Genomic DNA, 56,005 nt, shown 5'->3' on the forward strand with positions numbered 1-56,005 from the left:
TACAGTTTTGAGGTTCTTGTATCATACTTGAGTATTTTCTTTTTATGGTACTTTTTACTTCTTCACTATGTTTAGCTTTAATTATTTTAAATTAGGTTTTACATTAAAAACAAGTTTATAAAATTTTATATATATATATATATATATATATATTCTTCCTAGTGGACATAAAATAGTTCATTTTAACGTATCAGTGATAATATTCCAATAATACTGTTTATAAATTACTTATACATACAAGTACATTATTATCCAAGAGTATATTTACTGTGTGGTATTAGTACTTTTACTGAAACACTTAAATGTACATTATTGTTGAAACAATGAATCAAGTTGTCAATAAACTGTTCAATCATTAAACTGAGACTCTGTTTTCTGTCTCTGAACCGAATCTCTGTTGATTATTTAACATTTTTCAGATGATGAACCAACCAAAAGGTGAAGACAATAAAAACTCAGGAGACACTTTTTTATATTTAGAAAATAATTTAATAACATTTAAATCCAACATATAAAACACAACAGTGGATGACTTCTTCTCCTCTGCTGGCTAATAATACTCTTTAATCATTATATGGCAGAATTGTGACAAAAAGAAAAACGAGACAAATTGCACATGAGAGCTTGTTAGCGAGGTCCTGACTGTCTCTAACAGCGCTGCTGGTCTGGAGGCGGGTCAGTCTCTGTGGCAGTCCCTCTCTCACACTCAGACCGGGCGAAGCCAAATAGAAATGAGCTCCACGCCGAGCTCGTGACAGTTTGTCTGCGTTTGTTTTGGTTTGATCACTTTAACAAAATAAAAGTCTTGTTTTTCCTCAGGAGACAAAAAGACAACGTGCAGATGCTGCATCATCACTACAGGAGGGGGGAGGGGGGGGGACACACCCTTTAAAGCACACACGGGGGTCAAACACCACAGTGAGATGTCACGGTCCGTCCCAGCCCCCAGCCCCCCACCCCCACCTCCCTCCCCCCACTAAATCCAAAATAAAAAGGGATCAAATGAATCCAAATGAAAAGTGACAGAAACCAAAGACATGAAGTAAAAACAGCATGAACACTGTGTCACTCAGCAGGTCGATACTTACGTACATGATGGGATTTAAGCAGCTCCAGACACCTTTGGACACTCGAGGGAGTGTCCTGGAGGATGTGGGGGGGAGGGGGGCGTCTGGCTTACCTCGTCTCATCTGTCACTCAACCACCTACAGCTGATTGATTTTACTGATCTGAAATAATCTGAGTTTATTGTTGCAGCTGAACGACGGCGCCGCCAATCTTCTCTCTGACCTCAGGGCGCTAAACTGAGCCGCTCACCGACACGCCCACCTGCTGACACTTGTCCAGCAGCCGCCGCAGTCTGTCCGCCTGACCGCCTTCAGCCGCTTCAAACTGCAGCCGCTGTGGGGGGGACAGGAGGGGGGACATGAAGAGAGAGGGGAGAGGGGGAACACAGAAGAAAGGGAGAGGGAGGGAGGGGGTAGGGGAGAGGGAGGGAGGGGAGGGGGGACACAGAGAAAGAGGACATGAAGAGAGGGAGGGAGGGACAGAGAGAGGGGGGGGAGAAGGAGAGGGGGAGAGAGAGAGGTAGGACACAGAGAGAGAGGATGTGGGGAGAGGGGGGAGAGGGGGAGAGAGAGAGAGGGGGGGAGAGAGAGAGGGAGAGAAAGAGAGAGGGAGAGAAAGAGAGAGGGAGGACACAGAAGAAAGGGAGAGGGAGGGAGGGGAGGGGGGACACAGAGAAAGAGGACATGAAGAGAGGGAGGGAGGAACAGAGGGGGGGGCATTAAGGGAGGGGGGGAGAAAGAGAGGGGGAGAGAGAGGTAGGACACAGAGAGAGAGGATGTGGGGAGAGGGGGGAGAGGGGGAGAGAGAGAGGGAGAGAAAGAGAGAGGGAGGACACAGAAGAAAGGGAGAGGGAGGGAGGGGAGGGGGGACACAGAGAAAGAGGACATGAAGAGAGGGAGGGAGGAACAGAGGGGGGGGCATTAAGGGAGGGGGGGAGAAAGAGAGGGGGAGAGAGAGAGGGGGAGAGAGAGAGAGAGGGGGAGGGAGGGAGGACACAGAGAGAGGATGTGAGGAGAGAGGGGGAGAGGACATTAAGAGAGGAGGGGGAGAGAGGGGGGGGACACAGAGAAAGAGGACATGAAGAGAGGGAGGGAGGGACAGAGAGGGGGGGGCATTAAGGGGGGGGGCAGGTAAAGATAGAAGGGGAGGAGGGGACAAAGAGAGAGAGGAGATGTAAGGATGGGGGAGGGGCAGCAGGTGAACATGCGTGTATATTTACAGGTATCATACAGGTGTGAAGTAAACAACAGGAAGACCTCAGGTCACTTCAGGTGTCTCAGGTGTCACTCAGACCGTGGCGCCATTAAACAGGAAGTGCATTAAACAGGAAGTGTTAGCACATCCTTTAAGCTGCAGCCCCTGAGTCTCTAACTGCAGCTCGCTCCACCAACTAGACTCCCCCTGTAATAATGACACCTGGCGCTCGGCCGGGCCTGAGACACGTGAAGCGGCGCCGGACTGTGTTCTGTGTTTGCATGTGATGAGTGCTGAGAGAGAGTGAAGGGGTGAATTACATCTTTCCACAGGGCAGCACACAGGGGGAGGCTCTGCAGAGCCTGCTGATAGAGAAGTCGCACCTACAAAAGAAACGACATACAATAAAAGAGGGAGGGGGAGAACGGGACACCAGACGCCGGAGCATCGTGTCACTTCAGCCAAGACAGAAAAACAAAGCCAGGGGTTTAGTCGTGTTGTAACCGTGCCAACACACCAACAAGCAAGAAGCTAAAGTGCCACTTTACACATTACTGCTGATATAAAACCTGCAGAGGAAGAAATCAGAAAATCAGAGCAGACTTCCTGCCAGACTTCATACAGTTTTACATCGTTTTTACTGCTGCTGCGTTTGATTTACCGTCACCAACTCACCATCACTAACTCACCTCAGATCGCTCCTTCAGCTCTCTCTCCACAGCTATCGCTCTGCAGGGAAACACCACAAACAGCCAGTCAACACATTTCACCCTGCTTTCACAGGAAAACATGTTTCTACTTTTGTCTGATCATCAACAAATCCCATGTTTGGACCGAGCACGAACCTCCGGCTCTGAAGAGCCTCAAACCTGCGTTCTCACTAGCAGCCAGCAGGGGGCGAAAGAAGTGTGATTGTATAGAAGTCTGTGAGAAAATGTTTCTACTTGTCAGCTGATTTATTCCCTCAGTAAACACTTTCCTGATGAGTTTCTGGTCTCAGTCTCTAGTTTCAAGTCTTCTTCAACACAGCATGATGTTCATTTAGTAAATTACGGTCCCATTTAGAGGAACAGAGACCAGGAAGCAGGGGAGGCTTTAGGGCGGGGCTACAAGCCGATTGACAAATCTCTACCATGGCGACCTGTCAATCAGGATGGAGGCGACTCGTATCCGCTGCTCTGTGAACATTTAACCATCGCAGCCATCAGGAGTCGGAGGAAGAGGAGTCATGTGGTCTGTCCATGGGATTTGTTGACAACAGAAGCGGCAGGCTTCTTGCCGACGGGGCCTGCTGGGTCCAGGAAAGGCTCCACTTACATTTTCCAGTTGGCCAAACACTTAGGAGAGTTACTGCTCAGCATGCGGGCCTGGAACTTCAGATGTTCAATGTTTCCGTCCTGCCACTCCTGATGCAGCAACCTGCGCAGCAACACATCGACTCTGACTGTGCATTCAGACCAGACGCCATTATATTCAAAGTCAATGCAAAGACGCGGTGAGACGCGAATCCCCGTTGGGCGGCGAGCTTTTTATTAATTTAACTTTTTACTTAAAACGTAGATTTATCTTCACTTGAGCTTCTCAGCAGCGTTGCTGACGTGTTTCCGACTTGCACTTAAACGTGTGTTTGGTCTGAACGCACAGTAGCACCAGCACAGCCGGGGTCACCTGTCAGGAACACATTGACCTGAACTGAGACGACAACATGACAGCTGGATTCACCCTGATGTGGGGGTGGGGGCTGTACCTCAGGCCCAGCTCTGTGTTGTTGGGCATGGCGTATCTCAGTCTCTCCAGGACCAGTGCATGCTGGGACTGCGGCAGGCAGCTCAGGTACAGCGTCACCACCTGAGGAACCAACAAACACAAAGCCTGATTTCCAGCAGCTGAATTCTGATCTGAGATCTGCGGCGGCTCCGACACACAGCGGGGCCCGTCCTTGCCTTGTTGTGGAAGCTGTAGCAGCTCCAGAACTCCGACGGGTTGAAGGGAACCTCCAGGCGAGACGGTACGGTGCTCAGACAGCGCAGGACCAGATCTGAGAACTGTTTGGAGTGGCTGCTGGCCGGACCGCGGGCCTGCTGACTGCTGCTGAACGCCAGGTAACTGTGGAGCGAGGAACAGAGTCTCAGTATTTGGATCAAGTAAAACATTTTTAATCATCACTACGTCTGTTTAAAGTCCCGTTAAAACTCCTGCAGGAGCTTTGATGGGACTCACACCCCCAGTAAAAAGTACTTGACAAACGCTGAACACGAAGACACTCACTCCATCCAGAGCTTGTGAAGCTCCTGCCGCGGCATGGCTGATCCCAGCGCTCTCTCGAAGGCGTCCACCGTGTCCTCCACAGAGCCGTGCAGCCACTGCCAGCGACTGCAACGAGCAGCGACAACACACACTCACTGAGACATTCTCACAATCCAGAACAACACGAGTGTCCGTGCTTCAGGAGTAGAAGCAACACGCTGAGACACTCTGAGCCTCAGTAAAGACAGTAGGGCTGCAGCTAACGGTTGTTTTCATTATTGATTAATCTGTCGATCATTTTCTCCATTAATCGTTTGGTCTATAAAAAGCGTCTCCTGCATCAAACCCCCCCCAGACGTCACTGGTGTTTCTGAGCTGCCAGAATAAAAATAATTTTACTTCCTTGTGTTCCTCTGTTCGTTGAGTCGACACTCTCAGTCGCACCACAGAGTTTCCACAGTATTTCCCACACATAGGCTTTACTTGGGCGGGCCGCCCAGGTAGATTAACAGCCGCCCAAGTAAATGTGGCGACCCATTTTAAAATTGTTTTTGATTGCAGCGCTGCGCATATTCGCTCCCCTCAACCGGACGCTCTCTCTCGTGCGTGCAAATGTGAATTGTGAATTGAATGGTTGGTATCATAAACACAGCTGCACAAATCTGTCCAACACAACGCCGTCAGTGTTTGAGACCCACCTTCAAAAAAAGTTATTAGCAAGACCGTAAGGAGCCTCGCCACCTTCTTTTAAATTTAGAATAGGCCTACAGCTGTCAACGTTAGCACGCTGTACATAACTGGTAGACAGTGGGTGCACTCGAGATGACGGCGGCTGACTTTCGCCGACTTGATAGTCTAACGTGAGCTGCAGGCGACTGCAGGGGCGGGAAAAAAAACAACGGCGTCAGACACAATCTACCTCAGGTAGACTGCATGAGCTTACTGTGAGCTTAGAACGACGATCAGGCAAAAAGGTGGTTGCAACTTTGTGCAGCCAGAGAAAAACAACCGCTTGCGCCAGACTCGGCGCCTGCCGCCGCCTCCTTGCTCCCGCGAGGTGATGTCATGTCATGGTGACGTTTTGCAGCGCTGTTGTGACGAATTCTGCATGCCTGCCGAGAATTGCATGCACTTCGAGTGTGGTAACTCTCTTTTATGCTGAGAAAAGAGGTGATACAAATCTCGGCAGGAAGCCTGCAACATATTATGGATCCACCTTTTCAGGCCCTCTGCTGTGAGCACTGATCAAATGCGGTTATCACCACATATTTTTTGCTAAATCTCAAGGAATGCTGCTTCTACTAACTGTAATAAAATATCAACAGCTCTAAACTACTCTAAACGTCCATGAAATATATATATATTGAATCATTTACCCCACAAAGTCTATTATAGCGTTTAAAAACAGTATTTGGAAGTTCTTGCAATTCTTGGCAGGTCAGCAAAATTCAGAATTTCACCTGTTGAAGTAACCCCCCCCCCTCCCTCCAAACGCTCCCCCGCCACAGTTACGCTGTCATTCTGTGTAAATAAACTACACACCAGTGGATGAGATGGAGGTAGGGCATCTGCTGAGTCAGCTGCTCCTGAAGCTCCTTGATGATCGGACCTCTCAGGATCTCCTCGGTGGGGAAACCAAGGATGTGTCTGAGGAGAGGAAACAAGAAGCTTTAACTGATCCTCAGCGTTTCCACTTTCACACCACTGTGTTTCACCTGAAGTTTAAGCCAACGTACCGCAGCACGTCCACAGGGGTCTTCTGACTCTGTTTGGTCCTCGCAGTGAGACAGGATGAAGCCTCTGAATAGAGGAGCGATGGCACTCGACTTCTCCTGTCAGACATTACCACGGGAAACAAAGCAGCATTTAAACACTGGAGTTTTACAGAGTTTTACAGAGTTTTAGACTTCTTGGGCCCAGTTAGATTCAGTCAGACTCTGAAACTATTTTAAATCTCAGGACAAACTCCTGCGTCCCATCATCCAGCCGCTCCTGCTGAGAGTCGACCCTCTAAAATCCGAGCGGGAAACGAGGCTCCTCTTTCATTGTAAAACACACAAAGCGGGCAGTTACTGAACACCCGAGCTCACCTGAGCCATGAGGAACTTGCAGGAGTGGTAGAAGACCTCGGCGTTGTTGGGACACTCTGCCAGAGCGTGAAGCCACATGCTGACCGCCTGATCGCTGTTTCCTTTCCTGATGTGGAGGTCGGCCAGGGCGTCTCGCAGAGCGCAGGACTCGGGACAAGACTCCAGCAGAGACTCGCACAGAGCGACACCCTCGTCCAGCCTGCGGGGACACATGTCCATCTTTAACCTCTTAACATTCCAGCGGCCCCGCCCGCATGCTGTCAGGTGCTATGTTAACTTCATACTCATATGATCCATCGTTTGAAAGCTAAAATCCTCGTGATTCGACCAATGCAAACCATTTAATTTAGAGGCTGAACTCTGACCTTTCGACTGAAAGCTGATCCGACCCAACAGGAGCTCACATGTCCCTTTAACAGCCTACAGTAGCCAATGAGAGCCCGCGCTGTAAAGAAGGGCCGGCCCCTGTTACTTCGTGGGCAGGCTGAGCCAGTTGTAACCAGCTGTGCCGATGACTGGCACTTCGATATCCAGCTTTAACCAGGAAGTTCATGATCTACCAGCTAAAAAACAAGTCTGCGTCGAGCTACCGGCTGATACAGAGCGATGCAGCAGCAGCAGCCGCCTGCCGCCAAAGGGGCAGGGCTGTTTTAGAAAAAATACGCTGAGACATGCACTTAGAAAAACCTGTGTAAAATAGAAATTTTTCATGGTATTGGTATGAAATTTAAACTTGGACTAGGTAAGGCTTTATGCTTTGGTCCTACAGTGTTTTACAGCTAATAATAATAAGTCCCAGCTGGAGTTATCTGCATGCATTTGTTAGTAAACGTTTTCAAGCGGAAACAAAAAATATATTAGTTTTAGAGTTTTTAAACTTATATGAATCAATTCCTGTAGCACTTACAACCATTCTGACTTCTGGGTTAGACACTCCAGAGCGTTATCTTTCAGAGAAGCCCAAAACCATGCATATACTCCAAATGGTTCAAGAACTACATTCAACTTACTTTGGATATGCCTTGAAGAGGCGTTTTGCATGAATTTGACAGGAATGTTAGGAGCAGGTGAACAGTTAGAAAGACAGAGCGGTGCAGGTCAACAGGTCTAAAGCACCAGCGTCTCCTCTACTGATCCAAGAGGCTGCACGTTCTGTGAAACAGCTGTGACCTTCAGCTCACCTGCCCAGCAGCTTGTTGAGGAAGATGAGGTTGGTGTGAAGAGGCAGACAGGCCAGCGTCCGCTCGCTCTGAGACAGAGACTCGTCGCTGCACTGATGGATGGCATCTTAGGAGGGAAACAACAGCAGCATCAAACTGAGACCTGAGTCCTCTAAAAGACACTAGGTGTGAGTGCTGGTGTCCTCTGGTGTCTCTGTACCTTGGAAGAGAGCGATGAGGATGTCGAGCGGCGTGCTGACGTCCTGCGGCGTCCTCCAGGGCAGCAGGAAGGACTCTCTGCTGACCAGCCTGGACGGGCCGGACTCAGCCGGGTCGTACAGGCCGGACGGCAGCCGGTCAAACTCCGTCAGGTGGATGTAAGAGAGCCAGAGCAGCGCTCGGTCGCTGGCCGTCAGGTGCTCGGCTGTGCTCCTGTCGTGGGCCGACTTCAAGGCGTTCTGCGCAAAAAACAACAAACATGTGATCTCAGAGGGGACCAGACCGGTGTCCCGTAATGTCACAGAGTGAAGCTCTGAGCGACGCCACCAACCTCGGAACACCTGTAGTCACGACCTCACGCAGACCTCATTTCTTTACATTGTTTACTCATTTTTGTTCTGTAAATATTTTTAACCAGACGTTTTATTTTATTTTAACAATGATTGAGTGATGCCGTCCAGGTCCACGACATGGATTCATGTCACAGGCGCTATAAATATGGGGTCTGAGAGTGGAGATATAAACAGCTGATTCACGCCGTTTCTGTCCGACTGTGTGGTGAAAAGAGGCGGAGCTAGCTGGCTAACTATTCCTGACAGCCCCCCGAAGCATATTCCTTTTACCCTAACCACCACAGGGTGTGAGCCTAAAGTTACTGATTGTATGCATGTCGACCGGTTAACCCCAAAGCGGCTAGCAGACAGGGTTAACCTCCATAGTGTAGCTGTGCAGCCTGACACCCGTCTGCACTTGCGGAGCTTCTCAACTCCAAAAACGTTTGAACACATTTTCGATTTAAGTCAATTTTTGTGAAACTGCCGATGTTTGAAATATACACAGTTGATTTCTCGCCTAAAAACTTCTCAGAAGTGGATTTAAAGTTCTGTTGTTGGCCTCTAAATAGGGCTGGGCAATAAAACAATAATGATAAATATCGCAGTATAATTTTCCTCAATATCAGCATAATAAATGTTCAATATATCGTCAATGAATAATTGCTTTAATTCATTTGAATCACGGACAAATTAGCACTTAATTATTTTATTAAAATATTTATTTTGTTGAAAAACAAGAGGCCTGAAAAAAAATTAACTTATCATATTTGTTGTAAAAAAAATTGGTTTTGAATGTTCCACCTCAGATTTGTGAAGTGATCCACTGTTTGGCATCAAGTGTTTGTCCCGTTCTGAACATAAAGAAAAGTTTAACCACATAATTAACCATCTGGTTTCTTCAATTTTCACTCAGGAGCAAAAAATTGCCTTTAAATTTGAAAGAAATAATGATTTGACGTATATCGTGCTAAGTATCGATCTCAAACGATACGAAATGTTTTTATCGTGTCGCCCAGCCCTACCTCTAAAGAATAAAACGGTTTGCATTAGGATCTATACTGTACGTGAGCCGAGATGAACGGCTGACAAACCATATTTGGAAGTTCAACTTCCAGTCAGGTCTGCGGGCTGCAGCTGGACCCTTCTCGTCAAGTTCACTCCTGAATGACTTTATGTTGTTCTGTAACTATGTGTAAAGCGTCATTGGGTCCCGTGAAAGGAGCTAAAATATTTATTTATTTATGTAACGTTAATTAATATTACTACGTTACTAATTTAGCTATAAGCTGTATGTCATTACTAACTAACCTACTAGAAAACATCAGGCACAAGCTGAGACTAAACTGGTGTCCTGCTCTGTCCTCTACACAGACTGTAGGCTATATCCTGATAATTAATTTTATGTTTCCATTTCAGAGGAGGAGGATGTTAAAGAAATGAGGGCCCATGGAGCTGAGGTTAATAAAGTAAAGTAGGGATGCAAACTAGTCCTTTTAAGCTAATTAGGAGATGTTTCTTTTGGATTTTAATGTGCAAATTAGATGCTTAGTAATTATCCAGGGGTCCTGTATAGAAAAAAAATGATGCATCGATAATTGTTTTATAATCGAATCCCAGCCCTCTGAATCCTAATCTCATCGTGAGGGGCCCAGAGATTCCCACCCCTAATAAACGGCTAATTGACAAAATCCTGGCACTACCACCTGACTTTAAAAAAAAAAAACTTATTAAGACTTATTAGTCATACACATACAGTGTTCAGTCAAATGTGTTTAACTCTACACACTCGTCTGACGCAGACAGCTGCAGTGTCCGTCTCACCTGTAAAATGGCCAGAGCGCTCTCCATCCTGCCTGTGAACAGGTTGAGGTCGACTCTATAGAGCAGAGCCTCCATCAGCTGGAAGGACAGTTGGTCTGAGACACCAGGAGACGCTCCAGCGAGGAGAAACTGCAGCAGGCGGTCGCACACGTAGTCCTTCCCCTCGAACGAGCTCTCCAACTGCAGATACTGCCCAGAGGAAACCATCCACACACAAAGACACTTCTTAGTGTGTTTTAATGTCACACAGATTCTACATGTCACAAAATCAAACAGTCATTTCATTTTCAGGCCTGAAACAGGTGACATGCTGAATCCTGGCGGTGGTGAAACTGAATTTTCAAAACGCTGTTTTCATGTAAAATAACTCGCGTCCACGCCGACAGAGTCTCCAGGTGTTTCAGTCGAGAAACAACATGAACACACACTCACTCTCTCTTCTTCGTCTCTTTTCAGTTCAACTAAACTGCATCGCAGCTAATTTGACATCAGGCCAGGGGACGACAGTTAGCCACCACCGGCACATTTACAGTGATGCCGACCAACGTGCATTATAAATTTGGGGAGGAGAGAGACGCAGAGGTGAGCCGCTCCATCGCCACTTCGTTTAGAGGTGAGAGAAGCTCCAGCCTGGCGTGGAGAAGATGGGTTTTTAAGTCCCCAGATCTCGAAAAGGTTCCTTCAGCCCTCTGTTGTGTGAGTTTCCACCGCGGTCTAAAGACCTGCGAAGATCAGGCAGGTTAACCAGCTGACGTAGGCTGCAGACCTGCACACAGCGACGCACAGGCATCATTATTTGGAACCACTATGAGCAACATTTATAAATGAGCATCAGATTTGATGTAATATAAAGAAAAACTACATGTTTGACCATTAAAGCAGCTTTCTGTGTGGGAGTATAATGAAGAGACACGCGATAAAGTTCGTAACACATTTAATAACAAACTGGATAAAACCATCAAGGTCTTAAAAGAACTCCAGCTCAGAGAAAGAGACACCAAAATAAAGTGGCGACAGTTTGGAAGGTTATTAAAACATTTCCAGCAACAAGAGCTGCAGATCAGCTGCAGCATCACGTCTGTGTCGCCTGAGCGTCGGAGGAACGGGATGTTTAACGAGCTTTATTACCTGCTGTAATCAGGAGAGGAGGAGACCGACTTCAGCTCTGTGGAAAAACTTCATACAACAACTCAGGACGCAGTATTTAGCTCAACTCCAGCAGCTGTTCGCTGTAAACACACCGCCGCACGCCGGCTGCTGTTTCCCAGCAACACATTTAATGCCGACGTACGATCTCAGGCGACGACGGCGAGACTCGTGCAGCTCTCTGACGGTTGGCTGTGATTTATTGGTTTGCAAACAATGATGGAAAAGAGCCGACATTCTCCAGTTAAAGCCTCAACCCGCCCATTCAGAAATTCACTGCAAGGCAAGCCCCGCCCCCAAAATTACCAGTACTTTTGGAAAGTACTGCCCACCGATCAGGGACTTTTGGGGGGTAAAATAAACTAGAACTACATTTAGACCCTCCAAAAAGGTTCCTAGTTCCTGTGGTGGAAACGCGGCTTACGTTAACTTTACCTGTTTAAACAATATTTAGGACATTCAGATCAAAGACAGCACAGGGGTCAAACTGAGGGCTGGTGTCATGTCGAGGAGCTGCTGATCAGTTAGTGGACTGTCAGAGGGGCCCTGGTTCTTCAACTGTAAAATAAATCAGAAACGTGACGAACAGACTCTTGATAGATGAGGACTTACGCTCCACCACACTTTGTAGTCGGGCGCGTGCTCCACAGCCATCTCACACATCTCCTGCACCTCCTCCCTGCTGCCTCGTCTGGAGAACAGGGACAGGTAGTGGCTCCACACCTCCGGGTTATCGCAGTTACTTTCCAGAGCGCGGGACAACGTGTTCAAGGCGGCTTCCAAACACTCTGCTGCGGACCTGCGGACCAACACACACCGTCAGGTCCTCACCTCCAAAAAGAGAAATCCGGAAACGAGAACAGAAAATGAACTGGAACTCAGGATGTTTGCTGCGGCTTACGTCTCGTTCTGGTTGAGGTACTTGAAGGCTAACTTGATCCACAGCTGAGTGTCTCGGGGGCTCTCCAGGACGCTGGTCTCCAGGTTTGATATGTCGTCTGTCTCGCTGACGAAGTAGCGCTTGTCCTCCGATGTGACGCAGACGTCCAGCGCAGACAGGCTGGTCCTGGAGCAGTCGTCTGCACAGGGACAAACGGGCAGCAGCTGATTATCTCCGGCTGATCATAAACACAACCTCATCCCTCACGTACTGCTCTGTAATACCACCAACCGTCAACACGACTTACAGACACGGCATGCATATACAAAACAAGAAATGGCTTCTTTTTCCGTTTTTATAAAAGTAAAATCATTTTAAAATATGTTTTCAGTAAAATTTGGTTTGTTTTAGCAGATTTAGCAGATGTTGAGTTTGAGTTCTTGTCACATTTTAGTTCAGTCAAGAGAAATCAGAAGAGTTTAAAGAGATTTTATCAGCTGAGTGAAGTAAATATCTTCTTTGGTAGATTTAAAGGGAGCCCTGATCAATCATCACAGAGTTATTAAGCAGCAGCAGATCATTTAAACAGCTGCCTGTGGAGACAAAACATTCATACATCCATCATCGGTCCCTCCAGGATCTCAAGATCGCAACTATTAAAACAAAGACTTGCAATTTGACCAATCACCGCAACTGTTCCGCAGAACGTGCAGTATTGTGGTCGAACGTAAGGGAAATCGTTTACTGACAAACACACAAACACACAAACACACGGAGAGAACGTCAGAAACTCGTGGAGAACGTCAGAGAGACACTGAGACCCAGGCCGCTGCAGCTGGTTTAAATGTGCAGGGTCAGGGTCAGGGTCAGGGCCGCCAAGTCCTGGAGGGGCTGTTTAATTATTCAGCTACAATTCTAAAAAGGTAAAAACATCTACCTCTGTAGTTCAGTGCATTTCTTTAGAAAACCTGCTGCAAAATCACAAAACAGGCAGCGAGGTCCTGGAGGGACGTCACTTTCTGTGTGTAGATCAGATTTAATCTGGATAACCGGCTGAAAGGACTCATTTGAGGACGCCATCGTGGACTTTCTACAGCTGGCTTCACTTTAAGTTAGTGTTGTAGTCAAGACCACCCAAACCAAGACCAGAGTTTATCGAGACCGACTTTTAGGGGCTGAGACCAAGACCAGTTCCCCTCATTGCGTGACACACAATAAGATGTGCAACGAGATCACAGGTCCTTCTCAAATTGATCTGAAAGATCCCATTAAAACACCCACATACACTAACAGCTGACACACTTAGGCTGCGTTCAGACTGCACGCCTTAACGCTCAATTCCGAATTATTTCCCCAGATCTGATTTTTCTGTTTGACAGTTCAGATTGTTGTTTAAATGTGGTCCATATCAGACTCCAGTGTGAACTGTCCGCGGCCTGAAAGTGACGCGCATGCAACACACGCTGTCGTACAGAAGTAAACAAGGAGCAGCAGAGGTTAGCTCCGTTTTTTCAATGTCCTCTCACTGGTGCTGGACAACTTAACTGCCCCACAACTCACTCTCTCCGCACTGTGTCCGCTCAGACAAGTAGCATGCAGATAACTCAGAAGAGAGCTTGTGGTCCGGTGGATTTCAGGAGTAAGAAAGGGAATTTATGAGCAGATGATAGCGAGGTAGAGGAGGAGGAGAGCCACATGTTTAATACTTGACAGAAAAAAGATCAGATCTGAAAAATCCTCGATTTTCGACACCATCAAAAAGTGGTCTTAAGACCGGTCTTGAGTACTAACACACTACTTTCAGTATCACCTTAACTCTTGTTAGCTGTTTTGCACTCTGGACTCATTAAACACAGGTGCTTCTGTCTCTCACTTACTCACCGTGTCTCCCAGCCGCCAGGTTTCCCGCCGCCGTCTCGTCCTCGCTGTCGTCCTCTGGGCTGCAGCTGCTCTGTGCCGACGGCTTCGGCCTCCACCTTCTGGTGTCTTTGCAGGTGGTGAAGGGAGGGACTGCAGGAGGACGGAGAGTTCACAGGTCTGGAAACTTGTTTCTCTGATGATGAAGACGAGAGTCAAAAGAAAAGTTCACTCACCGTGTCGTTTGCTCTCGTTCACTTTGCTGACGAGCAGGACGGCCTTCTGGTCGACTCCCATCCGGTCTTTGTTTGTGCCGAACAGCTTCTTCATGTACTTTTCTGAGGAACAGAAACATGAGCTGTGGTTTACCTCCAATGTCCACAGCTGGTTTAGGAAACACTGAAGAACATTATTGACAGAAATTTATTTATTTTCCACCTGTAGCAGCGCTGATGTCCTCGTCCGAGCTGCTCTCAGAACAGCCGATCAGGGGCAGGTTGTACGACAGGATGTCCTGGAAAAGCTGGTTTCCGGTCAGAGTGCAGTTCCTCATGTGCTGCCTGCAGTGCAGAGAGAGCCGACATTTAAAACCAGACAGGTGGCGTACAGCAGGCGCAGCAGAGAGCTAACGGACGCCTTCTCACCATCTGCAGTCGTCGTCGTTGCAGGTTCCTGTGAGGTCGAACCGACAGAAACACTTTCTGGGCTCGATGGTGTTGCTGTACGTCACAGAGCTCAGGGATAACTTCTCCTTGGTCCTGTAGTACGGACTGAACCTAAGAGGGAGAATGCAAGGAGTCTGAAATATGCTCTTCAGCGTCTGTCTGACATGAAGCAGCTAGTTAGACCAGCTCTCTATACTGTGGTACAGAGGTCTGCTGTAAGGCGCCCTCGAGGCTCTGGAACAACCTGCCCGAAGAAATCAGGTCGGCTGAGTCGGTGAACTCTTCCTTTTAAAGGAGAGCCTTTCCTGATTTTGTAACAGGGTTCTTTAAAAGCGCTCTACAAATAAAGATTATTATTATTAAATTACTGCCGAGGCTGATTGAGAGAGACCACAGCTGTGAACAGGAGCACTGCAGCTACTGCAGCCCTCTGCACAGCTCAGGCTGAGCACGTCTCCCGTTGTTCTACAGTTTATATCTGTACCATTCTTACCTCGGCAGCCAGCTGCGAAGCACACACACCCGTATGAGATAAATGAATCCAAAATGAACTGAACAGCGTGTTGAGTCTACCTGTATGACCTGAAGACCAGCAGAGGGCTGTGATATGATCCAAATGGAACCGGCTTCAGCTCTGCGCTCCCTGATTGGCTCGTGGCTGCGTCCACCTCCACTGAGACCACCTGCACAGTGACAGAAAACATATCGACCATGAATACAAAAGGTCAGGATGTGAAAAAAAACCAACAAGAATTTAAACATACATAAGAAATCCTGCATGATCAAGTGAACGCATTGCAGTTTGAACCTAAAAATATTTTAAAGTTCTGCAGATCACCTTTGCAGCGGGGGAGTTGTCGATATGTTCTCCCACCGTGTGCAGCTCCCTCTGCAGCAGCTCCCCCAGCCGGGCCTGCTGCTGGTACCTCAGCTTCAGAGCGTCCACGTCCAGCCCTGCAAACATCTCTGCCGGCAGCTTGGAGCCGGGCGCAGTCTTGGCAGGTTTGGCGGCGCTGCTGTCTTTAGCCGGAGTGGAGCTCAGCTGCTCCAGGTTGGGTTTGGTGAAGGAGCTGCTGGACTGACGGAGGGAGTGTCGGCGGGGTCCTTTAGCAGCAGCAGCAGCAGCAGCAGGTGTAGGCGCAGATGGAGGTGTGGATTCTGATTCGCGCTCGTCGGCCTCGGGGACGTCTTCACTGTCCAGGGTGAGTTTGTCCTGGGTGAGGTCATGCAGGGAGGGCTGGGGCAGGGGGAAGGGGGAGGAGGGAGGCGGGAGCTGGGGCAGAGGGTCAGGAGGGGTGGAGGCTCGTAATGGAGGCTCTGTGGGCAGGTCTGACGGGACTGCTTTGTTGTGCAGGGCCTGGGCTTCTTTCAGCTTCTGGATCTTGAGGGCGTACTCCGACTCCAGCTGCTGCAGCCGCTGCTTCTGAGCGATCAGCTCCGCAAAGTGGCGCTCTGATCCGCGGGGAACTCCGTCCACACGCTGCAGCTTACTGGGCTGAGAGGGGGAAAGGAAATGAGCGCACACTGTTACACTTCTTTCCTGCAAATATTCTGTCTGTCGCCTCGTTGACTTCAACTGAACAAGCCTGAATCACCGGACAAGTTCTGTTTGAGAAGATTCACAGATTACTCTGAGGGCTCAGAGTTCACTTGGTGTAACAACAAACTGCCGTCTGCAGCTTCACTCTCATGCACTGTTTTCAGTTTCTAATAGTTAGATAAGTACCTATGGCAGGCCGTTTAACATTTATTCCTTAAAACTAAATTCTCTATTAAATACTAGTACTTATTAGTTACTAATAACTATTTCATTAGTCAACAGTAACATTTTTGCCATTTAAATGTAAGGGACTCTGCAGTTCAGCTTTCACCTATTTATTAGTCACTAGTAACTAAGGAATAACCACTCCTATCTAAACAACAGTGACGTGAAGTAAAACAGAAATGTTAGTAGTCACTATTTCTTAGTTACTAATAAAAAGGTGAAATCTGAACGGCAGAGTACTTAAATTTAAATAAACACTAATTGCACATTTGTGCCATATAAGTCTATGAAGCTCTGCAGTTCAGATATCTTTTGGAATCGTTATTAGTGACTAAAAATTAAGTACTAGTAGCTTTTGATTAAAGACTAATACCTTTTAAAGGAATAGGGCTTTTTGCCACAGGTAGCAGCAGTTCACATAAAAATAATAAATAATATAATTAGTTACAAGAGCAAACAAAAACATGCACGAGGTAAGTTCATAAAGAAATACTATTTACACACATTTACTAATATTTAAAGTCAGACTACCATGTTTGTAATGTGCTCACACCTGAACAGGTGCAGCTAACACATTTACCGGAGATTCTTTTTTTACTGGTCAAGGAAAGAACAAAGTACTTTACTGCTTAATTAGCTGCTCAATATGGAAATAATGCGCGTTTAAATTAACACCACAACTATGTGAAGGAGTCTAGTCTCACCTTGAAACACCCGGACAGGTAACAAGAGCTCAGCACCAGGTGCTCCTGTTAGCTCAGAGCTAGCGCGTGCTAACCAATAAAAAGCGCTGCTTCGTGCGGTGGAGAGCTCAGATATAAATCAATCTAACATTTACTTATTATCACCTTTTAAAAGCGTTTAACGTGTCGCGAATAATGTTATTATTTTTCATGAACGACGGTGGAACAACGGGGACTTCCGGTAGCTTTCTGCTAACCTCATGCTAATTTTATGTTCGGGATCAAAAAGGAGCATTTCACAAAAATACGTTTCACATTCAGTGAGTTATTCAGTTTCCTGGACCGCTTCGTTATCAATCAAACATTTATCCCCATTTTCTGACTAAACGGTTAATAAATTAGTCAGGAAAATTACATAAATACAACGCTGAAGTTCAGAGGAAACCCAGGTCCACATCAAAAACCACTATGCAGAGCTGTCAAACCTGGACTCCATAGTCCCAGAGAGGCTCTTTAAAACACAGTTTCAAATTTATGAAACTTGCGTTTATAATTCTGTTTGTGAAGATGTAAAACTTTTACAATTTAAATGGTATTTTTGCATGTAGACCACATTAGACCAGGTCCAGATCAAAACCACTATGCAGAGAGCTGTCAAATCTGGACTAGATTGTCCCAGAGAGGCGTAAGTTTCTTTTAAACAGAGTTTTAGATTTGTGAAACTTTTATTTTATTTGTGCAAACGCAAAAAAGAGCGATTAATATATTGATTCATTTGCACAAATGGAATAAAAATTTCAGAAATCTGAAATTAAACTTTAGCCTCTCAGGGACAATCTAGTCCAGATTTAACAGCTCTCTGCTTTATAGGAAACAAAAATAGAAATAAAGCAACAACAAAGTCTATAGAAAATAAAACGCTGGAGCCAAAGTGTGTCTCAGGTGTTGATTGATTCCTCTCCGGTACAGGAAGCTCATGACTTCATCTCCTCCTGATGGCAGCTCACATTCACTCAGACTGAAAACTGTCGAGTCTCCTGATGCGTTTCTTGAAAATATAAAACTATGTATATACAATATTTCTATACGTCAGTGTTTTAAAATAAGCTGAAGATCTAACTGTACTTCCACAGCCGTTCACCTTCGTCACACAGACAGCTGCAGAGGAACAATGTGAAATAAAGAACCTGCAGCGCCGTGGGTCTCACCAGCGTCTGGTTGGAGTCTGCTCGCCGTTTTGACCCTCTGCCGACCGTCAGCTGAGCCTGAGTGAGCTCCTGCTCCAACCTGACAGCCATACTCTTCTTTATGGACACCCGGTGTTCAACACGATGCACCTGCACAGAGGAGGACCACAGGTGAGCGTACACCTGCAAGACTCGCCCAGGAACAGGCGCACAAAGGCTTCAGTGTCTACTCAGAGGTGCAGAGATGAAGAAGGGTTCTCCTTGACTTTTAGAGCAGAACGTAGTTTTGCGTCTTGTTTCTGTTAATATATGAAAAGTTTGTATCTGAATTTTCCTATTTAGATTTATTGTTTTGTAGATGTATTTGGTGAATAAAGGGGAAGGACTGTACGAGTTTTACTGCACATTTTAAGCCTCTACTTGAGTGAAACACGTTGCTCTTGTCTGGGTGGATTAGAGATGTTTGGTGTTGTGGCTCTGAGCAGCGAACGAGCCGCTCCCTCTGACACCCAGCTTATTAAATGCAGCTGTCAGCGTCTGAAAGGCAGCAGGTGAGCTGGTGTTATAGGAACAAGTCAGGCTGCACTAAACCTTTGTTCACCGTCCAAAGTAAGTTCTATTTCTGTACCAGAAGATTCCCCAGACATTAAGACCCTAACCGGGTCTCTGTCTTTGTGGTTTGTGTGGACGCGCCCACCTGTTCCTGCAGCTTCTTGAGGAGCGTCTTGTTAGCGCTGACGATCTTCTCTGAAGCCTGCAGCTGCTCTCTCAGTTTGGCCACCTTCCCCTCAGCGGCCTTCAGAGACTCTCTCTTCTTCAGCTCCTGTTGGAGCAGATGTCTCAGGACGGCCTCGTCTCTCTGCAGCAGCTCTCTGTGGGACACACGGAGACACACTCACTGCTCTGTACCGTCTATTAGTTCACATTTAGTCAAACTGTCTCCGTTAACCAGCATTAGCATGGATGTACAGCCGTCTCCGGATCACTGTGATACCGAAGGAAACATAAAAACATGAGGAGTCTCGCTCTGAAGCTGATTTCTGGATGTTTGTTCTGGACGGATAACAGATTACGATATTTTCAGGAAGAGGACGTCACTATCACTTTGTGTTTCTTGTCCCGGAGGGGAGGGGGGGAATCATATTCAATTACCATAAAACTTATAATAATCCCTTCAATCACCCTGCCTATAATTGGGAGGGGTCTTGCACAAAACTGAAATAATAATTTCAAAAAGTCCGAATATCACTTGTATCAAATTATTATATCGACTAATATCAAATATTCATTTGATCCAGCTCCAACAGACTGCTTTTATTCTGTAGGCAGCAAGGTAACAAAAACAAACATAATTTGAATGTGTCCTAAACTGTTTGCTGGTATGTCTCACCTGTGTTTGCTGAGTCTGGACTCTGCTTCTGACAGTTTCAGCTCTGCAGCTGATTGTACGGATGAATCCACCACAGGGTCGGAGGCAGCAGCTGAGGCGAGGCTCAGAGGACTCAAGCAGAGATCCTTCAACTTCTTCTGCTTCTCCCTGCTGCCAGAAGACACAGAGGTTTGTACATCTCACTCGTTTAAACATCAGAAATATTCACAGCGTGTGTTCTGAACATTGTGTTTCTGGTTGTCGTCCCGCAGCGCGTCTGCAGCTGGTCTTTACCTGGCGATTTCCTCTTTGAGGAGACGGTACTCGGCTCTCTTGGCTTCAGGTAAAGCCTCTGGAGTTCTGACGGGGTTGTTCTCCTTCTCAGATCCTGACGCTGCTTTAGGCTTCGCCGCCTGGAAAAAAGAGATTTCAGCTGAAACCATGTTCCACATGCAACTGAAGTCACCGACCTCCCCCAGACAGCAGGTCCGGGGGGGGGGGGGTTTGCACACCGCGGTCTTGTTTGTTAGAGGATTATATTTGAGTCTAACTTGAATGAACAGTTTTCAGCAGAGGAAGTAAAGGCTGGACCCACCTCGACGGTCCTTCGGGCCTCTTTGATCATGAACTCCAGGCCTCCGAACGCCGCCTGTGTGGAGCTGCAGGCGTCCACGTCAGAGTCGCTGTCGTCTGAGTCATTGAGAGAAACCACCACCGACTTGTGTCTGGGCAGCTGGAGGGAAACACAACAACGCACACAGGTGAGACGGGAGGGAACCCACCGGCCCCGGAGCAGCTGCTCCTCCTGTGAGGAGGCGTGGCCCTGCAGATAAAGTGTGACTCACCACCAGCGGAGCTCTGGGAGCAAGGTGGCCTCTGCTGAACTTGTTGCTCCGGGACTGAGTCACTGTGTTCAGGCTGACGGTGCTCAGGTTCCCTCTGGTCGGCTGCTGGACTCCTGACGGAGGCTGACTGCTGGGAGACGGAGGACCGCTGGAGCTCTTCTCCTACAGATGGGGAACAACCAACAGCCAATCAGAGGCATGTTATAATCATCATGTGACCAACTGTGTGAAGCAGAGACACAAACCTCGGGCGCCGTCACCCTCTTGTTGGCCATAGACATAAGACAGGTCTCCCTGAGCAGCATCTCCTCCTCCTCTTCCTCATCAGCGAAGGGCGGTTTGGGAGGAGGCTCCAGCTCGTCTGGAGGAGGGGGGAGAGGCGGAGGCGGGGGAGGAGCGCCGGACAGCATGGGGGAGAGGAACGGCTGAGAGAAGTCCTGAGAGATAGAAACAGACGTGTTCAAACACGAGGAGAAAAGTCCAGAGCCAAAACTCTTCCTCCTGACAAACCGCATCAGCGGCCGTCATAACACGACGTCCAATCAGAGCAGAGACAAACAGCGTCAGCTGATATGGAAGTCTGACATCTGCATGCTGCTGCCGTCCAAACAGGCGCCTCCAAATCAGCTGATTTTGAATTTTCAGCGAGTTTAACAGAGTGAGACGGGGGGGCGTACCATTCCAAACTGGTGAGAGTCGGTCATGTAGAGGGACACCTGAGGGAAACAGCCGGGATGGTCTGCAGGCAGCTGCTCGTGAGTCGGAGACGGCACTGAAACACAAACGCAGAAAGAGTCAGCGAGGAGGCGAACGTGGACGAGCATGTGTGGAGATGAAGACGATGAAGATGAGGTTTTGTTGGACCTCCCCGCACAGTGAAATGAACGGATTATGTTCTCTTAGAGCTGTGTTTGTAGACGGCGAGGCCCCCCTGCTCACCTGGTGAACCGGTCTCGCTGTCCGTGTCCATCGCCACCTCGTCGTAGTTGTCATACTGGTAGAGGTTCCCCGAGGCGTCCAGGCCCTGTTTACCGGCAGACTTCCTGTGGTCCTGATCCCTGGACTGAAGAACACAAACACCTTCAGCGACAACACAACACACCCGTCACTCTTCTTCTTCTGTGGCGAGTCTGCACCAGCGCAGGACTCACTTCACCTCTCGGGGCAGAAGGAACATTTTCAACATTAACAGTATTAGAAATGATAAACCAGGGTCAAATTCCCACCAGATAGTCTCACCGTACACGTTTTAACTATCATGGTAACTGTTCGAGTACCGCGCTTTGTCTTCTGAAGACTCCTCTGTGCACGAGGTCGCCGCATTTACTGATATGACTAATATAAAATCTGTAATGTTTATGCACACCTGATGTGGTTTCCGTTCTGTTTCCATCAGGTATTGGCTGTTATTATTTTATTGTCTATGCAAACAAAGGACAGATATTTACTGCAGGGAGTGAAAAGGCAATAAACAGGAAGTGGCTGAATAAGAATCGACAGAAATATGTCAGGAAATCTACGTCCTGGTAATATGTGTAGTTTGGTTCCCGTTGGGAAGTCGAACCTGACGGACACACTGACATGAGACGGCGGCGGCGGCCTCTTACTTTGCCGCGCGTCCTGGTCTTCCCTCCCACAAGCTTCATGAAGCGGTTGTACTGCTCGTCCTGGTTGGACAGGTCGCGGATTCTGCGGATTTCTTCCTCTCGTTTGCGTCGGTCTTCCTCTTCCTGTCGGCGTTTCTCCTCCTGCTCCCTCTGCTGCTGCAGCTTCCACGTCCTCAGCTGCTGCTTCCTGAACGCCTGCTTAGCTGCTGAGCCTGCGAGGAAGAAGAGTGAGATCAGTCCGACTCAGAGACAAACCCATGAGGAGCTGATGTCTGTTTTCATTCAATCAATTGCAGCCCTGTCATTGGCCCGTCACCCAGCTCTAGCAGCCGCTGTGATCACATGACTCCAGGTACTGACCCTTCTCACCTGGACTGATCATCTTCTTGCCCACGTGAGGTTTTCCCGGAGTTCTGCCTCGCTCCAGCGGAGGTTTGGGACCAGGTTTAGGACTCGGTTTGGGCCTCTCTCTGTCTGGAGGTCTGGGCCCGGTCTTGGTTCGGTCTCGGTCCCTCTCCAGAGGTTTGGACCTGGTTCTGCTCCTGTCTGCAGCAGCGGCAGCAGCGGTGGCGGCGGCTGCGGCGGAGGCAGACCTGGTGGTGACTCTTTGCCTGCTGGGGGGAGCGGCCCCGGAGCTGGAGCTCTTCTCCTGGACCGCTTTAGTGATCCGGTCTTTGCTCTTCTTCATCACCTGCTGCTCCTTCTGCTGCCACTTCTTACTGGCCGACTGCAGCGCGAGAAGGCGCAGCTGCAGCTCCGACAGCTCCTCCTCCTCCACCTTCACCACTGGCTGTTTGAAAACATACAGCCAGTTTATGGACAACAAATAATAACGTTTATAATCTCAGCTGACCGTCAGTCTTCGGCGCACCAGGTGATGACCCACCTTGTCCACGGAGACGACAGAGTCCTCGCTGGAGGTCGATGATTCCCTCCGACACGAACACGCCTGGGTAGTTTTCTCTTCTTTGTCCGTTTCCTCGCAGCAGCTCGGACACGTCGTCTTCTTCGTCTCCTCCGACTCCTCGTCAGCCTTTTCTCCTGTTTCCGCTCCTTCTTCTTCTTCTGTTGCTGCTGCTGCTTCACCTGGCGACATACAAAGGAAGTAAAACCATATTTATTGATGATTTATTTCCTATATTTACGATCACTTGATCGTTCTTTACATCAAAGCAGATTCCCTGTTTCTGGAAGCAGCTCAGCTCGACTGTGACAAACTGATTTATCGATAATCAGAACTGGATTTTATGCCGATTTCTCACTTCTGCTCTAAAACAAACATTCAGTCTGTAAACTAACAGTTATTTTCACTCTTGATGATTTTTAAGATGAAAGTCTAAAACGTCTTCTGTTTAAAGACCTGAATCCGTTTAAAATCTGGTTCAGCTTCTGGGACTTGAGAAGCGACCGGGCTCACCCTGTGGTTCAGCACCTCCTGCCTTCTCCTGCTCCGCCTTTTTCCTCTTCAGCTCATCCAGACTGGCGGGGAGGGGGAGCTTCTGACGGAGGGGTTTGATGTTGAACGCCTGGAACACTTTCTTCTCCGCCGCCTCCAGCTCGGATGTCTCCTCTGCTGCCGCCGCCGGAGCTGGTTCGGGTACTGGTTTGGTCTCTGTAACACTGGCGGCGTTGTTTGGCGTCTGGTCTCCGGCGGGGAACTCTTCGGGCTCCAGGGCCATCGTCTCCTCTTTCCGGATGCATTCCAGCTCCAGCTGAATCTGCTTATACTTGGACAGTAAATCCTCAAAGGACTCGTCAACACTGTTCTCTGGTTTGGAAACGCCGTGAGCCGCCTTCCTCGCCTGGTTCCTGCCCAGCGGCTTCTCTGAGGTCACATGTTAGGGAACGTAGGAGGACATACCGTGCCATACATTATAAACAAACACTTCAAACACAGGAGGACTTCAGGGTGAGACTCATCCCCCAGAATGCACCACAGGAAGTCAATCCTGTCAGTGACTCAGACTCTTTAACTTCTCAGAAAGAGTCAGACGCTCCGACTCTGAGTCAGTAACGGATGTTGTAGTACTCTCTGCTCTCGGTCCAGTACTGCAGTTTTTAACACGTTCTACCTCAACACTATATGTACTCATTATTACTATTTATTTATTTATTTATTTATAACAGATCAAATACTGTACAATACTGCACATTTTCCACACTCTTACTTCTATTTTTAGATTGTAAACGTCTTTATATTCTACTTACCAAGGGCGTCACTCTGTGTGGAAAACAGGTGGGGACCTATCAGGGGTGTGAAGAGAGACTTAGCTCGCGAGGCATCAGGTTCACGAGAACGAGACAAAAAGATCCTCAGTGCTGAGAGATGTAAGCTGGAGATATGAAACACTTCCTTTCCTGCATTCTGGTGAAAGTTTCTGCACCAATTTATGGTGGAAGTGTTTTTTTTTTTTACGTAAAAGGAAACACAGAATTCAGGTGACATTTCAAAATATATAAATCTAACAGAATGTAACAGAGCAGCTCTCAGATCTGTTTCTCCTGCAGATCAACTTCTCTCCTGTAACATCGTCCCTGCTGAGGCCTGGTTTAGTCTTCACTCCTCTTTGTTCAGGTTCACAGGTTCACGAGAAACTCGGCCAAAACAAACTGTGTCAGGAAGTTGTTAAAGTTACTGACTGGTGCTGCACGTGTTTGGGTCAAGCTACTTTTTTTGGATGATGCCCATTTGTTTCTTCTATATTTTAATTGCATGTTTTCTTAATGTGCAAATTAACCTTTCTAAAGGCTTTTTCACTAGTTTTTCTTTTTTTTAACTGCAGCTGTGTTTCGGAACGTTTAACAAATGACGCTTTAAGAAAGTGGTGGGGACGTGTCCCCAGGGCCCCCAGAGTAAATCACACCTCTGCTACTTACCAACCTTCTATTCTTATTTCTATTCCTTTCTATCTGGATGTGCAATATGGACAGCTCTGATGGTGGTGGTGATGGAGCAGTGGATAAGACACATACCTTTGATGTGACCCGGGTTCAAATCCACTGTGAGACACCAATGTGTCCCTGAGCAAGACACTTAACCGCTCGTTGCTCCAGAGGCGTGCGACCTCTGACATATAAAGCAGTTGTAAGCGTCAGCTAAATGAGTAAATGTTCTGCAATTTCCTCTCAGACATAAATAAAGTATGTCTGGTTCTGGTTCTGAACTAATTCATGGTGTGTTTATCAGAAGGTTCAGTTTACTCAGATTCACCACCTGCACTTTGTGGTTCACACTGAGAAAACGAGACAGGAAGTCAGCTTCTGAATGTTGTGCAGGTTTCGTTTCCAGTTAAACACCGGCTGTAAAGGAGATCTGCACTCAAACAGGAACCTCTGATGTCAGATGGACCTAGATTCGGACTCATGACAGCAGGTCTGACCTACAAGCTGTTAAATTAATAAAAAAAAGACAACAGAGACCAGCTGGAAAGTGTGAATCAGACTGCACTGGTTCAGCTCAAATCCATATTAAACTCATTATTAATCCTGCAGTAGAACAGCTCAGGGTCTGATCACATCAGGATCTGGGGTTCTCAGGTATTCACGGGCCCCTGAGCTGTAATGAAATCAGGGGCCCCTGCTGAATAACAATTAAATAAGCAGCAAAGGATACGTTTTCTCGAGGGGGAGTCCTTCTTGCAGCCGTGACTCTCCCCGGGGCCGTAACGACCGAAGGGACCTCTGGTGTTTCCACCACCCCGGCCGCCTCGCCCCCAGCTCCCCCGTCCGCCGTTCGGCATGGCCCGGTGCCTGAACCGGCCCAGGGCGCCGTGGCTCCGCTCCCAGAAGCTGGTCCGCGGGCTCGCCTCGCCGTGAGGACCGAGACCCGGGGGCGGCGGCAGCAGCAGCGGCGGCTGCGGGGAGGGAGCGGGAGGCCGGTCGGGCCCGCTCGGCCCGCACTGCTGCCGGTGACTCGGGGGGAACGGGCCGTGAGGTCCGCGGTTGTACGGCATCAGGCGGCGGAAGTCCGGCGGCGGGTGGCCCATCGGCGGCAGCACGTTGTGCGGACGCTGGTGGGGTTTCCGAGCCCGCGGAGGGGCGCCGCGGCCCGGCCTGTTCCCATCCCCCCCCCGCCGGAGCGGCGCACTCTCCTCGGTTTCATCATCGCAGATCTCTCCGTCCTCCAGCTCGCCCTCCTCTCTGGGGGAACCGCTGGCCGTGTTCGGGTCCATTCTGTAGGGAAGTCCAAACGGGTCGTCGCCAGCTAGCTGCGGGTTTTAAACTCATCGGACCGCAGATCTCTGATCCACGTTCAGGTCTCACCGATCAGGATCCGGTCCGCCCGCTCTGACGGTTAGCTCCGTTAGCTCCACGGCTAACTGCTGCTCTGCTGCTCTCGCCCAACTCTCGCGACACAACGAGACCGGAAGCAAAGCTTTATTAGTAGATCAGAAATGACAAGGCAACAAGAGTCTTAGCAAAGGGTAAATCCAACACACAAAGGATCCTGCAGAAAAAGAAAAATAAGACCTTCAAGCCAGAACAAGTGTGAAGCTTCTTCAGAGCCTTTTTGTTGGAGGAGAAACGGATTCTTCTAAAATAAAGTTCAATTTCTTTTCCTATTCAAAGAGGAACAACAGAACTCCTCCTTCTTTACCCCATGATGTGGAACTGCAGATTCATTATCTTCAGAAAATCCTTGGAAAACAACATTTCAGAGACAGATAACTCTATTTTCTGTCCTAAAGCAGTAACAGAAATTCTCCTTCGACGAGGGGCTAATTTTAAAACACACATTTAAAGCCTACACAAAAACAGTCTGTTTTTTGTTGTTCAGAGTGGTAATTTAGGACGGTATGAAAGATTTCTTCTGCCTGATGGCAGGAAAGAGTGGTGGAGGGGTCGTCTGCGATCAGGGGGGCTTTCCTGATCACGGAGCGGCTGTACAGTTCAGATTGTGATGAGACGATTATTTTACTGCAGTGGTTTATTATGTGGTTTATGTGTTTAGGGTATCATCGGGTAAGACAACCCCCCCTGTAACTGTGACATTTTGGGTTTTTTGTTGGAATTACCGTGTGTGTGTGGGGGGGGGTCTTCGTTCCCCGTGTTTCCCTGTAATAGTTGGTCTGTCAAACATTTACAACCATTGGAAGTTTCATATTTTGAAGACTTTGGTACAAAATGTAATTCTCAGTGCATCCGTCGACACAATGTCCAAATTAGCCAAATATTGTTGTGCAATTTTCAATAAATGTAAATACATTTAAAAAAAAAACTTCCTCCTTCTTCTTCTTTGTTGTTTAATGGCGGTTGGCATCAACAGAAATCCAAGTCACTTACATTGCAATTTATTAATTTATTCTGGTGTTGTTTGCTGCTTAGATTTTCAGCTGACCTTCCAGCTCTGGTTCTGGTGTAACTGTCCTCGTTAGACTGATCAGGTAGAGACATCAGCTCTGGCGTCAGTTTTCTGGGAATATTACAAGGTCGAGTCTCACAAGACTGTTTACAGAACTCATAGATAGTGATGGATTTAAATATGTTGTAGCACTGGAGTCTAAACGTCAGATTTGTTGTTCTAAGGCCAGTTAAAGATGAGCTGAGAGGGAAACATACTGGATCTAGGAGGAAGACAGAATCATAAAAGATCTCATAACTTCTGTTAATACTTTAAATATCCACATGTATTTTCATTCGTTATATTTGTAGATATGTTAGACTTTATTATATTCTCTGCTTACCAACTTTTACTATTATTTCTATTCTTTATGCTTTGCGAGTATCTATTTTACCCTCGGGATCAATAAAGTATTCTGATTCTGAAATTGGTCTTCCTCATACCTTGGTAAATGATATAATCAGAGACGTGCATATCAATTGAAAAATTTGTGCAATAAAGAATGTGGTGAAGGAGGCGTGTGGTTGTTTTTCTAGCTGTACTTTTTGTTTTATTGTGAATTTTGTCATGTTATAAGTTGTATATGTCGCATTTTAATATGTTGTGTTTATGGCTGCTACCTTGGCTGCTCTGTCTGTTTTAAAATAACAATTTTTAAATAAAAAATGTTCTAACCTGTCCTCGTATTTTCTGCTATTGCCTTGTATAACGTTGTCTTGTGTTGTGATTTAATCACTGTAAATTGTTGCCCTGTTCACCTGAACGTGTTCAATAAAGGCACTTAAAAAAAAAACTAAAAACATAAATAAGCACCTTGTTTGCTGTTTTTCTTTTTGGTTTAAAAACGTGACTTTCCAAAATAAAACCGAAATGCGCCGACTACAGATTAAGCAACGCATTACGGCTATCGGCATGTTTATATTTTATTTTTAAAAAAGCGAAACAAACAAAGAAAAACAAAACAACAACAAAGGTGACCCGCATTGCGCGTGCGCACCAAAGCTTTGCATCGGAAGCTGACTTGTCAGTTTTGTTTTGGAAGTTGAGAGGCACGTGAGGTGCTGACGTCATCGGCAGGGAGCGAGCGAGAGAGAGGAGGCAACATGGCGGCGGATTCCCTCGTCAAGGTAAAAAACATGTTAACGTTATTTATATTTAAACGTGTGTCCGTTGTAACTTCGGTCAGGGTTTAATCGCCGTGTCGGTCTGCAGTTCCAGCTCGTTCAGCGCAGCGTAGTTAGCGAACTAGCTCATGAGTTAGCTGAAGTTAGCTAGCGTTAGCCGCTGTGCGCTAGCTGTGTTGTAGCCACAGCGACATCAGCAGCCCGCAGCGGCGGCGGCGGTGCCACGACAGCGTTACAGCCTACACGGTTTACACGGTTTACATCCGAGTCCGTGTTTATATGTTGTTTAAAGATAACGTTACACAGCACGACCCGTGGGCGGCCACACGAAACGGTGAAAGCTAACGTTAGGTCGGGACAGTTCCGCAGCTTCTGAAACACCAACAGTCTGAGCGGTCTCTGATAACGGAGCCGTTTACCGGCGGGAGGAGCTCACAGTTAACTGCTTTTATCAAATCAACTTTTTAATTTAAGTTTTTCAGATTAAAACGTAGATTTATCTTTACTCGCGCTTCTCAGCAGCGAGATGTTTCAGACTTCCACTGTTGTTGGTATCATCCTTGTTCACCCGGAGCTCTGTGAGACTAAGTTACCACTTTATATTAAAACCAGACAAAACAGGAGACTGCTTAGAGAAAACACAAGAGAGGAAATACCTGGTGAGTTCAGAAAATATGTGTCTGTTACTTTATTCCAGCTATCGTACTTCACTGTGAACAGGTTAGAATAATGCAGGCCTGATGGATCCGAACTCCATTCAGAAAACAAACCTTTTTAAAACTGTTGTCTTGCTGTTTTTCTGACAGACCTGATAAAGCATGAATTCATATGTTTAACAAAACTGCATCATGTTGTAGTAATTTCGGCATTAGTTTGGTCCGTTTATTGCTTTTAAATCACAGCAAAATGTTTACTTTTGTTTGGTCTGAATGCTGAAGGTTATTGACAGATTGGCTCCCTGAGAAGTCACCAAACAGGTCAACATCAGTGCCGGAAAAAACAAACAAACAAAGAACCCCACATGTTACTGCTTTGTGTCAAATCACCACTGTTGTTGACATTAGCAGATGTTCAGTGTGTCTGCTAAATACGATCGTTAGCAAACCAAGTTTCTGTTCTGTTTTCTATTAAAACAACACTGCACACTTGCTAACCTACAAACACATTACTGTTCCAGGAAACGTTACGTGGCTCCAGGTTGTTTCTCTTGTGTGTTTACATCCAAGTCACAGAGCTAAACACCCAGTTTCCATAAAAATACACCAGGAGCTGGTTTTACATCGCTGTCTTCAAACATCTGGATAAAAGAAATATTCTGTCTGCTGCAACACAAACTAGATTTTAACACCTTTGTTTGTTTGTTGTTGATTTTATGTACAAAATGTTATCAGTTATATCTCATATTTTCACACTAAAACTCTTTTAATATGTTTCGTGTGTTTTACAAAAAGAGCAGCTACCTGGACAGAAAACACAGCCACAACTTGAGAAACGTGTTAAAATCCTGTTTGTGTTACACAGATTGTGGTAAAACCTTTCAGAACAGCAGGAAATGATGTTTAACATCCTCCCGAGTTTTTCCAAGCATCAGAGAATCAGCCGCAGACCTGTGCGTTCAGACCAAACACGCGTTTAATCTTTGCGTTGGTTTCCTCACGTGGCAAATGAACACAACCAGCCATTACCGCAGCTGGATGAACCCAAAATAAATACGTAGCTGTGATTTAGTTTCAATAAACGGATCAAACTGATGCTGAAATAACGACATCAGGGCTAGGCTAACTTGTTTCACAGTAAAGTACAAAATTTTAATCGCTTCGCGTTGCGGCCAGCTCGTCTTACACACCGCCCCACCCGGAAATTGCGTCTCTCTGCATCTTAGCGTTCACTATGTGTGTAATGTAAAGCACGGTCAGAGGAGCAGTCTGAACTGGACCAGCCTTAACACCGCATCTTTCACACAGGTTATCTTTGAACACGAAGGAGTCTTCATACATCCGGGCGGCGATGAAGATGGCATCGAGCAGGATTTACTGATTTCAGGGTCACTTCGGATTGTTGACAAGGTAAAAACGGCGAGTTAAGAATGGCCCTGTCTGGTATTCACACGTGGGTGTAGAGTCTGTTTTCATTACCGACTCGTTTGCAGATTATTTTTTAGTCTATAAATTGTCAGAAAATAGTTCCCAGCTGACGACTTGAAATGATAAAGAAATATTCACATTTGAGAAGCTGAAAACTGTTGAATAAAGTTTTAAACATTTAATAGATTATCAGAGACATTAACAGTTAATATTCTGAGTGATTAATCGATTGTTTTAGCTGGACGTGGGTGTCATTAATGCTTGAATCTTGTTGATTGTCTCTCCACACCGTCAGGATGCAGAGATCATCGTGGAGTACAGACCTTTGGAAGAGACCGTCGACCCATCGAACATGCTGTGTGCTGGAAAGGTTTGTCTCAGTTTGCCTCCTGGATTTCACTTCAGTGTGTTTCACGACACATTACCACAGTACCATGCAATATTAGGGGTGTGCATCTTCACTGGTCTCACGACTCGATTACGATTATCAGGTCAACGATTCGAATCGTCGATGCGTCACCTCAAGGGCGGGAATGTCCTCTGCTGCTAGTATAGAGTAGGGCTGGGCAATAAAACAGTAAAGATAATTATCGCAATATATTTTTCCTCAATAACAATATAACAAATGTTCAATAGATCGTCAATAAATGTTTGATTTCATTTGAATCGCAAACAAATTAGCACTTTTCTATTAAGATATTTATTTTGTTGAGGAAAAGGGACTGAAAAAATATTTTTATCATAATAGTTTTGAATGTTTCTATCTCAGATTTGTTAGGTGATCCACAGTTTGGCATCAGGTGTTTGTCACGTTCTGACCATAAAGAAAAGTTTAACCACATAATTAACCATCTGGTGTCTTTTTGCTCCGGAGCAAAAACTTTAAACTTGAAAGAAATAATGATTTGACATTTATCGTGATAACGTTTTTAGCCACATCACCCAGCTCTTGTACAGAGTCAGATGGGGGTTGAACTACGCACTTTACCCTCTCCAGCCAAACCTCGTTCACTCCACCTTAATATATCTGTTCCTGTTCTTGTCCCGTCTAGTGTGGTTACATGTTTGTGTCCTGAAAGTTCATTATTCTAATCCAGTATTGAGCACCGTGAGCCGTGAGAAACGGCATTTGGTTCATTGTGTCCTCGATATGTGGATGAATGACGACAAACGAACTTGAACTAGCAGCTAAAAAGCTTCCTGCTCTGCTTCCAGACGGCAGTCTGAAGAGGAGACTAAAAATCTATTATTTTCCACCCCCGTACTAAATATATAAAATAACATCATCAAATAAAATCATTTCAGTAACAGGAGCGTTGTCTATTCGTCATCTTTGTGTATTTTCATGTGATCAAACGGAGAAACAGAAGTGAAACTAACTTCACCTGGTTTCCAAACTCTTTTCTATTGGACGAGTCGAGGCGGAGCTTCAGCTACACTCGTCTCTATCTTCCACATGTTTTGGACCTCCGGTACCTTCAGTACCGACATATTTTCAGAATTTTAGTATCGATCGAAGGATCTGTTCTCGTGACATCCCTATATGCAATACTATTCTGTGAACTTGTGCATTAAACACATTTGTCTAAGAACACGGTCACCTTCACCAGCATACTTCAGACTCTCGTGTAGTTCAGCTGGACGATATGGACAAAAACGTTGTCACGATAAAAAGTTCCATATCTTTCGATATCGATATATATATCAAATCATTATGAGTTTAAAGGCTGATTTTTCCTCCTGAGTGAAAGTTGAAAAAACTTAATGGTTAATTGTGGTTTAAACTCTTCTTTAAATCTGAGGTAGAACATTCAAAACAAATCTGATTAAATTAAATCAAATCAAATATGCATGAGTAAAAGTAAGTAAGTGTGCTTTTTCCTCAACAAAATAAACATCTTAATAAAAAATTAAGTCCTAATTTGTGTATGATTTAAGTGATTTGAAAATGTATTGAACATTTGTTATATTGTTATTGAAAAAAAATTATATTGCGATAATTATTGTTGTTTTATTGTCCAGCCCTAAGTTCAGATGAATTCCATCTTCAAAATTCAACCTGTTTGATTTCAGCAGAAAACCTTTAAATTTTCTTTAAGGAAAAGTTTATTATTCAACACCTTTACAAAGCCCAACACACTTCATAGAGTTAAATGTAAATGTGGGTTAGTTACAGAGCTCGGCCCAAAGTCCAGCCCGTTACATGCTTGCTAAAGTATTTGTTGAGGCTTTTATTCATGGCTAATAGACAGAACAACCGAGGAGGTCCGCTGGCAGTTCACGGTCAGCGCCTTAAACCCACCAACCACCAGGGAGCACCAGCCTTCGATTCAGAATTCCCCTCCTAAGAGAAGTAGAGTAAACTCCTTCTAATGCAGAAAACGTTGAAATGACTTTGTGTGTGTCGTCAGGACTCCAGCTCAGTCGTGGAGTGGGACCAGTGTTCAGGAGCGAGGTCCCACCAGCTGTTGGAGACACAGCACAGCTACGAGACAGAGTGGGACATGGTCAACGCCGTGTCCTTCAAGAAGAAAGCCTGTACAAACGGAGAAGGTGAGTTCTCCTCATCTAACATCAGTGAGAAGCACTGAAGTGTAGAACCTGGTGATAAGATGATGGGCTCAGGGAGCAGACCCTAAACTGAAATTCCACTTAGAAAGTTTAGAAAGTTTAAGTTTGTTAATACCGTTAAAGGATCATTTTGGTGTTTCTACAACTTTTGGTGTTTAAATGACTCGTTTCCACCGGCGTCCTCCTGCAGCAACTCACCTCTCACCAGATTTCAGTTTCCTGTTAAAAACAAAGGGGGTCACCGGGAGTCCCTCGTAGGGATCCGTTCCATGAGGCTGTCAGACACCTGGTGTAACAGGCTGAGGCCCCGCCCACACTGCTCCGGTAGTTTAAAACGGACACGATCTCCGTCCACAGCAGCATTTTAGCTGCGTATCAGAGCTGATGTCCGTCTGTATTAAAACGACTGAAAACGCACATCTAGTGGCCGACACGTACACTGGGCGCGCACCAACAGGAAGCAGATGGTCTGTTCTGTAGTTACAGAAGATTTGGAGAAAGAATAAAGAAATGCAGACGAAGAAGATTTTATTTTGCATGGACCAATAACGAGCTGGGACTGTTACTGAATGTTACACGGGAGTTTGGCAAGTGTAGGCTGTAAGTGTTGTTTGCACGGTACAGAATATTTGAATAAAAACACCAAAACATAGACTCTGTCAGCAGCGTCGTGTTTCTGCTTTGCAGGAGCCGAGCGTGAGCGTCATCGTATCTAAAGTCCTCCGTTTTTGCCCGTCCGCACTAAAACGCTACCCGAGTTTTAAAACCTTCCTGTACCCACGAGGCATTTCAACCCCACCAGATGTGGAAAAAGGGTTAAAATACCAAAATTACTCTTTAATCCGGCTCGTGTATTTTCACTTGTTTAAACATAAAGAATGAGTTAATGCTTTCGTCAGCACTAACTCATTTTAGTTTCTCTGTTTCCTCTTTGTATTTTTCTTTGTTTCGTCATTTAAATACTTCGACTGCAAGTTTTAATCTAAAGGTCTCGACCGTAAAAGGAGCCAGAAATCTGTTTTGGGTGTTTGAGGAAATGAAAGTGTTGGAAGCTCCTGACAGACACGTTTCACTGCATTCTCAACATGTGAACACGGCTCAACAGTTACAGTGCCAAGCTGTCAATACTGTTTCACACACAGGTGTCCTTTAATATGGACCATCTGCCGATTCTGAGTCTGAGCTGACATTTATATAAATATGTATCTGACACTTTGGAGCAACAGCCGTAGATGCTAAATACTGAAGCTGAGCAGTTGATCTGAAGTTCAGCTGGAGGACGTGATGGCTGATGGTTTTATTAGAGGAGACGTCTCACTCTGTTGGTCTGCAGAGCGGAGCGTCTTCCCTCACAGAGGATCTTTGGTCAGACACAAACAGACAAGTTTACTTTGGTTCAGTAACGTTTCTCACTGAGTGAACAGGAGTTAGTAACAGCTGGACACGAGCAGCTACTTCTCTCCTCTAATGACAAGAAAACTCACAGCTCTGTGAATCTGTGTGTTGTGCAACTCCGTAACTCACCTCTCCACCCAAATACTGATTCACATTCAACCTCCCGCCCTCATGTGCAGTGAAATGCTGCGACACCTGCAGGCTGGAGGCCGACAGCAGAGTTCAGGAAAGAAACAATCAGATTTATTTCAGCTGGTAATGATTAAATCTCTCTGGATAAGTTGGGATATTGATCTTTACTTTTGGCTCAGGAGGTCTGTGGTCTCTCAGTTTTGATTGACAGGTGACAGAAACACTTTCAGACAAACAGAAAAAAAGTTCAGGTGAAGTTTCTGAGCTCAGAGTTCCTGGTAAAATAACAACATTACAGACAATGACTACAATGGTATGTTAGTGTAGTGGGGAGGTTGTGTGCAGTACTGCTATAGTACTGCTGCAGTACCTGTAGTACCTGCTGTAGAACCTGGTTGATGAAGCGTGTGTTTTCTGGTCCCTCTCCATGGTCTCTCAGGCGCTCTGAACCACAGCCATGAGAGGAGCAGGTGGGCGTTGACCTTCAGTGTTGGCGACCTCAGGTCCATCACGGTGAAGGTGGAGGGTTGGACCTTCCTGGTGTTCAGACTGAAGGAGTCGTCCGCCTCGCTGCCTGCTCTGCACTTCCACCAGGGCGGCAGCAAAGAGTTCCTGGACACCCTGCGGAGATTCGCTCTGCTCAGCGAGTGAGTATCCAACAACACAACAGCATGAGTAACCAGGACTGGCTTTAGTGAGCCCGAGTTCAGGCTGCTGTGAGACTGGACCTGGTTGTCTGAGTCAAACAGCAGGCGGGACGGGAGAAGCTCCAATCAGATCATGCGGTCTATTGGTTTAAATATTCTCCTACAGCGGGCAAAATAAAATTCAGTCAGACTTCACGCCGTCATTTGAAGGGCGGACTTTTGTTTTTTTGCACAGCTGGTTACAGAGTCGTATAAAAGTATCCTAAAAAAAGGAGGGCAGAGCAGCTTGAAGCTGCCTGCTCAGCTGCCCTCAGATAAAACATAACTCCCAGGGTGCACTGCTCAGGTGGCTTCTTCACAGCAGATAAATTTAACCGAACTGAAAGAGGTCAAATTCTGATCCCTTTCCTTTTATTGTGTTAAATATCTTTTCAGTGCATCTAACAGTTTTACAAAGTGAAAAGGCCCACAGAAAACTCCTGAACTGACCACAGCTCGGTGCTGCATAGTAACAAGCCGCCTCCACCTATGAAAACTGAAAAATCCAGCAGATGAGTTTTGGATTTGAACAGAGAGCAGTGAAGCCACTTTTGGTCCTATGAAATACTCCTACAGGGCTACTTCCTGTTGGCAGCAGCGTCTACTGCGCACGATCGCACAGCATAAGCGTGGTTTAATGACGCAGAGCAGCGGCAGAAACACTGTAGTTCTGTGAACAGTAAATGCTGACAGCGGCTGAAGATGCTAATTCGTGTGATCTGCATGCGTGCAGAGTGACTGTGGCGAGGCTTGTCTCCTCAGCGGACGGCCCGCGGCCCGGACACGTCTCCTCACGTTGCCTCTTTCTGCGGAGGACACGTGTCTCTCTGTATCTCAGAGAGCTGTTATTAAAGTTCTTATCAGAGCCTTTAATAATGAAATCATCTGGATTAAACGCCGGATATTTTCAGACCCAGAGCTCCAGCAGCACTGTCTGCCTCCTGATTGGCTGCCCCGTCTTTTGTTAGACGCTGTTACAGAGATGAATGAAAAGGCTGACGTGTCTCTGTGTCTGGATTTTATTTTGAAGGAGCCTTCCCACGTCTACTTTTTCAGTGATTCAACCCAAAAATGGTGTTTAACGAATGAATGATGACATGAAATGAAAGTCTGCGTATCAAGTTTTAAGAAAGGGTTTCTGATGTTTAGTTCAGACGTAAAGTAACAACCTCAGAGCTTTATTTTTGCAGTTTTTATTTATAGGTTATTTATTCATAGTTTGTCCCATGATGAGTTACCTGTGTGCCTCCCACTCTGCAATGGTTCTTCATTTTATTAACATCTGTAGGTGACTTTCATGTATACGTAGTGAAGTACATGATGCAGTGTTTGTGGTTCTGAGGGTCTCGGGTTCTGGTGTTTCCTGTTTGCAGGGCTCCAGATGACGAAACGTGTCTGTTGGTCAGCACGCCGAACAAAGCTCTCTCGCAGTCCTTTGAGAACCTTCTGGATGACAACAACTTCGGCCTCGTTCATGTAAGAAGCTAAATCACGCACTCACTTATCCTGCTGTCGTTTAACGCGCGTGTTTTTAACCCAACATGGAAACGAGTCCATGTTGTCGGTGGAAACTACCATGAAACACTGTGACCTATGAAAGATTTTACTTTTTAAGCACAAGAAGCATGTCCTGTTTGCCGTCTGATGTTTCCACGGTTACAGCATCATGTGTTTCAGACCTGAATTAAATGTTGTTCTTTTGATGAGTTTGATGATTTAAATCAGAAGCTGACTCAGCTCAGAGGAGCTTCAGAAACTCTGGTGCAGGAGCTGGATGTTGAGGTTATAGTTTGTCTCCAGCAGAAGCTCAGGAAGGACCCGTATGTCACCACCCTGGGAGGCTTCTCCAAAGTCACCAACTACATATTTGACGCTTTCCGGGGGACAGAGGAGCAGCACCAGCGCCCCCCGGAGGAAGTGGCCGACCTGCTGGGTGAAGTCATCCCGGGGCTGGAGATCAACCAGCAGGAGGAGCCCGGCTTCGAGGTCATCACCAGGGTGAGAGGAGGCTCGCACGCTGCCACGATAACACGTCTAACAAGTGAACAAAATGCAGCTTATCAGACTTGAACAGGGAAAGAACGACTCGTTTCCATCATAGCAGCTGGCGTTTCCACAGAGGAGACGGACTGAAATGTTACAAAACAGTTCTTAAGGTCAGACAAATGAGTTTATATATTCGTTATGCCGCTAGAGTGGCGTCCCAACAGACACCTTAGGCGTGCTCAGGTGTGTGCAGGCTTCGCCCATGTGTGATTGAAAACCACTGAACGTCACTGACGGACATCCTTCAGGTAACCAGACCTGTTGGTGGCAGTTAAGGGGAAACTTACTCATGTGACCTTACTTATTTAAATTGTAAATTCAGGATACACAACAAATACACACACATAAAAAGGTTAAAACTGAACTCGATTTGAAGGCCAATGAATAGAGACTTTATATGACAGATTTCTGCTTTTATATATATATATAGTCATAACATACTGTGTTCTCTCTGGCTTTGTTCCTGTCAGATCGACCTGGGGACGAGGCCTCAGGTGACGAGGCGGGAGCCGCTGTCAGCAGAGGACTGGACCAAACACCAGGATCCAGAGGGGAGGATGATCAACATCTCGCGCCTCCAACAAGTCATCTTCAAAGGGGCATGTTGAATTTATTACCTCTGTAACTCTCTGAACACTTAGCAGCAGAGATCTTTAGTGAGTTGGACTGAAAATGACTCGTCCACATTATCCCCCTCCACTGTGTTGCATGTCTGAGGTGTCCGTCATGGCCTTTTCCTGATGCTGTGTTTCCTGCTGTGACTCTGCAGGGACTCTGTCATGCTGTGAGGAAGGAGGCCTGGAAGTTCCTGTTGGGGTATTTCCCCTGGGCCAGCACGCTGGAGGAGAGGAAAGCCCTGCAGAGAGCCAAAACGTACGACCACTACTTTGTCATTGCAGATACACTCAGTGGCCACTTTTATTAGGGACACCACCTGACGGGAAGCAGCCAGGAAGTCTAATAACAGGCGTTAACGTCCTCTGGAACTTTAAAGTGGACGGACTACAGCCTGACTTTAAGGAGACATATTGTGCTCATTTACATCTTTATATCTAGCTTAGCATGGTCACGACAGAAAAGTCACACTTGTCTTCCACTGGCCTCAACTCCCCACCAACACAAACACTTCAGAGAGCTCCAGCTGCCTCCAGTCTCCGGGGGCCTTTCTCAGTACCAAGTACGCCAAGTTTGGGCAAGTTCACCACCCGATGCATACTCGGTGAAACGTAGCGAGAACACACCCGGGTATTTGACTGTTCTTGGCTAGATGCAGACGTTTGAATTGGAACCGACTGATGAGGTTTCACAAGTCCGCAAGAAGGCAGACTGAGAAGCGTCTCAGTCCAGCAGAGCTGACCCAGGATCATGGGTTGTTTTTTATAATAAATTTAGCATCTTTGGCTTTGTTAGCTGGAATAAACGAGACGTCGCCTCAGAAAACTTTGAGGAAACAATGTGCAGATTGATGGAAGTGCTTGTTAGGCGCAGCCCTCCCTCTGTGGTTGTTCTGGTTCTGAGGTGTGAGCGTGCCGCTGGTGTTGATGCCGTTTTTGTGTCTCCTGGCTGACAGGGACGAATACTTCAGGATGAAGCTGCAGTGGAAGTCGGTCAGCGAGGAGCAGGAGAGGAGAAACTCCAGGCTGAGAGACTACAGGAGTCTGATCGGTGAGGCTGAAACCACAAAGGAAGAAATCCTGGAGTTTCTCAGGGTTCCTTTTTAAGCTTCTGAGCTCTGAAGTGCGCTGTAAACTTCACCGTTCTAACCTCTGCACTCGTGTTTACAGAGAAAGACGTGAACCGAACAGACCGAACCAACAGGTTCTATGAAGGCATCGACAACCCAGGCCTGGTGCTGCTCCACGACATCCTGATGACCTACTGCATGTACGACTTTGACCTGGGTGAGTTCACCGCTACAGTCATGCAGCTACGGTTGGTGTTGATAAAGATTCTCCTGATCTACTTTACTGTGTGTGAGGATTCGTTCAGTGAGTTTCCATCCAACTGATTTTATTCTAATCTGTAATGTGTGTGTCTGCAAACTAAAGACGCTCTCAGACTTCGCTCAGTATCCGCAGCAGGAACGTTTCTTCGTCACACTTGTCGAGTGTCAGTACTTTGGCGATGCCGACTGATGGAGCCAGACGAGAGTCCGGTCGGCTCGCACATTTCCATGTCACACTTCATTTTCGTTACGTCTCGTGTGTGCGTAAAAAAAACAGCGTGTGCAACCTTTTAGTCTGTGTCTACGTGAGGTCTGTGTGGAGCGACGAGGAGGCCGTCACCTTCCTCACAGCGACTCTGAACTCTCCTCCTCAGGTTACGTTCAGGGGATGAGCGACCTGCTGTCTCCGATCCTCTACGTGATGGAGAACGAGGTGGACGCCTTCTGGTGTTTTGTCTCCTTCATGGACCAGATGGTGAGTTAACGCACAGCGGCGTCCAGGCCCACAGATCTCCGGTAGCTGTGAAGCTCTGTTTGGGGAGGGAATGTTGCTACAGGTTGGCTGTGATAAACATTTTGTGCCCACTGAGGTCGGGGGCCGTATTACAGAAACCTCCTAACCTACAGATCCCATCCTAACTGCTTGGTAACCATGGTAATAAGGGTTGGGACCTGATTACAGATGAACAGTTCCTAAATTTAGATAAGAAAAGCATCAAGTAAATTCTTAAATAAACTCTCCTAACTTTTACTTTTCCACCACTGTGTCTTCATATCACTGTAGATGGACCTATTTTCTTTTTGACGGCCTCAACGCTCCGCTGGACGCCGGACATAGACGGTGTCCGCTGTGTTAGCCCACTCGCTAACGGAGGTTACCAACACCTCTAATGGTGCTTTCAGACCAAATGGGAATTTAATCCTCACGTGAGAACATTTGGCAATTAGGACCAGCGAAAATTCGCTTGAGTTGGAAATTTTAAACTCGCGCTTCGCGCCGCCCGACAGGAAGTCGCGGCTCTACGCGAAGGCTCGCTTCGCTTTTGGTCTGAAAACAAAATGAGAAAAGTGCCATCGGTTGCTAGGTAACAGACATAAAAGTTGATAAACGATGTTGGATTGAGTTTTTAGGATTTCCTAACCTGAGAAAAGATAAGATAGGATTCATAAAGTGAGTTAGGATTTGCTTCTGTAATACCAAATAGAGAAAAATCCCATCTTAGACTCTTCCTGTCTTAACTTAGGACTTAAGACAGGAACTTTCTGTAATATGGCCCCTGATCCGTAGCAGTGCGGCTGCCCTTTAATCCGCTTTGACAAACATGTACTAAATAATAAATATGTAAAGTTGAATATGTGAATAATGTGTGTGGTGTTGTGGTTTTATAGCACCAGAACTTCGAGGAGCAGATGCAGGGCATGAAGACCCAGCTGATACAGCTCAGTACTCTGCTGAGACTGCTGGACTTGGCCTTCTGGAACTACCTCGGTATGACAAAGTCCACCAGATATTAATCAGTATGCCAGAGACTCAGCCACGTTAAAGATGCAGTGTGATCATGTTCATCTCCTCCAGCTCGCAGTCAGAAGTTCCAGCAGCCTCAGACCCAGTGTGTCCCAGGAAAGGTTTCTGAAGCTGCTGGACCGTCTGACAGGCGGTTCTGATGAAGTACACCGGGCCCTTTAGAGGCCCTGAGCTTCGTCTTTGTAGAACCGGCTGCAGTAGAACGAGACTCTCGGGCTCCACCCACCTGCTACGACTTAGTTTTAAACCGAAGTGTGGATGTCTCAGTCAGCTGCTCAGTGACAGTTTGCTCAGCGGAGAGAGCTCATGTTGAGTTTTACACTGTAAAATGTGTGATTAGTATCTGAGTCTCTGTACTGCAAAACAAAAAGACTTTAACTTTAACTCAGAACTCCAGCCTGTCATGTTTAATAATACACAGAACACGTCACACGTTATTGTACCTTCAGTTATTTCTCTACTCTCTTGTGAGAATTGAACCTTAAAGTGATGAAGAAACTTTTGGTCGGTGTTACCCAGAAACCTTCAGGTTCTGCTCAGCTCTGACTTCCTGTTAGTTTTTGTTAGAGGTCAGGAGATTAAGTGTTGACAGGATGTGGCGCCGGTGCTTCTCCCCTCTGACTCTAACGCTGCGTTTGCTTTGCAGAGTCTCAGGATTCAGGTTATCTGTATTTCTGTTTCCGCTGGTTGTTGATCAGATTCAAGCGGGAGCTCAGCTTCCAGGACGTCCTGCGGCTCTGGGAGGTGAGTTTCACCACAACATGTGCAAACTTCAGCTGCATCTTCTGTCTTTCCATCGCTGTTTAGTTTATTTCAGGAACGCAGCAGATAAACTGGATCTGAATGGAAGCATCTGTTCTGATCTCTCAGCTGTCTCAAATCACCCCTCACTGTTTTTTCTGTTTCATTTTCTTCCCTCACATCTTTCGGTCTCATCTAAATCTGACTCCCTTGTTTTCTCATCAGCTTCAGATCCTCTGAAAAAATCCAGAACCCTCAGACTCTGAAATGACACAAGAGACACAAACTCTGTGCTTCAGTTTGTTTCCTCCCACTGAACGTTTAAACGTTTTAGAGCTGAAACTGTTGATGATTGATAGAAAATGAATCTAATTAAACTAATTTCATTATTGAACCATTCATTTAAGCAGAGCTGCCAAACATGTGATGGTTCCAGTTTGTTAAATGCTTTTCTAAAACCTTTATTCAACCAGGATTGGAAATCTCTTTTCCAAGAGCGTCCTGGCCGAGGCGGGAAGCAGCAAGACGTTAATACAACAGCGCAGATATTCTGAAAAGCTAACTGACAGCTGAAATTACAAACAAGGACAAGAATCGGCCTCAAAGTCCTCAATCAGTGCCTCTCTCACTCTGTGACCCCCCCAGGTGATGTGGACCGGTCTGCCCTGTCAGAACTTCCACCTGCTGGTCTGCTGCGCCATCCTGGACTCTGAGAAACAGAAGATCATGGAGGAGAACTACGGCTTCAACGAAATCCTCAAGGTGAGCTGGTCCTGCAGCTTTATGTTCTGTCCTGAAGTGTGCAGCCGGTGTCTGGACCCGGCCCGCCCCCCTTCTGAGGCTCTGCAGCCAGTCCGACATGCAGAGAGAGGACCGTGTTCTCGTGTTTAAAGCTGTTTGGATCCTTTCCTCTGAAGAAACCTGGTGCTGAACAGTATTTTGTCTTTTCTTGTTGCAGCACATCAACGAGCTTTCGATGAAACTGGACATAGAAGAAATCCTTCAGAAAGCCGAGGGCATCAGTCTGCAGATACAGAGCTGTAAGGTGCGTTCAGACATCTGTCTGTCTGTCATTTAAAAAAACCTTCCAGCTCTCTTATGTGAATACGTTCTGGTTTCTTTGCTCCTCTGTGACGGTACACTGAATATCATCTTTGGGTTGTTGACAAAATAAGACGTCTGAGGACGCCGTCACGACGTTTTACAGACCAAACAACTGGTCAAATAATCGAGAGTGAAAATAAGGGTTTAGTTGCCGTCATGTGACCAAAGTGTGTAATTCTGGTCACATGATGACACCAGATGCAGTTCATGAGGACACAACCAGAGGTCAGAGGTCACACGATGACACCTGGGACCGTTCTGGCCTGCCTTTAATAGTCAACTAGACCAGCAGCAGCGATAATATAGCGAGCAGGAGAATCTACACTTCAGGTGCCTCTCAAGGCCTTTTCAGACGGCTAGTGGCGCTCCGCCTGCGTCCCCGCTTAGATCTGCGAGGTCGCTCTGCGCTGGCTGAAAGCATCCTCTGATGGCGGCCATTACTTTCCCCAGAAAACCAAGTGGGAGTGAAACTTTGACATCAGATGTTTTTAGTATTGGTGTCTGCTGTCGCTCTAAGCAGCCTGACCTGGACGGACGCCATGTGAGCGTGTTGCGTTCTCCAAAGGAAGGGAATCACTGGGGTTTCTTAGAAAGCAGCAGATCAGCAGAGGATAAGGCTGTTTTATGTTTTAAAGCCCACGAAGACAAAACTGTGGTTCAGGACGATGTAAATACTTTTCTCCGGTGCAGTGAAGAGAATGAGTTTGAGAATCCCGTGTAACTCACGAGTCTTTTTCCTTTTGGCCAACCCGTCTGTGTCTTCCTCAGGATTTGCCTCGCTCTATCAGCGTCATCTTGGGCTTCGACACGGACGTTTCCGGCTCCGACCCGACGGACTCTGGATCTCCTCCGGCTCCCCGACCGGCACAGCGACCGGACGCCTGCTCCAACGGCCACGGACACTTGAGAGAAACCAGCTCTCACAACAGCTGCAAAGTTGCCTTCACGTCGTAGTGACAAGCCGGTCCAATCAGAGACTGACTCAGCGTCAGCAGGAGGACGGAGGCAGCGAATCGCCCCGACAACAGAAAAGAAGAAGAGGAGGAGAATGTAAAAAGGGTTTAAGATTATTCAGAATCTTATTTTTGTAATCTCTTGTACCATATTGTCTCTTTCAGTCAGTCATTCCTTCTGTCCTGCTCGTGATGCTCCGCTCAGCCAGCAGAGAGAGACTGAAGCCTCCACAGGGGGGCGGCGGAGAGCTGGAGGTGAATCTGACTCCGACGTCACACTCAGTCAGATCTGAACACACAAAACATGTGACGTCCACTTCCCGAGAGACGCTTGCTTCATGGTTTTAAGGTTCCTCAGCCTCTCAGTGATCCAGAGACAGCTGTCTGTACATGCTAACAGCTGATCCAGCTACAGTTTGGCTACATGTCATCCCCCCCCAGTCCCCCGCAGTCTGAACGGAGGTTTGGACCGGGGGGGGGGGGTGTCGTCTTCTGACCCGTGACGTGTTTATCTGAGCCGTCCGGTCCGGCCTCGTGCTTTCCTGGCTGCGTGTTTCCACTCCTGATATTTCTTTTCTCACAGTACGGCAGTTTTAATTTGAACCAAACGCCTCGTTTCGCTGCTCGCCGCTCGCTGTACCACCCAGATCAAACGCCTCCAGCTCTCATCGCGTGACCCCCTCTCCGTATCAGTCCAACATGAAACTGCTGGTTCCATCTGAAGTGGAATAAAAGAGTTTCCCCTGATGTGTGTTTCATGTGGTGAACACTGCAGCATTTTAGGGAACGTTCAAACCAAAGTTATTACAGGTTTCAGACAAATTTAGCTTTTGATTTCATGAACATCTGAATTATTTTATCTTTTAATATAAATCTCCTCATTTATTTTCAACATGTGAAACTTTTCCTTTGAAAGCAGCAGAAGCAGCTGTTTGAATGACGCTGTCTGACGTGAATCCACAGCTTTATTATTATCACTGAATGATTGGCAGGACAATAAATATGTTTATTAATAAAGGACACATATCTGGAGTTATCTTTAAGAACTATCAGATTAGCGGGTGAAACACTGAGGAGTGAAACTGAACCGCTCCGTATTTCTGATTTCAGCTCTTCATGTAATCGACGGGCAATAAAACGATTTCAGGAGCATTTTATCTTTCAATACTCGTTTTTATATTAGCAGTGGAGTAAATTACTGTGTGTGTAGTACACTACTAACAGCATTTACTCAAGTACAGTACTTAAATACAAATTAGAGGTATTTGTACTTGAATAATATCTCCTTCTGCTCCATCTCAGAGGGAGATCTTGTACTTTTTACTTCACTACATTTATCTGACAGCTTCAGTTACTTTATAAAGTCAGATTTTTACACATGAAGAGTTTATAGAATATAATGTTTAGTAATAACTCCCAACAGTTTCTACAGCTGACAGGATGATTAGACTGAAAATTAATTTTAATTGCTTTTTTCATATAAAACATTTCATTGATCCATAAATGTGAAGATTTGCTGCTTTTCCTGTGAATTATTTTAATAACTGTTTGTTAATACCGTGGAGGTTTGGACACAACAAAGCACTTTGAGTAACTGTGATGACATTTCTTCACATAATTTTTTAGAATTGATTAATGGAGAATATAATTAGCAGATGAATTTATATTAAAAACAATGATTAGCTGCAGTCTGATACTAATGAGCTGCAGCAGCAACAACATCCTGCTGCACATTAATAATGTTATGATAATCTGAAGATATAATATATAATAGCTCAACTCTCACAGGGGACATTTTCTATCTGAATTGAATACTTTAAGTACATTTTCCTGATTATACTCACATACTTAAGTGAAGAATCGGAACACTTTGTCACCACTGGTAAAGTAAAAAGTGTCTCAGTTAAAAACCCACAGAGAACTGTCTCCTCAGCCCTGAGAGCTTTTTAGTTTCTCTGAGTCTCTCAAACACAACCAGGAGCAGGAACACACACAGAAATACAGACCGTACAGGTAGCAGTGGAGCAGACAGAAGATGAATAATGGTATATTCATTTGCAGTAATGTTAATGATAATATTTATAGGACTAATAATAGGTGGGCAGGTTTATTGTCACAATAAAAGAAGTTATAGAGTGAAATATTGAGTTTTGTAACTCCCTTCTGCTACATACCAGACAATATACATTAATACAGAATCAATAAACTATCATCAGTGGAGCGGTGCTGAGGATGAGTTAGAGTGTAAGAGTCTGATAGCTTCGGGGGGGAAAAGCTGCTCTGCAGTTTTGTGGTGCAGCAGCAGATCTCTTCCCAGAAGTCAGCAGGGTGAACAGGCTGTGGTTGGGCAGGTACTGTCCTTTACTGAATATATAATAATAATATTTGTAGCAGCGGGTGTCGAGCAGGAACAGATCCATAACTAAGCAAACTCCAACAGCATAACCTAACTGAACAAAACCGCAAAAAAAGAAAGGTGCTCTCACTTTCAACTGCTTTTATTTTCAGCAAACTCAACATGTGTAAATATCTGTGTGAACATAAAAAGATTCAACAACAAGGACATGAACTGAAGTTTCACAGACGTGAACAGAAATGGAAAGATGTTTCCCTGAACAGAGGTAGGTCAAAATCTAAAGGGCCAGTCAGTATCTGGTGTGGCCTCCAGCTGCACAAAGTACTGTTGGCCTGTTGTAGCTGTGAGATGTTATCCCACTTCCACCAAGGCACATGCAAGAACTCGGACATTTCTGGAGGGAGGAGGGTGTCTTCCCTGTGAATCACCCCTGGTGAGTCAAAACCACGTCAGTCTGTCTGGTGCAGCGCAGGTGGGTTTGTGCCCAGAGGTTGCCAGTGATGTCTGTTATGGAGCTGCCCGACAGTCTGAGCGCTGATGGAGGGATTGTCGACTCCTGGCGTATCTCAGGCAGTTTACATGTACATTGTTGTGGGTTTGTGCAGGTGTTGTCACATGATCTGCCACTGCAAGGACAATCAGCTGTCTTTCCTGTCTCCCTGTAGCGCTGTCTCAAAGCGTCTCACAGCACGGTCATTGCATTTTACTGTCATGGCCACATCTGCAGTCCTCATGCCTCGCAGGAACCCTGCGCATTTTCTTTTAGTGTTTTTCATTCAGTACAGAGGTCTCTTTAGTGTTTAGTTTTTATTACTGTGACCTTATTTGGCTGTAAGTGTCTTAACGACTGTTCCACAGGTGCATGGTCACTGATTGTTTTTGGTTCATTGAACAAGCATGAAAACATTGTTTACAACCTTTACAGTAAAGGTCTGTAAAGTTATTTGGATCTTTACATTATTATCTTTGAAAAACAGTGTCCTGTAAAATGGAGGTTTATTTTTTCGCTAAGTTTAGAAGCTTTCTGAAAGAGGAAATTCTTTAGCCTACTAAATGTAGACATGGTGTTCATGCAATAAATGGAAAATACATGTTATCACCTAACATCTTTTTGATGTCTAAAATACATTTTATTGAACTCTTTGAATTGTACATTTCCTAATTTAATGTTTAAGAAATTCCCAGAAGCTCCCATAGTCATTGTTAGAAAATGCAAAGTTCCAGTCCAATAAGGTTTGTTGACATGTCCAATGATTAAAAAACATTTTGTTCTTCATTTTAAAGCTTTAGTTTGAGCATTTAGTTGACTTAACCGATGAGTCGATAATTGTTTCAGTAGTTAGTTGCAGAAAAAATCCTCAACCTCCATTGGGGAGCTGGAAAGTAACAGAGAGCCAGAATCATTTACTGCTGACTCCAGCTCTGTTAGCTCCCTGATAACTGCACTGGGAGCTCGGAGGACCGGGGGAGTGTTTGTTTACACCACTTGAACAGGAGGTCTTTCAGGCCTGGGGCGAGGGACCCGGTGGGGAGTGGTGCTGGAATGAGCACCAGAACCAGAGCCGTGAGATCAGGTAACAGAACCAGGCATGAAATTCCTCCTGATGCTGTAATGAACCCTAATTACTGTTGTCATGGTGATAGTCTCTTTTGAAAGCCCCTGTTGATGGAGCCAGACTGAAAGACAGAGTGTGTGAAGACAAACCCCTCATTAATATTCTAATATATGAACAAAGACGAGCTCAGCGTGTGAACTTCAGACCTGAAGGATTTATTAACATCTAACGTTCTGATTCGTCCTCGTGAATCTACAGAAATGTCAGAGCTGCAGCTGAAGAGGCGACGCTCCTCTTTCCTCCTCATGGTGCTCGCCTCCAAATGTCACTTGAGCTGCTTTCATGTGTGATGGACGTCAGGACAAGTCTCCTCCCCCTCCCCCCCTCCTCTGATGGGAGGTGTTTGTTGTTAAAGGTGGAGGAGACGGAGGCAGGTATCACCTGCAATCTGCTCATAAAGCCGCTTCAGATTCAGAACAAAGCAGCCGGAGCTTCTGCTGCCATCTCACCTCTCTTTCATTTCCTGTGCTGCAGGAAATTGTCTCAGCACACGGCTGATAGCACGCCGCTGCCGACCGTGACTTATCCAGCATTCATCTCTGGGGTTTTATTGAAGTGGAGGCCGCTTTGTGTGGCCTGATGCCTGACTGTCATTCACTCAGCTGCTGCTCACACTGAGCTCAGTGAAGCGAGGTGGAGACCGAACAACACAAACACAGCAGCCGTCCGCCTGCAAGACACTACATTACAACAGCGAAACACTAACCTGTTCAGCTGCAAAACACTGCATTACAACTAACTAGAGACTCGGAGAGGAACACTAACCCGTTCAGCTGCAGAACACTGCATTACAACTAACTAGAGACTCAGAGAGGAAACGCTAACCTGTTCAGCTGCAGAGCACTGCATTACAACTAACTAGAGACGCAGAGAGGAAATACTAACCTGTTCAGCTGCAGAACACTGCATTACAACTAACTAGAGACGCAGAGAGGAAATACTAACCTGTTCAGCTGCAGAACACTGCATTACAACTAACTAGAGATGCAGAGAGGAAACACTAACCTGTTCAGCTGCAGAACACTGCATTAAAATTAACTAGAGACTCAGAGAGGAACACTAACCTGTTCAGCTGCAGAACACTGCATTACAACTAACTAGAGACTCAGAGAGGAAACACTAACCTGTTCAGCTGCAGAACACTGCATTACAACTAACTAGAGACGCAGAGAGGAAATACTAACCTGTTCAGCTGCAGAACACTGCATTACAACTAACTAGAGACTCAGAGAGGAAACACTAACCTGTTCAGCTGCAGAACACTGCATTAAAATTAACTAGAGACTCAGAGAGGAACACTAACCTGTTCAGCTGCAGAACACTGCATTACAACTAACTAGAGACTCAGAGAGGAAACACTAACCTGTTCAGCTGCAGAACACTGCATTAAAATTAACTAGAGACTCAGAGAGGAAACACTAACCTGTTCAGCTGCAGAACACTGCATTACAACTAACTAGAGACTCAGAGAGGAAACACTAACCTGTTCAGCTGCAGAACACTGCATTACAACTAACTAGAGACTCAGAGAGGAAACGCTAACCTGTTCAGCTGCAGAACACTGCATTAAAATTAACTAGAGACTCAGAGAGGAACACTAACCTGTTCAGCTGCAGAACACTGCATTACAACTAACTAGAGACTCAGAGAGGAAACACTAACCTGTTCAGCTGCAGAACACTGCATTACAACTAACTAGAGACGCAGAGAGGAAACACTAACCTGTTCAGCTGCAGAACACTGCATTAAAATTAACTAGAGACTCAGAGAGGAAACACTAACCTGTTCAGCTGCAGAACACTGCATTAAAATTAACTAGAGACTCAGAGAGGAACACTAACCTGTTCAGCTGCAGAACACTGCATTACAACTAACTAGAGACTCAGAGAGGAAACACTAACCTGTTCAGCTGCAGAACACTGAATTACAACTAACTAGAGACTCAGAGAGGAAACGCTAACCTGTTCAGCTGCAGAACACTGCATTACAACTAACTAGAGACTCAGAGAGGAAACACTAAGCTGTTCAGCTGCAGAACACTGAATTACAACTAACTAGAGACTCAGAGAGGAAACGCTAACCTGTTCAGCTGCAGAACACTGCATTACAACTAACTAGAGATGCAGAGAGGAAACACTAAGCTGTTCAGCTGCAGAACACTGCATTACAACTAACTAGAGACTCAGAGAGGAACACTAAGCTGTTCAGCTGCAGAACACTGCATTACAACTAACTAGAGACTCAGAGAGGAACACTAAGCTGTTCAGCTGCAGAACACTGAATTACAACTAACTAGAGACTCAGAGAGGAAACGCTAACCTGTTCAGCTGCAGAACACTGCATTACAACTAACTAGAGATGCAGAGAGGAAACACTAAGCTGTTCAGCTGCAGAACACTGCATTACAACTAACTAGAGACTCAGAGAGGAACTCTAACCTGTTGAGCTGCAGAACACTGCATTACAACTAACTAGAGACTCAGAGAGGAAACACTAACCTGTTCAGCTGCAGAACACTGAATTACAACTAACTAGAGACGCAGAGAACAAGCCATTCTTTCACAAATGTTAGTAGATGCAGTCTGCAGCCTAGGTGCACGTTTTCATACACCTGTGACCATGGAAGTGATTGGAACACCTGAATTTTTGTCAATATAGTGTATATTTGTGGAATGTGTACAAAATCACGAGTCAAATAAAATCAACATTCTCTAACTTTAGATTTATGTTTTTAATAGAACCAAACAGCCCAAAGAGCAGAATGTTACAGATTTACAGATATTTATCGGTGAACTAAACATCCTCTACACAAACACACGACTCAACTCAGAAGAGCCGACTCCTCAGATCAGGACTCGCAGTTCACCTGCATCTGAAGGATAAAAGACACCCATTATTAATCGTGAGTAAAGCTTCAGGTTCTGGATGAACTGATGGAAAAAATATCTGTTCTCATTCAGCTGGTGGAACATCTGATCTGCAGTTGTTAGTAACTCGCTGAGCCTGAGAACACTCTGCTTTAACCATTAGCTTCTGACGTCTGACTGAAACGTCAGCTTTAACATCACATCTTCTTTCACTCAGAGACTCAACGTGTCGCTCCATCATCTCAGGGACTTTGTACATTTCTTTACACATGCACAGACTGCACAGCTCTTCCAGTCTGAACACAAACTTTACACTTTCAGAATCATATTCTCTTACTATGTTTATTGTTAGGCACCAAAATACCAAAGCATATATGTGAAAATCTGCTGGGCAACAGACCCAGTTCTGGTTCATAAAAAATAATATGAATGTGTTAATATGATATAATATAAACATGAATTTCAAGAAAATTGCTTTATTACAGAATCTACAATAAATGCATCCATAAATAAATAATGTGTGCCTTTTTTAAATATGTATTTAATAATGAAAGTTAAACGCTGAGATCTGAGCTGATGCGGGGGCAGAGTCTTCTTGTGTTCGACCAACAGATAAAACCTACAGGTGCATCTAAAAAAATAAGAAAACAGTGGAAATGTTAAGAGTGAGCAGCAGAACCAGATCCAGAGATTAAAGGCTCGTGAAACTGTGCAGGTGTTTGTAGTTAATAATTAGTAAACGTTTTGAGATATTGGACGTTGCAGCTCTGAGTTCCAGGTGTGTTAGAAGTTGACTAAACTAAGATGGTGAACATTAGCATGTTAGCATTTCGCTGCTGTTTGTTTGTAATGTTTGGGTCCGGAGGGTTCTGCTGTTTGTCAGATCAAATCCAAGAAGCAGCTTCAGTAAAAGCTGAATGAAGCAGCATCAGAGGTCTGTTCAGAGGGGGAGGAGCCTCCCCTCTCCCTCCTCCTCCTCCCTGTCAGTATTTATGTGACGGGGCCGGTGAGGGGCCGGCGTGGGGCCGACAGAGTCAGTGTGAGCGTCTCAGAGCGAGGAGCAGCAGAGCACGGCAGGCTGGAGCCCTGGTACTCCTACACACACTGGTTCCCCATGGCCTCGTCCCACGTGCTGAAGGACGGCCCGGAGCCAGTTCCCAGGATGCAGCCCGCCATGATGATGTTCTCCAGCAAGTATTGGTCCAGGAGGGGGCTGTCTCTGGACTCGGCCATGTTTGACCACCAGCAGCAGCGCCACACCGGGGGGCAGATGGTGAGGGCTCCTCATCTCCTCTCCTTCTTTTCTTCACCTCTCATCTTCATCCTCTATCACTCTTCCTCTCCTCTTCTCTTCTCTTTCTCCTCCTCCTTCTCCTCTCCTCCTCCTCCTCCTCTTCTCCTCTCCTCCTTCTCCTACTTATTGTCATCTTCTCCTCTCTTCCTCCTCCTCCTCCTCCTCCTCCTCCTCCTCCTCCTCCTCTTCTCCTCTCCTCCTCCTCCTACTCATTGTCATCTTCTCCTCTCCTCCTCCTCCTACTCATTGTCATCTTCTCCTCTCCTCCTCCTCCTTCTCCTCTTCTCCTCTCCTCCTCCTCCTACTCATTGTCATCTTCTCCTCTCCTCCTCCTCCTCCTCCTCTTCTCCTCTCCTCCTCCTCCTACTCATTGTCATCTTCTCCTCTCCTCCTCCTCCTCCTCCTCTTCTCCTCTCCTCCTTCTCCTACTTATTGTCATCTTCTCCTCTCTTCCTCCTCCTCCTCCTCCTTCTCCTCTTCTCCTCTCCTCCTCCTCCTCCTCCTCCTCCTCCTCTTCTCTTCTCTTTCTCCTCCTACTCATTGTCATCTTCTCCTCTCTTCCTCCTCCTCCTCCTCCTCCTCCTCCTCTTCTCCTCTCCTCCTCCTCCTCCTCCTCCTCCTCCTCCTCCTCTTCTCCTCTCCTCCTCCTCCTACTCATTGTCATCTTCTCCTCTCCTCCTCCTCCTCCTCCTCCTTCTCCTCTTTTCCTCCCCTCCTCCTCCTACTCATTGTCATCTTCTCCTCTCCTCCTCCTCCTCCTCCTCTTCTCCTCTCCTCCTCCTCCTACTCATTGTCATCTTCTCCTCTCCTCCTCCTCCTACTCATTGTCATCTTCTCCTCTCCTCCTCCTCCTCCTCCTCTTCTCCTCTCTTCCTCCTCCTCCTCCTCCTCCTCCTCCTTCTCCTCTTCTCCTCTCCTCCTCCTCCTCCTCCTCCTCCTCCTCCTCTTCTCCTCTCCTCCTCCTCCTCCTCCTTCTCCTCTTCTCCTCTCCTCCTCCTCCTACTCATTGTCATCTTCTCCTCTCCTCCTCCTCCTCCTCCTCCTCCTCCTCTTCTCCTCTCCTCCTCCTCCTACTCATTGTCATCTTCTCCTCTCCTCCTCCTCCTACTCATTGTCATCTTCTCCTCTCCTCCTCCTCCTCCTCCTCTTCTCCTCTCCTCCTTCTCCTACTTATTGTCATCTTCTCCTCTCTTCCTCCTCCTCCTCCTCCTTCTCCTCTTCTCCTCTCCTCCTCCTCCTCCTCCTCCTCCTTCTCCTCTCCTCCTCCTCCTACTCATTGTCATCTTCTCCTCTCTTCCTCCTCCTCCTCCTCCTCCTTCTCCTCTTCTCCTCTCCTCCTCCTCCTCCTTCTCCTCTTCTCCTCTCCTCCTCCTCCTCCTCCTCCTCCTACTCATTGTCATCTTCTCCTCTCTTCCTCCTCCTCCTTCTGCTCTTCTCCTCTCCTCCTCCTCCTACTCATTGTCATCTTCTCCTCTCTTCCTCCTCCTCCTCCTCCTTCTCCTCTTCTCCTCTCCTCCTCCTCCTACTCATTGTCATTTTCTCCTCTCTTTCTCCTCTCCTCTCCTCCTTCCCTCCTCCTCTCCTCCTCCTCTGCTCCTCCTCTCCTTGATGTCTTCAGATCGGTTTAGAGATTTGAGATTCTCTCATAGTCTTTTTGAGTTTTAGCGGTGGAAAGTAACAAAGTACATTTACTTGTTTACTAAATTTGAAATACTTTATTATTAGTAGTAGTATTTTATGTTATTTGTATGTATATATATATATGTATGTGTGTATATATACACACATACATACATATATATGTGCCCGCTAGCCACAACTATATTAGCATAGTTTGTTAGTGTTAAATGTTAATTAATAACCTAAAAATGATAAAATGTATGTCAGTTTAAATGTGTAGTCATCTAAACTTTAGACACCAGAAGAAAAACACTGAACATCCAAAAAGTTCCTTTCATACTTTAAAATCAGTAAAACTTCTGCTGAGGTGAAATGATGCTGCTGTTCCACAGGCAGAGAGAGAATAATGTTGAGCATGAGCAGATTAAGTGTCGTCACTCTAACTTGTTTCTGTTTGGAGAAATTGAGTGTGTTACTGTTGCCCCCGGTCTCCCCTACTAGTAAGAATTAAAATAAACTTCTAAAAAATATTACTAACAACATTTATCCCCCCCCCAGAGTTCAATGGGGAAAATGTGCCATAAGTTACTGGTGACTTAAAGATAAGTTCTAGCATCTGATAACTAATAAATAAGTACGAACTGCTTTTAAATAGCGAGTAAATGTTTGTTCCCTCGTGGTCGCCTGTTTCGTGTGACAGCAGCAGCTGACAGGCGTCTGCAGGAAAAGAGGAAGCGCGTTAATGTTTTGTTTGATCGTCAGTAAAGAGGAAATTTAACGGCGTCAGCGGGAGATAAGAGCAGCTGTGACGCGGAGGCTTATCAACACATCAGCTCCGTGTTGGTCTTTATTAGCTGAAGCAGCTCCTCACAGTCAGAAAATGTAAAAATACTCCGTTACATGTAAAAGTACTGCATTGAAAATGTTACTAAAGTACAAATATATGAGGATAATCAGGAAAATGTGCTTACAATGGTAAAAGTAAAAGTACATACTGCAGTAAAATCTAGTAGATATTATTGGGTAGTGTGGGGTAAGACCCCCCCCCCCCCCCCTCCCCGAGCTACCTACAGTTGACAAATTTATTTAATTCAAATCAAATGTATTTTATAGGAAAAAGGCATTTTAAGATGCCCCCCCCCCCCCCCCCCCCCATGTTGTGAAATCACTTTAATATGTGCAAATTACAGATAAAATAAACTACAGCTAGCTGGTTAAACCAAGAGGATTATAGATCTGTGTTGTAGAAATAAACCTGCCTGATGTTATTAGATTTCCTATCATTTATTTCTCAGATTTTTAAATAGGCAGGTTGCTGGAACTTCAATAGCAGAAAGTCTGAGGTAAAATATGTGCATGCCAGCTAGTTAGCTGTAAATGTGAGCATATGTGAGTTTATAACCTCAGACTTTCTGATAGTGAAGCTGCTGGTTGGAGGACGGGGCTGTCCAGAGTTAACATCTAACTTACAAACCATCACCCCATGTTACCATGAGATTATTATTATTATTCCTCATCGTGCAACACTGATTGAATTGATCTGCTGCTTATTTTCTCTCTGTTGATCGATGGATTGTTCGAACAGTCCAAACTTCAACGCTATTAACAAACAACCAAATTATTAAAATAATTCAAAGGGAAAAGCGGCAGATCTTCACATTTATGAACCGTGAAATGTTTTAAACCATCGAAATAATCGACACTAACAATCCTGTCAGCCGTTTTATAACCAAACATCAGATTTTATAAACTCTTCATGTGTAAAGCTGCCAGATAAATGTAGTAAAAAGTACAACATCTCCCTCTGAGACACAGCAGAAGGAGTAAGTACTCAGGTAAAGTACAAGTACTTCAAATCTGTCCTAAAGCAGAGTACTTGGGTAGAAGTACTTAGTTACTGTGTCTCTGAGGAGGGTGTTTAGTTTGTGGTTTAACGTTTCCTCACAAATATAAAGAAAGAACGAGACAATAATTTATTTTACATCTCAAAGGGATTTTCAGGAACAAACAGTGAAGCTGGAGTAAAACTCGCTCTGCTCTTTTCTTTTGTTGCTGATGTGTTTTGAAGCGGTTTCCTCTGTGTTTAATTAACGGAGTCATGTGACCGCGACAGGAAGTGGGTTTCTGTTTACACGCTGTGGTTTCCTGTTGTTGTTGTTGTTGTTGCTGTTGTCCAGTCGAGGCGTCCGTCCTTCTGTCCCATCAGCGAGACGCCGGACAAAGAGAGCGCTGAGGATTCTGGGAAGACGGCGGTGGTGTTTTCTCTGAAGAACGAGGTGGGCTGTCTGGTCAGAGCTCTCAGACTGTTCCAGGTGAGACCAAGCTTCCTGTTTCCTGTTTCTTATTTCCTGTTTCACCTCCAAGGATGATTTACTGACATCATCTCCTCTCTCTCCTCCCTTTCTTCTCCTCCCTCGCTCTCTCCCTCTCCTCCCCTCTCTCTCTCCCTCTCCTCTCTCTCCCTCTC

The 56,005-nt window shown here is 46.0% G+C and overlaps 3 protein-coding genes across 4 annotated transcripts in view; 2 read left to right on the forward strand and 1 right to left on the reverse strand.

The window, feature by feature from the left end:
• Positions 1–466: 466 nt before the first annotated feature.
• On the reverse strand, positions 467–26,527 carry LOC119894383 (zinc finger C3H1 domain-containing protein-like). The gene is given in 36 exon segments (XM_038707096.1): positions 467–1,401; positions 2,583–2,645; positions 2,952–2,991; positions 3,580–3,681; positions 4,010–4,110; positions 4,206–4,368; positions 4,531–4,635; positions 6,052–6,156; positions 6,246–6,277; positions 6,279–6,341; positions 6,600–6,798; positions 7,781–7,886; positions 7,980–8,217; positions 10,135–10,323; positions 11,893–12,079; positions 12,182–12,359; positions 14,042–14,170; positions 14,254–14,355; positions 14,456–14,577; positions 14,662–14,793; positions 15,256–15,365; positions 15,521–16,177; positions 18,339–18,467; positions 19,015–19,189; positions 19,708–19,857; positions 19,981–20,099; positions 20,282–20,419; positions 20,532–20,693; positions 20,777–20,968; positions 21,209–21,303; positions 21,471–21,594; positions 22,139–22,350; positions 22,508–22,928; positions 23,025–23,224; positions 23,556–23,963; positions 25,752–26,527. Coding segments are annotated over 36 exon segments (6,309 nt in total). The 5' UTR covers positions 26,311–26,527; the 3' UTR covers positions 467–1,299.
• A 1,960-nt stretch (positions 26,528–28,487) lies between these two features.
• tbc1d15 (TBC1 domain family, member 15) lies at positions 28,488–44,937 on the forward strand. 2 transcript variants are annotated; one of them, XM_038707093.1, is made up of 17 exons: positions 28,488–28,606; positions 30,568–30,669; positions 30,983–31,057; positions 33,099–33,240; positions 35,225–35,432; positions 36,845–36,947; positions 37,272–37,469; positions 37,988–38,116; positions 38,287–38,390; positions 39,088–39,182; positions 39,302–39,418; positions 39,837–39,937; positions 40,852–40,951; positions 41,634–41,731; positions 42,374–42,490; positions 42,687–42,773; positions 43,601–44,937. In XM_038707093.1, the coding sequence occupies exons 1-17, from the start codon at positions 28,583–28,585 to the stop codon at positions 43,784–43,786; spliced, it is 1,986 nt and encodes a 661-aa protein (XP_038563021.1). In that variant the 5' UTR covers positions 28,488–28,582; the 3' UTR covers positions 43,787–44,937. The 2 variants fall into 2 exon arrangements, with proteins under 2 accessions (XP_038563021.1, XP_038563023.1); XM_038707095.1 differs by having other exon boundaries at positions 37,275–37,469.
• Positions 44,938–51,668: 6,731 nt separating this feature from the next.
• tph2 (tryptophan hydroxylase 2 (tryptophan 5-monooxygenase)) overlaps positions 51,669–56,005 on the forward strand; it is a 15,843-nt gene continuing 11,506 nt past the window's right edge. The window contains exons 1-2 of the mRNA XM_038706889.1: positions 51,669–51,897; positions 55,716–55,850. Coding sequence (XP_038562817.1) covers positions 51,739–51,897; positions 55,716–55,850 — 294 coding nt within the window. The 5' untranslated portion in view covers positions 51,669–51,738. The remainder of the gene's footprint in view (positions 51,898–55,715; positions 55,851–56,005) is intronic.

This window comes from Micropterus salmoides, unplaced genomic scaffold (genome assembly GCF_014851395.1).
Source record: "Micropterus salmoides isolate LMB-PRFRI ecotype aquatic unplaced genomic scaffold, ASM1485139v1 Ms_hic_scaffold_8, whole genome shotgun sequence".
Lineage (NCBI taxonomy): Eukaryota > Metazoa > Chordata > Actinopteri > Centrarchiformes > Centrarchidae > Micropterus > Micropterus salmoides.

Bases quoted from the DNA above. Each gene is read 5' to 3' on its own strand.
- tbc1d15 (XM_038707093.1), top strand. From the start codon at position 28,583: ATGGCGGCGGATTCCCTCGTCAAG. The intron at 33,241-35,224 runs GTGAGTTCTCCT...ATGGTCTCTCAG, and splicing joins AGCCTGTACAAACGGAGAAG to GCGCTCTGAACCACAGCCAT. The intron at 38,117-38,286 runs GCATGTTGAATT...GTGACTCTGCAG, and splicing joins AACAAGTCATCTTCAAAGGG to GGACTCTGTCATGCTGTGAG.